This window comes from Vigna angularis, chromosome 5 (genome assembly GCF_016808095.1).
Source record: "Vigna angularis cultivar LongXiaoDou No.4 chromosome 5, ASM1680809v1, whole genome shotgun sequence".
Lineage (NCBI taxonomy): Eukaryota > Viridiplantae > Streptophyta > Magnoliopsida > Fabales > Fabaceae > Vigna > Vigna angularis.
In genome coordinates, this window is record NC_068974.1 from 25,017,146 (window position 1) to 25,089,234 (window position 72,089).

Here is a 72,089-nt window from a genome sequence, read left to right on the forward strand (position 1 = left end):
TTCTTATGTGTTCATGGAATCTATCCTCACTAGATAAAGTGTTTCACTCAAACACACAAGTGTATAGGAGATATTCACTCATTCACTTTACTATCACAATGTCACATGAATCAATTTTGCCTTTCATTTAACCACAATAAAAAACACTTACAAGAAAGCATCATCACAAAGACTTTTCAATGGCTTATAATGTGGCTGGGCTAACAATAACAATTGGTTTTTCGGGATCACAAAACCCTTGAGTTAAGAGAATCATCTAAACGCAACCATTCTTAATTATTCCCAACTTTCTTTTACATTGAGCTTTTCTTTTCTTTTTCTTTCGCTTTACACATGTTTAACTTTTGGCTCAATGCTTTTTATTTTCCCTTTCTATTTTCCAACAACCTCAAACTTGCACCTTTATCAATACCACAGAATATTTTCAACTTAACTCAAGGTAAAGCTTTTCAAAAAGGGTTTTCAAATCATGTTCAAGGCTAAAGGTTCAAAGGATAGAACATGTAGTGTTCTCTTTTGATTGGGTTACAATCATTCATTTGGTTGACAAAAGGGATACCAACAAATGGCCTTGATCATATGATGCAAACAAACAAGTGATTCAATCATAGAAAACCTGGGCAAAGTCATTCATGCTTTCAGAGTGATAACATTCAACAACAACTTTGGGGCTCAAAATCTCACATATAAGCTCATTCACATTCCACATACACATCCTGCTTAGCATCATAATCACAATCACAACATCATGCATTTGTTCACATAGCTCGTGAAGCACTTGTATAAACATATAATGTGCACAATCTCAACATCAATCAAAATCCAAGCATCATCAAGCAATACTCATCATGCAATAAGTCATAAGCAAACCATCATAACAGATAAAGATCAAATTGAGTACATCATCCCTATTCTAAAAATAGAAGCAAATAAGTTCAATATTAGAAAACCAAAGATAGAAAAGATCCTGCTCTAGTGCTGATAGCATTAATCAGTAGATGTTATCTTAGCTCTTCATCAGCTTGTGCTGTCATGTGTATCTTCCTCCTCTTCATTATCTTCAACATCTTCAAATGTGTCATCATCATCATTATCTTCATCTTCCTCCATAGTTGAAGCTTCAGCTGCTCCAACTTTGCTGCCCTGGATTTACTCCTCTGGCAATTCCACGTCACTATGGAACTCATCCATAGTCCACTTGTGTGTTGGGGATGTATCATATAACCCAATAATCATCTCAGCAGTTGCCACTTGTCCTCTGTGAATGGACTGCATTTGTGCACCTATAAGAGACATGTACATGTCTCTCATCTGGAATGGCTCTACCTCATAAGTCTCTGCAGATGCCTGACTCTGTGTTGGTCTTCTTTCTCTACGAGGACGTTGTGGTGGAACTGGCTAAGCTGCCTCCTCTCCTCCACAATACTACCTATAATAAGCCTCATCAATGGATTTCCTCGGCCTATCAAATGGTGGAGTAGAAGTATCCACCCCAGCTATCTTGCACAAGTGTGTAATCAAGGAAGGATGCCCTAAAGGTGCCTTGTTGTTCATCGCGTTGGCACACATTTGTATTTCATTGGCAATCGCTTGGCCAATGTTAATGCTCATATTTCTAAGCACACAGTAGAGGAGAAGTTCCCTGCTGAGAGTGATGTCTGAAACATGCGAACATGACTGAATGTTGGCATGGGAAAATGCCATCCAATACTTAGCAAAAGGAGTCAAATCTGTCCTCCTGATATTCACCACTGCACCATTTCTATTCCTCTGGAAGTGTCCTCCAAGTACGCATAGAACACTCTCCACATCATTAAAAATCAATGCCTTCCTTCATACAGAGAGCAAACTAGCATTGCTCTCCAACCCATTCAGTACCCAAAAAGCTGTTGATAGAGTTAGGATCATGCCTAATAGCGTGGCCTCTAACATAGCTTAGGTAATCCTCAACCGGATAATCACTCAACCTTCTTGCATTGGTGTAAAATTCCTTTACCACAGCTATATTGGCTGGTGCAGGGTATGTAGCTAGCCTCCTCCAATTTCTTCCCATCAGTTGCTCCCCAAACTCAGGAGCAAAGTTAGGTATCATTCCAACTTTCCTCTCCATCACGAGTCTCCTATCTTGAACAATCCTAAAATGCTTCTCATGTTTGCGAGAAAAGAACCTACTAGAATGGGGTTGTTCTAGTTCCTTGTATTTCCTCTTGGAAACTGTAGTCTTCAATCTTTTGCCAGAAGAGGATGCCATCCCTACATCAAACACAAATTACAAAACCATAAGACATGTTGTTAATCATTAGTAAACCACAAACAACACCCCAAATCCATGCTAAACCACCGCTGAGGGTCACAAAAACTCCTCTGCGCAACCAGTGCACCAAGCCAGCAAGAAAAAGATGTTGCAAGCAACAAGGCACCCCCGGGACACCCCTCCTTGATCACCCATCTTTGTGAGATTACAAGTGTTGATGTGTCCAGGCCACCACTAGAGCATCGAAGAAAGGAGTTGGGCGCAACCTACTTTACACATTACTATGCAGGGGAGGAGTCAAGCCAACCAGTTCCACCACCACAGTAGCCTAGGGCACACAAGAAAGTACCACCACTAGCCCAGGAGCCAATTCATGAGGCCGCTCCTTTTCAGATGCGGGACATGTACCTGTCTCTACTAGATGCTAGAGTGGTTGCTATATATAGGGGCGAGCCGAAGCTGTTAAGGACACTAACGTCCACCTTTCCTGAGCGATAGTTCATCTCTTAGGAGGACTTTGCAGCTCGAGTGGTATGGCCCGGTGACCCAGCATAGGGGAGTGGTAGAGCTGAAGCAGCTAAAGCTTCAGCCTTGGATGAGGATGATGAGGATGAGGAAGATGAGGAAGAAGAGGACTCTCATGAAGATGAGTGATGAGTTGTACTTGGCATCTATTGATGGATGCCACCTTTGTTCTAGAACAACATTTCTGTTATGTTACTGTTTTTATTGCTTTGATTGTTAAACTTTATTTTGTTCTTTTTCATTGTTTTCCTTTTGATTGTAATATAGGTTTATTGTACTCAGCTTGAATGAATTACACTGCTTTGATACAACTGTATTTGTTTTGTGATAAGTATTACTTTGTGATGCTCTAGTGTATTGATTGATGTTGACATGATATATGATGTGCTGATATACAGATGATGGTTCATAGTGTATGAAACAGGTGCTTGAGGTAAAACTTGATTGAGATACTGAGCAGGGTGTTTTCTGAATTTTGGGACTTGAGAGTTTACCTGTGTGAGTTTTGGGCTTCAGAGTTGTTGTGAATAATTGCTATTACTTTGGAAGCATCAATGATTTTGCCCAAATTTTCTATGATTGAATTACTTGTTTGCAGGTTTCATATGATCAAGGTCATCTTTTATTGTCCCTTATTCTTTTAGCCTTCTGATGAGTCAATATTTTCTTGATTTCACTTAGCTTATTGTACCGAATTTAATCAGGGAATTGTGCTTGAACGTCTAGTATTTTTCCATTTTTGCTAATTGTGCTTAATTTAATCAGAAATTCTTATTTTAATTAATTTGAATTATCTAAGCTAATTATTTGCATTATTAATTGCAGGAAAAATTTTGCAAATACAATTTGCGACATTTGGAGGTTAAATGAAAAATGACAATTTAGTCCAAAGGTGGAGGTTTATTTTTTATGTGCAGCACAAGATTTTATTTTGGAAAATGCACTTGATTTTCCTTTAGAAGCAGCAACGCACATGGTCCAGCATGCCATGGCTTGCACCCATTTAATTCTTCATCCAACAATCCAACACGTGAAGAAAGAAGGAGCAGCCACTGAGAGGAAAAAAATGTGGAAAGCAGCACACGTCCAAGTGGTGTCTCAGCCCATGGGAATTAATTTTTTGGAGGTCCAGCAAGGCCTTCTTGGAAGCACAGCAGCAGCGAGCTGGTCCAGAAAAGAAGAGTGGCGTCCAGCAAAAATTGGAGAGGCACTCACGGTCCAATAGCTGACGCAACCAACCTTCACACGGACATCCACACGGGCTAGTAAGAATAAAGGGTTGATTAACGGAGAGCACAAGGAGGGCTGGTTCATTAGGGCTGCAACACGTGGAATTTGGGGATTTATCTTTCATTTAATGGAAGCACACAGCTCAGGGGAGTCCAGCACACGCTGCACTGATTTACTTTGGAAGCAGGCTGCACGGTGAAGAAGTGGTGCAGCACGGGATTCATTTTCTTCCTTTCTTTAGAAAAGCACACGGAGCATCCAGCAATGAGAAGATGGTCCAGCCGCCACCTAGGAGAGAGAGATATTTTTTCCATTTGAACACTTGGTCATGGAGAATGGAGGAAGAATATAGTGCGCGGATGAGGGAGCTGGAAAGGAGCTGCCACCGAGGAGGAGATGACATCTAGAATATAGGAGGTCATTTCATCCTTATATTTTGAAGTGTGGAGCCGCCACCCACGTTAGGACACACATATTTTTTTCATTGTGAAGAGCTCACGGTCTTGGTGGAGAACTATAGAGCACCTTTCAATTTGATTTTCATTTTAGATAATAAAATGGCCACTCATTACGCTGCTTTCATTTTGCAAGTGCTAGATTTATTAGGAATGTTTGTTTAAATTTTGATTGAATGAAAAGTGCATTTTAGTTTAGTTGGAGCGGTGACGTCCTCGCTTGGAAGATTCGTGATGTCGGTGTTGGAAGGAGGCGGGCATTTCACTTTGCTGGAAGGGAAAAACGAGGACTTTAATTGGAGGAAGCAGCACGGTGTTGGGATTCATTTTTGGAGCCAATTATTTCCGTTATTCCAGGAGAGATGCACTTGGTCTAGTTGATAACAGTTGAAAAACTGTTATTTTTATACTTAAAATTGATTTCAATTACAATCTTTATGACTTAGAAATTAGCTTGAACTCATGATTTTGTTGAACTTTTGGAAATAATAGAGTTGGATAGGTTTTATGTTTGATTTCCTTGTTTTTGCAGGTTTTTAGATGAAATTGATTAAAGAAGTGAAAAGGGATAGAGATGGAATCAGAGAAGGACAAGAAAAGTACAAAAGAGGAGAAAACACAAGTACCGCTCAACGCCAAAAACCGCTGAACGGCACTCTCAAGAACCGTTGACACCGCTGAGGAGAGAAAAGCCGCTGAGGGAAAGAAGTGTCACGCTTTACTACCGCTGAGCGGTACTTTTCTGGGCTTGGGCCTACTTTTCTGTATTTTTTAGAATATTATATAAGCTTTAGGACGTTCTAGGGTTTGTATCTTTGGCTGGGACGAAGCAGAAACACACTCTTTCACCCCTTGGAGGAGGATTTTGGATGCTAAGGCTCCTTTTTCAACTTTCTAGGGTTCTATCCTTCACTTTTCCATTGTATTTCATCTAGTTTCACCATGAATATGGTGAACTAAACTTATTTTATTGTTGGGGAATCAATGTAAATCCTTAGAAACTCTCTTGTATGGAATTTGTTCTTCAAGATCATTTTTATGATACATGCTTTCTTTCATTAATAGTTAGGATTTTTCCTCTTTGCTCAAACCATGCATTTTTTAACTCATTCGATGTCATGATTATTGGTTTTGTCGATATGGGAACGTACGGGGAAATCTAGATCTGGGAATCTCTCCCAACAGTATATTACAAACCTCGACACAGGAGTATGATGGTTGGTTGCCTTTAAGCTTCTGTTCACTATAATGCATGATTAATTGCTAGGAAGACAAAACATTGTAAACTAGTGATTATGATTAGGCTTTCTTCGTCGAGGAATCGAGTTTAAAGTAATTTAGAAAGTGGCATTAACATTAATGAAAAGAATGATGAGTTCCTGAATACAAGAGAGTGGAAAGGATGAAATTGATAAACCCCAACAACATACTCATCCATATATTTCAATTCACGTGTTTTGTTTCTTCTTGCCCATTGATCATCACATGCATACATATTTACTTTTCAGTCTTTTGCATTTGAAACTTACAATAATTTGTGCTCAAGTTTTAATTAATCAATAAATCACATAACTGTGTAGGCCGTGAGTCTCTTGGGAAACGATATTTGGTCTTACCAGGATTATTACTTGATACGATTCGGTTACACTTGCCGAGGGGTAAACACACGTCCAGCCAACAAGCGTTGATTTCAGCTTGGTGCACTCACAGTTCTTTGGATTTTGGGTGAAAAGGTGTCACGGCCTGGCTGGAATCTTCATGGCTATTCTTCCAGGAAAATGCATTTTATTTTTTAGCAGTGTCATTGCCACATTAAGCGTTGCAGATTTGTCGTTTATTTTGCTTTAGGTCTCTTTATATTGTGTTGGTGCTTGAATCGGTGGTGATTTTATTTTACAATTTCCAAGCTTTATTCCAATTTGCATTTAATTTGTTAGTTTAACATTGCAATTTAAGAGCATTGATGCGTTTTGTCATTTATTTCTTGCATGTTAATTAGTTCACTCATCTTGCTTTAGGACCATTCAATTTACTGTTTTCATGTTGTCTATTCTGTTCGGCTTCTTTATCTTCCTGCATTTCCAATTTCCTCACTTTTAGAGACCGTTTGGTCTCAATGTAGAACCGTTCGGTCATCTGTAGGACCGTTTGGTCTTCATGCTTTGTTCATTTATTTCAATGTTTTCAATTATGTTTGGTTGTATTTAATTTAGTTTAATTCTCTTTGCAAAAACACTTTCAATCCCCCCCCCACTACGTGTTTGACCTAAGTCACGAACCATATTTGGTCCTTGAGAGACGACCTAGGAGTCACTTCCTAGCACTATACTGCATTTTTAATGCACATCAAATTTGTATGGGCCGCGACAGCCGCATCACCTTCACATAAATTTTTTCCCATTAAAAAGAGAAAAAATTGTTCTAACCTTTGAACCTTGAACCTTATGCATATTTTGAAAACCCTTTTTGAAAATCTTTACCTGGAGTTAAGTTGAGAGCATTTGATGAGGTATTGATAAAGGTTCAAGTTTGGGGTTACTGGGAAAATTGAAAAGAAAAAGCATTGAGCTAAGCAGTAAGTACTTGAAAAGCAAAAGCAAAAGAAAAAGAAAAGAAAAGAAAAGCTCAATGCAAGGGAAAGCTGGAAAAAGAAAGTGAATTTGTGCTTGAATAATGAAATCATAAATTTCTCCCTTAACTCGAGGATTTTTGCTGACCAGAAAAACCAATTTCCTTCTTAGCCTAACCAAGTTATAAGCCATGAAAGCCCTTGTGATGAAAACATGCTTGTGAGTATGTTTTATTGTGGCTAAATAAAAGGAAAAGTTAATTTGTGTGACATTGTGATAGCAGAGTGAAAAAGACACCAACACCTCACTATACACCTTTGAGCTAAGTGATACACTTTTGAGTGCTTGAGTGATACAATTTTGAGTGCTTGAGTGAAACACTTTCCTTAGTGAGGAGTAGTTCTTTGAATTTTTAATTACATCTTTGCTTGGTTGATTGATCATTTTTAAGGATAGCATATGTTGAAGTATGTGAGCATCACATTGATTTTGATTGAATTACGACATCTCAACATCTTAACTGACATCCTTATGCTGAGTTGATAAAAGTGATTTCTTGTCTTAGAAGAAAAAGGTTTTGAAAAAGGTTGAGTCATTGTAGTGATTGTTCTGAAAAACTGAGTTACAATCTGTTTTGCTTGAGGATAAACAAAGTTCTAAGTTTGGGGTTGTGATAACGGTTGAAAATACTGTTATTTGTGATGTAATTTTGATACTAAATGCACCCTTTTCTGTTGACAAACTTGCTTTGAATCATCTTTTTCTGTTAAGTTGTGTGAATAAGAGAGTTGATGTTTAATTTGATGAATTTATGACTAAATTCCCTTGTTTTGGCAGGAAATGAGATAATACAGAAAGCAAAGATGAAGTGCCAATAAGATGGAGCTCACAATAGCCTGGAAAAGGACCAGAAGGGAGCACTGTACGAAGCTTGGGTGCCCTTTTGGAGGCTTAGGTGCAGAAGAGTGTCGCTCACCGCCCGGGCGCCCCTTTTAGGCACTTGAGCAGCAGAAGCATGAAGCTTGGGCGTCCTTTCTTAGGCATAAGCGTTAGGAACCACCGCTCACCGCTTGGGCACCCTAAATCATGCTATTGAATAAGTTAAACAAAGCAAGCATTGTAATAGATGAATTACTCTAACAATTATTGAAAAAGCATGTGTTATTAAGGATGAATTCAAATACATGAGAGTTCAAAAGGTTACATCATCCCCCAACGACAAATAGAGTTTAGTTCACCATAGACATGGTGAGACTAGATGAATAATGGAAAAGCATGAGATAGAAAAACCCTAAAAGTAGAGGATGGAGGCTCCCACATCCAAATCTGCCTTCAAAGAGTGAAAGAGTGTGTTGTTGTGCTGCTCTAGCGAGGGATACATAACCTAGAACGCTTGAGTCCTTAAAAGAGAGCGAAGACAGAACAAAAAGAAAGCCCAAGCTTGAGTCGCTGGCGCTTAAGTACCCCACTTAGGGCGCTCGGGCGGTGAGCGGTGGTTTTCCCCGCTCAAGCCTCCAAAAAGGGTGCCCAAGCTTCAAGCACTCCTCCCTTCTGGTGCTTTTGCAGGCCTTTCTCAGCTCCATCTCCATGGCACTTCATCCCTACTTTCCATATTATCTCATTTTCTATCGAAACAAGGGGAATTAGTCATAAAATCATCAAATTCAACCTCAACTCTCTTATTCACACAACTTATAAGTAAAACATGATTCCAAAAAGGTTTCTAAGCAGAAAAGGGTGCATTTAGTATCAAATATATATGACAAATAACAGTATTTTCAACTTTTATCAGGCTTATTCGCCGAGGGATCGGGTTTAAGTGATTTAGTGAGTAACGTTAACATTAATGCACAAAGAAGAATGCTTACATACATGAGAGAGAACTTGGTGAAATCCAACCCAAACAACATACTCATCTCATATTAAACAACATCCGTTCATCATTGTGCTACTCTACTATTGATCAAACTGCATTCATATTTAATTTTTTGTCTTTGCATTTGAAACCAATAATCTCATTTTCTTTAAGTATTAATTAATCGAGTTATCACATGACTGTCTAGAGCTGAGATTCTCTTGGGACACGATACTTGGTCTTATCATTTTATATTGCTTGTGTGATTCGGTACACTTGCCGATCCATCAACAATAAGCCCTCCGTTTGCATAACTGACGAACTCCATTATGTCTCCCTCTCCAATTCTAATTAGAAACTTTCTCTATAGTGCTACAACTGATGGCAACCCCTTTAGGGACTTTCCATCCAAAGAAGTATCAACTTCACTCTATGACCAAGAAAGGAAAGTTGAATAACGACTTAATCTTTTCTTTCTAAGTCTTAGCATGTTCCATTTAACTAATTACATTGTTTTGTAGGACAAATAAAGGTTGGAAGGATCCTAGGAAATTGCCAAGCAAAGGAGAACGAAGGAAGCAATGAAGAGTGCACTCAATGCCATTCGCTGAACGCACATGAATGTCACATAGCGACAGCAGATCAGCTTTGGACACTACAAGAAATAATGAAATTACATACGGACAATTATATACGGATTCATATCCGTATATAAATGAGACATTATGTACGGAATTTATGTACGGATACCAGAAAAAGCTTTATATACGGATATTATATATGGATATTTACATACGGAATTTTCCGTATATACATTTCGTATATAAAGTTTGCGCGTGGTGGCGGGAAAATTATCCAAGGATACATCCGTATATAACCCGTAGTATCCGTATGCAGTTAGAACGAAGTTGTTAACTGCGGATATTATATACGGATGTGGGAAATTATTTTTTTTAAATTTTTTTTTTCTGATTAATTGGATGCTGAGCTGCATATCACACTCTGAAGAAGTGTTTTCCCCTCTTTCTCGAACCCTAACTCTGTTCTGGAACTCTAGAACTCTTGTTCTCTCTCGAACTCTCTTTCCCCTCTTCATCAATCCTTCATCAACCATTCATTCACCTCTCCTCTCGAACATTCAGTCAGCTCTCGTGTCGAGCCTTCGTCTGAAACCTTGAGTCACGTCCCCTCTGGATCGTCTCTTCTCTGCAGTTGTAAATCATTCTTCTCTGGAGCCCTAACTCTGGTAAGTGATTCTTCTTTTCGTTCATGTTTATGGTAATCTGTAATGGTTAGAAATCTTTAAAATTGAAACCTAATCTGTGTTGATTTGATTTTCATTGCCCCATTTTTGGTTCGTCTGGGAAGACGTAGTTGGATTTTGACGAGGCATCGATTGAGGCTGCTGTGTTGCGGTATAAGCTGAGACGTAGAACTTGGTGCTGCGAAGGCCGAAGGAACCACAAAAAGGTGTTTTTAATTTCCTCTCTTGTAATGGAAATTAGCTTTTATAAATGTGATTCTTGCTTCTGCTACTACTGCTCTATTATGGATTCAAACTCGACTCACTTAGCAAGCAATCCCTTGTGGCACTCTGATTATTTAATGTGATCACTCAGTGATGGAAATTCAATGCACAATCATGTTTTACATCCAAAGGCTAAACACATAGAACAGTTGTCAGTTATTAGTTAGAAGTAAACAGCTGACAGCTGTAGTTTGTTCAAATGAATAACGTAATGTAATGTAGTGCTCTTCTGTCTTTATAACCATGTGTTCTGCAACAGAGGTTCACTGACTTTTATAATAATACTCTATAATGGTAAACTGATTTACAAATTCAACCACATTTCTTAATTTCTCTTTGTTGATTGTCTCGGTTTGATTTTTTTTTTGTTAGAAATCTCACATTGCCTAAATATATAGCCAAATTATAGGATACATATGAATGCAAATTTCACTTTACAAATTAATTTTGTGAAGTTGAGTTAGATTTTAAGTAGAAAGATTCTTCTTCACAAAATCTACTGGGAATGCTAAACAAGCAATTGCAAAGAACTTCCTTTGGTTCTCAACCTCCCACCTCACCCCATCCAACAAAAGAAACAAGAAATAGGGGATAATTCGAAAAGTAATACCTGTGGGAACACTATTGCAAGATTTAGGACCCCATTGACAATCCTGGAATTACTAACAGTTAATATAAGTAGCCATAAAATACAATAATATACTCACAAGAAAGAATAAGCTATCAACCCTGCTCACCTTGGCCAAGCCCCAATGACTAAATATGTGTGGAAACTAAGGCATATGGAACGTTGTAAGTGATCTGAAATAATTGATCCATGAAGCCAGATTAACTTACACAGAACTCTCAAATAATATATTGGCAAAATCATGCACAATTAATGGGGTAATGTCCAAATTTTAAATTTTGACATGTCTTGATTCTCGAGATAGAAAATGCCAGTTTGTGTTAAAAACTGCTGCCAAGCTTGAGTCAAGACACTATAGGAGACATAATAGTACTGTTTATGTTAAGGTACATAGGAGAACAGAAGGCAGTTTGAGCTAAAGAGATCATGCAGACAAAATCAAATGAACTAAGATACTTTATATGATGAGTCACTGAAACCATGCAAAAAGACAGAATTTGAGTTTTTGTTTTAAGGAACATGGGAGACAGAAAGGGTGCCTTCAATATTGGCAGAAAAAGAACAAACAAAATGCTTTTAGCAAGAAATAGAGCAACTTACTGCAAGTGGAAACCCAAGAACGGTAAAGATTGTCAATGCAGCAATCACAATGCCAGTTGGTGGTAGTTCTTTGCCTATATAGCCAATTCTATTTGCCAGATAGGTTACAATAAGCATTGCAATAAAGCAGACAGCCATCAAGATATTTGAGATTCCCCACACAAACCCAGCCCCCCGCTTCCTGCATAACCTCTCCATGAGTACAGACGTTATTCCAAGAACAACTGAATTAAGCAATAAGCCTATTGCCCCCATTCTAACTCCAGTATCATAATTAGGGCCTTCATTTGGTTCACCACCATAAATCTCTCGGCCCATCCAATCAGTATCAAAAAGGAGAAATGGAAACCACCCAATCCAAGTTAAGGCAGTAGCGGACAGTATTGTCCATACTGGGGTTGAAAAATATGTGACTGTCCCGAATAGCTCCCACAGAAAAGCTTCTCCAGCAGCACCCGATTCCCCTGTTGCTGCTTCAACAGGTTGTGCCCCACTATAACTCAGAGGTACTTCATGAGCTGCCATGATGCTTATATAAGTGGTGACAGCGATGAAACCAATGTCAAGATAGAAAGCGGACTTGAGATTTGCACAACTAAGTAAGTTATTGTACAAATTTCAGAATTGAAGACAACAATGAGGAGCCCCATAAGGGTGATTATAAATCCTGTATGTGAAGGCAAAGAAGTTGTAGAAGAAGGCTCAAGCTTCAGCCTAGAAAGCCTTTTTTCTTTGCCACATGGTGTTGGTGGCTTGCACATGTTGGATTCTTTTAACTATGTTGGTGAGAGTTCTGAGGATCTGCTGTTAGATGTGCCTTCTAACAGTTCTTTTCCGCAGGCAGAGCTCCTGCTCCCAACTTTAAGCTATGGTGCTAAGGTCTGCACCACTAGTAGGTCAGTACACTCAACTGTTACTCATCATCCTTAATAGGGTCCAAATATTTGCATCTGAAACACCAAAATTCCAAATGATTTTCACAACCTTTTTATACCAGTAGGTTTAAATCTCAACTCTTCAAACTTCCATCTAAATAATAAACCGTATATATGCATGAGACAACTATGGTTGGATTAGATGACAAAGAACTGCAGAGTTATTGTCTTTAGTATTTTCAAAGAACCACGTCACGTTGGAACAAATTATCATTAATAGCAACGATAAACATGTTTTGAAGATTATTTATTGTGAGTCTCTTGTAACTATTTCTTTTAGTGGTTTTGATCTCTTTGTACTCTTTTCATGGGATTAGAAACCAAGCAATATAAGTTTCTCACCTACGTTTCCAATGGCCTTTATTGGTGTCTAAATTATAACCATTCATTTTTGTCATCTTTGGTGTTACTCTAAAATGTCTTTGAATGTGATCATTATATGTTATATCTTATTCTGTGCGGTAATGAGAATGAGTCTTCAATTTGGGTTATAAAGTGTTTGATGAAAAAACATCATCTTACTCATTTTGCTTATAAGTTCTTACTCATTTTGCTTATAAGAAAAGTTCTTACTCATTTTGCAGCAAAAGCCCACATCATGGTTCATATTTTGCTATTAGCAAAGGCAAAACTGGTGTGTTTATTTACTAAGTAAACTCTAATTGATTTTTTGTTGTTGAATCCGTAATGTGGTGCTGATGAGTAGGATACAATTGTCACACTATGAACGAAGAATAGTCGTTGGCGTCATGCATTTTCACTTACCGATTACTTCGCAATAAGTATCGGAAATTGTTGATATTTTCGACTTTTACATTGTGTTTGGACAATAATATTTAAAATTTTAGAGAAGTTAGGTAAGTGGAGGAGACAAGGGTTAGGTAAATGTGGTTGACTACCCTCCCTGGTGACTAATGATGCTACTTGTTATGTCTGGATCCCCCCTTTCCCTCTATTATGATTACTTGCGACAATAGAATTTCCCACATCATTGGAGAAACTTCTAGTTATCCAGTTGATGTTGAAACCCGACCCAACTTTATTATCCACTGGTCCCTTCCCTTTATAGACTATAAAAATTAATTGATGATTAATACTTGTTTTTATATTATATCAACTTATCATTTCATACTTTAACTAAACATAATTACATTTCACTATATCACTTTCTTAATTATAAATAAAGAAAACTATAAAATTATAAGTAATTAACATTTAACATTTTATTTGGTGAACAATATAGGTAAGTAATCCACATATCCTAATCAGAGTGACTTTTTTTAACCTGTCATAAAGAGTTTATAGATAATGAGGAAGGTTTGAATATAGTGACGGGCAATAAGTCAATTCATTTAAATATTTAACAATGCATGAGAAAGATATATAGTGATACATCCAACACTTGAATATGACATTACAGTTAAAACTTTGACATCAAATATATATATGTATGTATGTATACACCTTGAACATATTAAAACATCCCCTTCACTTATTATGGTTGGACTCATTAAGGAATAATGCTGTTGAAAAATGGTTGAGTCTGTTTATCTTTCTTCTAATATATATATATATATATATATTGCATTTATCTCTGATTGTACTATTTCTAAATTTTCTTTTCTTCTATTGTATAAAAATATATATTATGTTCAAGAATATGGCATCAGGTCCTTCTGGCCCTCCTATTCCACCTTCAGGAAATTCTGATAAGGGCAAGGGGAAGAAAACTTACGTAGTGAAGTTGATGACACGTTTCAATAATGAAATTGGTTCAACCAGTCAACCAACTACACCTACCTCTACCTCTACTGGTAGATCTGTTCCACCTCCATTAGTTGTTCCTGCCTTCACTCCCACTCCACATCAAGTTCCTACATCTTCACCTACCTCTATTGGTACATCTCTTCCACCTCCAATACAAGTGACTGGCTTGACACCCACTCCATACCAAGTGCCTCCTTATCTTCAGGCTTCACTCTCTCCCAATGTTGGTTCTAACCCATCAACTCCCAGAAATATTGCAACATCACCTGGTATAGAGGATGCAGATCCACATTCTAGTTCAGCCGCCAATAACATGGAAGCATGTTCCAATAGTCGTCCAATGATTACACCCGTTGGAGGAGGGTAAGAAAAAAAATAACTCAATTAATATATACACAATTCATTGTTGTATTATTGTAATGTTTGAGTTTAATTTTGTTTTAGGTTTTATCCTACAAAAACTGCATCCAAGGCAATCACAGCCACCATCAAGGAACAGTTTGATGAGCCATGGCTAACATGGGGTGCAATCCCTAAGTCAACCAGAGATGTCTTCTTCGAACGTTTTAAGGTAAACACTTTTCATTCCTAATCCTGTTACAAGTCAATAGTTGGTGTCCTGCATTTAATTTATACTTTGAACTTGTTTACTTATCCAAACCTATTATTTCTAATATAACAGAGAAGGGTTTCATGGAAGCCTGAAGATGAGGAAAAGGTCAAAAAAAATTATCACACCAAGGTATCTCATAGACTCTCAGAGATGTATAAAAAAGCTAGAACTCTAGGAAAAAGACCTGATTGGCTGGGGGACGATACTTGGAATGCTCTTTTGGAAAAGTGGAACATGCCACTTTATAGACAAAAGTGTGAAACGGCAAAGAAGAATCGGACATCTGAAAAGGGTGGTTGTTTGCACACTGGAGGATCTATAAGCGTGCATGAGCATGCTATTCGTTTGGTATATAACTTGTACATTTTTTTTGTTATATTTGTAATCATAAACTTTACAAATATTTATTAACAACTCCTTTTGTTTGCAGTCACAAGAGCTTGGTCGGTCTGTGCATGTTGATGAAATATTTCAGCAGACACATATTCGTCAATCAACAGGAGATTTTGTGGACGAAAGGTCTAGGCGGACCCATGTAAGTTTGTACTAACTCTATCACATTATAAATTTTCGGTTTTTAAACCTCATGTGTAATGATAATATTTATTCATTTAACAGGAACAATTTGTTGCAAAATTTTCTCAAATTAGATCTGAGACTGCATCTGTTGGTGTCTCAACATCTTCTCCTCTAGACCCTGCGGAGGAGGAAAGATTGAGAAACCGATGTTGGTTAGAGGCTGCTGGTGGAAAATACAAGGGACGCGTATATGGCATTGGAAATGTCACTTCCCAAGATGACTGTGTTGATAGTTACATCCAACAAACACAGGCATCTTCTACTGCTCAACCTCAAAATTCAAAAGAAATTCTTAACCTGAAATCGCAGTTACAACAATATGGTCAGCAGCTTCAAAATCTTGAAGTCTTTATTGGCGTCCTCCTGCCATTCCTTCCGCCTTCAGCCGCCGCGGCTGCACAACAATTTTTAAACCTTCAAAATCCTCAAGTTCAAAATGACGTACCCAATGTAGTCCAACCAGAACAGCAACCTCCAGAACAACAACCACCAGATGAACAACCACAAGATGGAAATGATTACATGCATTATTAGGCATTTTATAGAACTTATTTCCATTACTGTTGAACTTATTTAGAACAACAACTACAATCTGTTGATGAACTTACCAAATGTTGCAGTTATATTCATGTAAACAATATTTATGTATTCATATACAATGTTTCCTTTGTGGATTAAGTGTATCTGAAAACCTTATTAAATTTATATGTCAATGTGTAATGTATAGTATAATGTCCAGGTTTGTTTATAACAATGCTGAATGTTCACTATAATGTTCAGGTCTGCTTGTATATTGTGCATGGGGAATTGCTATATACAGGATATTTATTTAGCTCTTGTTAGAACATTATATACAGATATATCCGTATATAAGTTATATACAGATATATCTGTATATAAGTTATATACGGATATATCCGTATATAAGTTATATACGGATAAATCCGTATATAACGTATATACGGAAATTATATACGGATATATCCGTATATAATTTTCGTATATAAATTATATACGGATTTATCCGTATATAACTTATATATGGATATATCCGTATATAATTTCCGTATATAAGTTATATACGGATTTATCCGTATATAAATTTAGCTACGACGGTATTATATACAGATTTTTGCCCGTATGTAATCCGTATATAAAGACGTATTATATACGGATTTTGGGTCTTATATACGGATTTTTGCTGTATGTAATACACTTTTTTCTTGTAGTGGGAGCACGTTTTCAATATTTTCCATGTGAAACACATCCAACCAACATTGTAGCATCTTCTGCATGTTTTCACTTAGCTCATGCACGTTTTGAATATGTACTTTGGCAGCATTTTCTGCACGAATCAAGCTCTTCTTCATCTATAAAAGAGAGCTTGATCTCTTGTAAAAAATAATTTGAGTTTGATAATGAAATGCTGCTGAAATCCAGCCATTCTCTCAAGTTCATTGTTGATAGTTGATTTAGCTTGTCTCCCTCTAGCTCTCTTCCCCTTTGGAAGGCCGTTTGAGTTAGAATTCCTCACCACACTACATCCAAACACTGCCAGAGCATTCATCGAACACCTTTAGTGCACCGTAACATCTTCAACCAATCTTCATTCCGCTGCCACTTCTGGTGTGAGAAGCCACTCTATTCTTGAAGGTGGAGGTCGCTTCTATCATTTGGCATCTAGAGCCTGGGTCCACGTTGTGCTTCAACGAGCTAAGTTGCTCTTTCATTCATTTCTAGTTTTGTCTGTGTTGTGTTGTTCTCTGTCACCAACTGTTTAATTTTTTTTTGTGATATTCTGTGATTTGATTTTATGTTTGAGTGAATAATTATTTTCGTTCACTGTTCCTTAGAGTTTGTCAATCATTTTATTCGGTGCAAATCATTTGTGTTTGGTTCAATTCAGCCTGCATTGTAATTTTCCAATTTGTCCACTGTCATGTGCAAAAGTGTTGCAGTTTTGATTTTGTCAAATGTTTGATTCTGTTCAGCCTTTAATTTTTTTCGTTTTAAGTGAGTTCAGTGCACTGATAGCTATACATGGATCATATAAAGCAATGAGACATTGTCTAGCTTTGATCACATGAGCTAAAGCATTGACAACAAGTTGATTCTATTTTACAAATTCCGCATAACTTTCCAACTCTGGTGCACTAGTTTGAATCTGTTACAGGGCAAATTTCTTGATTCTTAAGGCTTGTGCAAGTCTCTTTGGTGTTGTTAAGCATTGCTAAAGGTGTAGCAACTCATATTAATCACTGTATTGCAAAAAGTATGGTTGAGTTGTTCAAAATGCTGCAACAAAGTGTTGTTACTGTTTCATCCAGGTTATGCACTGTGCTTCATTTCCTTGTTGTGTTTTAGGTCACCTAATCTCTACTAGCTCATATTCTAAAGCTAGATCTAGTCAATTAGAACTTCCATAACCTTTGTTTGAGCTTTCCAGCTTTGATTCCACATAGTTTGGTCCAATTTTCTTGAATTTTGGCAACTATTATTGTCATACGAAGCTACTAGCTGTTTCTATGCATTTTGAACAATTGAGCAAGTCTATTTTGTCATTTGAAACTTGTGTGCACTGTTCAAATGGTCATTAAGATGCCTATATGTAGAATTCACCTTTAAGCCACCAAATTTTGCTGCATTTTTGGCTACAGTTGCTGTGATTTGATGAATAGGATTGTTTCAGTGCATTCTTACCATTTGTGCAAGTTTATTTTACCATTTTAAACTTGTGTGCACTGTTCATTTGGTCCTTTTCCAACCAATATGCAAAATCACTTCTTAAACCATCAATTTTGACTAAAATTGGAAGTGAACCAGTGATATTTTGTTGTGGTTACTTTCTTTGTTGCTTAAGTGATTGCACACATTCAATTTCATCATATACACTTGTTGGAACTATCAATTAAGCATTAACCATAGTAGCATTCAAGTTGACCATTGTTGTTTCCAATTTTTTCCAGCCTTTATTTCTGGTGCAGTCACAAAATTCTTTGTTGTTTGATATTGTCCATTTGTTTGATTTACATTTCTGGATTGGCAAGAGCTGGGATTTTGTTTCCATATACTTTTCACTACTTATACCAATGAAAATAAGTGATATAAAAAGCCAATTACTCCCTGCAATCCAGTTTTGAAAGTACAAACCAGAAAACACAAAAATTTGTTGTTCTTTGTGGCATTTCATCAAACAGTTTTGAGTTTTATCAAACATTTTCGAAGCACACAATTCCATCACTATTTTTGAGCTTTTATTGCTTTTATAATCTGTTCTAGATCTTCTCTTAGGTTCCCTTTGAGTGCCATTTTTTTTTCAGCCCCAAATTTATTAGAATTCAAGTTTCTTGGCTTTCCATTGTGCTATAAAACTGGTTTTCACTGAAAAATTCTTGTGCGGTAAAGTGTGTTGATGATCACTATTTTTTGCCAATTTTGTATGCTTGGTGTGATGCTGTGGTGAAGTCTTAAACATCCAAATTGCTTCTCCAAAAGCATATTAGGGAGTGGAAGACTTGTTAAAGTGACTACAAGCTTGGACTCCAAAGAGCACATTCTTATGCTGTCCAACACCCAGTTCCAGCACCCATTCTTCTACAGCAAAACGCAGCAAATTGGCCATTCTTGCACCCTGAAATAGCAGCCACATTTGGTTCTTCATTTGCAAACACTTGTTAATTGTACTTTGTTTTATATAACGAAACATTTGAGTTCAACTTTCTTTTACTTTTAAAACTTGAGTGGCTTGGAAAAATGCTTAGCTAGATATTCCAAGTACTCCATTAAACATTGTAAAGGTTTAGTACATGCATCTTAGTGTGAAAGTGTGTCAAGTGGCTCCAAGTGTCACTTGCACTTTCACTTAGGGCCGAGTCTCATATTTCCTTTCCATTTTCATTCTTTCTTTAATATTTTGCTTGATGTTTAATTTCTATTTTAAGTATTTGTGATATCTAGGTGCGCGCTCATATAGATAAACCTTCTTTTGGTTTCTAGGCGCATCTCATTGTTGCATTTCAAAAGTTTTTGAAAGACTTCTCCATTGAAACTTGGGTAAGAAACAGGAGAAACTTTGGCTAAGGAGGGACAAGGTTTTTAAGCTTGTCCGTTGAGACTCACCTCTCCTTCCTGGGAGCTATTCGGTTTCTTCACCTTTAGAATCTCTCTAGAAGTCATTTACCAAAAATACAAAAACAAATCTCTGAAAAGTTTTTGACTCAACACTTGTGAAGCCTTTCAAAACTCTATTGAAAATCTTTTCTCTACTTCACAATTATGAGTCACTCTAGTGTTCAAGGTATCATTCATCATAATCAGGAAGCTATGAAATTGAGAGAGGAACTTAATAGAACTAAAGCTGAGTTAAATGAACTCAGACAGATGGTTGCAAACCTCACTTTCAATCAAAGAGGACAAAATAATGAGGAACACTTTCATAGGCAACACCATGATCATGGGGATCATTCCCAACATAGTGATCAAAATAGTTTTCATCCTTATGATCACTATCAACACCCTCCTAGGAGACACCACCATCATAGAGACCATCATGTGGAACCCAAATTAGACCTTCCCCCTTTTTATGGAAGAGATCTTATGGAAGAATATTTTGAGTGGGAGATGAAGGTTGAACAAATTTTTGAATGTTACCACGTAGATGATAGGAGGAGAGTGACCCTAGCCACCTTAACCTTTCAAGGTGCAACCCGTTATTGGTGGACCTCAATCATTAAAGATCAAAAGATGCATGGCGATTATACCATTCAGTACTGGAATGAGTTAAAGGTAGCCTTGCATCGGAGGCATGTTCCAGCATATTATGCCAGAGAAGTCATGGATAAGCTCCATAGACTTCAACAAAGAAACATGAGTGTCAAGGAATATAGAAAAAAGTTGGAACTACTCATGTTAAGAGCTGGAATTAAAGAAGAAGAGAGATTCACCATAGCTAGGTTCCAAAGCGGCCTTAACTATGAGCTCAGAGATAAGGTAGAACTTTTACCTTATTTAGATCTCAATGACTTTGTGCAGCTAAGTGTGAGAGTGGAAGAACAAATTAGAAGAAAAGCTTCCACTAAAAGGAATTACCCTACCACCTCCGAGTATAGGAAAGATCCTAAGAGGGAGGGTAGTCCAGCGAGGTATAAAGAACCTCGAGGAAAAAAAAGAGAAAAAGAGAAAGAGAAAGTAAGAGGAAAAGAAAGAGAAAAAGAGCGAGAAAGAAGTACCTCTCAAAAGAATCTTCAAAAGTAACAAAGGGTAGAGAGACCAAATGCTTTAAGTGTGGAGAGAGAGGACATTATTCTTTTGAGTGTCCTCACAAACGATCTACTTATCTCTTAGACCATCAAAGTGAAACTGAAGATTCTTCTAGTGACTCAGATACTTCTGTCTCTGAGGAAGAAACCTTACCTAGTGAAGGTGAGTTATTATTGGTAAGACGACTTCTTGGAAGTCAATCCAAAGAACTAGAACAATCAGAAAGGGAAAACCTATTCAGAACAAGATGCAAAATCTTTGAAAACACTTGTTCATTGATTGTGGATAGTGGTTCCTCTTGCAATTGTTATAGTTCTAGAGTGATGAACAAATTGGCCTTACCTACTATTCCTCATCCCAAGCCTTATAAGCTTTAGTGGATAATGGAGGATGAAGAAATAGTAGTCAACACACAGGTAACCATACCACTATCCATTGGCAACTATGAAGAAAACATTTTATGTGATGTTGTTCCAATGGATGATGGGCATGTATTACTTGGTAGGCCATGGCTATATGATCATAACTCCACTCATGATGGCTATACCAACAAAATAACTTTCCTTCATAAAGGAACTAAAATCACATTGATTCCTCTTACACCTCAACAAGTGAAGAGGATGAGATAAAAATCAAAGAAAATATTGAAAAACAAAGAAAACAAGAAAATAGGTTGGAAAAGCAACCTTCTCAAGAAAAGAAGAAGGAGACAAAGGTATGCATGTTGTTAACTTCTTCATTAAAAGGTAAATACCTTGACTCTTCTTCTCAAAAACATCACTTTGTTTCTTCATTTTATCATGGAGAATGTTCAAAACAAAGTGAATCCAAAAATATATTAAAGGCCAAGACTTTTCTCATACCACTTTTGTCAAAAGGCCTTCATTTTTTCTTCTTATCTTTGCATATATTTCATTAATCATACTAATTTTTGCTATCTTTTGTAGATATATTTTTTATCCAAGAGGAACACAAAAAAAACCAAAGTTGTGCTTCTTTCTTTCTTCCCGATTTGAGGACAAATCGTTTTTAAAGAGGGAGGGAATGATGGCAACCCCTTTAGGGACTTTCCATCCAAAGAAGTATCAACTTCACTCTAAGACCAAGAAAGGGAAGTTGAATAACGACTTAATCTTTTCTTTCTAAGTCTTAGCATGTTCTCTTTAACTAATTACATTGTTTTGTAGGACAAATAAAGGTTGGAAGGATCCTAGGAAATTGCCAAGCAAAGGAGAACGAAGGAAGCAATGAAGAGTGCATTCAATTCCATTCGCTCAACGCACATGAATCTCGCATAGCGATAGTGGATCAGCTTCGGAGCACGTTTTCAATATTTTCCATGTGAAACACATCCAGCCAACATTGTAGCATCTTCTGCATGTTTTCACTTAGCTCATGCACGTTTTGAATATGTACTTTGGCAGCATTTTCTGCATGAATCAAGCTCTTCTTCATCTATAAAAGAGAGCTTGATCTCTTGTAAAAAGTAATTTGAGTTTGATAATGAAATGCTGCTGAAATGCAACCATTCTCTCAAGTTCATTGTTGATAGCTGATTTAGCTTGTCTTCCTCTAGCTCACATCCCCTTTGGAAGGCCGTCTGTGTTAGAATTCCTCACCACACCACATCCAAACACTACCAGACCATTCATCGAACACCTTCAGTGCACCGTAACATCTCCAACCAATCTCCATTCCACTGCCACTTCTGGTCCGAGAAGCCACTCCATTCTTGAAGGTGGAGGTCGCTTCTATCAATAACCATTAACTTGTTAGTTTTCTCTCTTCACATCGCAACTTTCTTCTATTATCTCCTTGTGATTTTGCTAACATTTCTTAGGACATAATTTTGTTTCATAGGCACCTCCGAGGAATCATCCTTTGTTGCAGTAACACCAGTTAAATATAGTGAAAACTATATTTGAGATTAATAGTTGAATATAAACATAGGATCCTCTATTTATAATAGAAAAAAGGCTTAAAACCCTATTGTGTCCCCAGTTTCGCCCGCAAATGTCAAATTAGTCCATCCTTTAAAAAATGTGTCAATTACGTCCTCACTTAATAAAATTTGCATCAATTAAATCTCTTTTGTTAAATCTGTACAAACGGCATTAATTATCTTGATGCAAAATAATTAACACCATTTGTACGGATTTAAAGGAAGGGATTTCATTGATGCAAATTTTATTAAGTGAGGACATAATTGACACATTTTTTAAAGGATGGACTAATTTGACATTTGCGAGCGAAACTGGAGACAAAATAGGGTATTAAGCCTAGAAAAAATATGGGCTGTCCAAAATACAAATAAGAAATAATAACAAACTAACTAAAGATAAAAGATAAATATAAAATAAAGATAATATATCTAACACCCCCCTCAAGCTGGAGTATACAAATTGTACGTATCAAGCTTTGAACAAATAAACTAAATCCGAGGACCCTTTAATGACTTGGTCAACACATGTGCGAGTTGATCATTTGACCCAACAAACTCAGTACATATTTCTTTAGTCAACAAATTTTTACAAACAAAATGACAATCAATTTTTATATGTTTAGTCCTCTCGTGAAACACTAGATTTGATGTAATGTGGAGAGCAACTTGATTATCGCAATACATCTTCATAACATGGATGTCATAGAATTTAAGCTCTTGAAGGAATTGTTTCACCCATATAAGTTCACATGTGAGTGACGCCATCAACATATACTCGTCTTCTGTTGTTGATCGGGCTATTACATTATGTTTCTTACTTTTCAATGAAATAGTGGTTCCTCCCAGAAAAACATAATATCCTGTAGTAGACTATCTATCAATAAGCGAACCTGGCCAATTTGCATCAGAATACCCAAAGACCTTAATGCTTCCTTTATTTTCATAAAACAATCCTTGCCCTGGAGCCTTTTTTATATACCTTATAATGCGAATGAGAGCATTCCAATGGTCAACACATGGAGCCTGCATGAATTGAATAACCACTCAAACTGTAAAGCATAAATCTCGCCTTGTAATAGTGAGATAAATCAGTTTTCCAACCAGTATTTTATACCTCTCTAGATTGGAGAATAATTAACCTTCTTTTGTCCGTAATTTATGGTTTGAGTCCATGGGAATGTCTACTGGTTTGCAATCAATCATGCATATTTCTTGTAATATATCAAGAGCATACTTCCTTTGGGAGATTACAACTCCATCTTTTGATTGTGCTACTTCAATGCCTAAGATGTATTTAAGAATTCCAAGATCCTTGGTTTTAAAATGTCTACACGAGTATTCTTTCAATTGAGATATTCCAACAACATCATTTCTTGTAATGACAATATCATCAACATACACTATTAAGTAAACACATTTCCCAAGAGAAGAATGATAGTAAAAAAACCAAATGGTCTACTTCACTGCGTTTTTGCCCAAATTTTGAACAATGGAGCTAAACTTTCCAAACAAGGCACTGTTGATGGATTCGTAAGTGTACCAAATTGCACAAGTAATATAAAATGGTAAGACCAAGTATCGTATCCCAGAGGACACTCGTCACTAAACAGTCGTGTGATAACTCGATTAATTTAGACTTAAAGAAAACGAGATCATTGGTTTAATATGCAAAGACAAAAAAATTAAATATGAATAAAAATTGATCAATAGCATAGTAACATAGAGATGAACGAATGTTGTGTAGTATGAGATTAGTATGTTGCTGGGGTTAGATTTCACCAAGTTCACTCTCATGTATGTAAGAATTCTTCTTTATGCATTAATGTTAACATCACTCACTAAATTACCTAAACCCGATCCCTCGATGAATAAGCATGTCCTTAATCACCAATTCATGTAATTCCTAGCATCCCCAGTAATTAAATGTGAAGATCAAGAGCTTAAGATGACCAAGACTCATACCCTCATCCTTGAGAAATATTACTCATAGGAGAATTCAACAAGAACCTGAATTGTAAGGAACCTCCCGGTACTCATGCAATTCATAGATCATGAGATGAATGAGTTAAACAAAGCATTTAATAAGCACAAATGAATCACTCTAACAATTAATGAAAAAACATGTGTAATTAAGAATCAATTCAAATACATGAGAGTTTACAAGGTTACATCATCCCCCAACAACAAATAGAGTTTAGTTCCCCATAAACATGGAGAGACTAGATGAATAATTGAAAGCATGAGATTGTAAAACCCTAAAAGTAGAGGATAGAAGCTCCCGCCTCCAGATCCGCCTTCAGAGAATTGAAGAGTGTGTTGTTGTGCTGCTCCAGCCAGAGATGCAAAACCTAGAACGAAAGCAGAACAGAAACAAAGCCCAAGCCTAAGAGACTGGCGCTCAAGCGCCCCACTTAGGGCGCCTGGGCGGCGAGCAGTGGTCTTTCACGCTCAAGCCCTGCAGAGGTCGCCCAAGCTCCGTGCATCTAGTACTCAAGCGCCCAAAAAGGGTGCCCGGGCGGTGAGCGACACTTTCTGCGCTTAAGCCTTCCAGAGGACGCCCAAGCTTCGTGCATTCAGCGCTCAAGCACTCCAAAAGGGGAGCCTAGGCGTTGAACGATGGTTTACTACGCTCAAGCCTCCAAAAAGGGCGCCCAAGCCTCGAGCTTCCTTTCTTCTTGTGCTTTTTCCGAACCTTTCTGAGCTCCATCACCTTAGCATTTTATCCCTGATTTCCATATTAACTCATTTTCTATCAAAACAAAGGGAATTAGTCATAAAATCATCAAATTCAACCTCAACTCTCTTATTCACATAACTTAACAGAAAAACATGATTCTGATAATGGTTTAAAATATCGTTATCTATGATGTAATTTTGATACTAAAAGCACCTTTTTTGACTTAGAAACTTGCTTTAACTCATGTTTTTGCTTTATTTTTGGGAATAAGAGAGTTGAGGTTATACTTGATGATTTTATCACTAAATTCCCTTGATTTTGTAGGCTATTGGAATGATTTGAAGGAAGAGTGTTTACCCCTCGGCAACTGTAACCGAATCGTATCAAGTACTAATCCTGGTAAGACCAAGTATCGTTTCCCAAGAGACTCACGGCCTAGACAATTATGTGATTTACTGATTAATTAAGACTTGAGAACAAAGTGTTGTAGGTTTCAAATGCAAAAGACTGAAAAGTAAATATGTATGCATGTGATGATCAATGGGCAAGAAGAAACAAAACACGTGAATTGAGATATATGGATAAATATGTTGTTGGGGTTTATCAAGTTCATCTTTTCCACTCTCTTGTATTTAGGAATTCATCATTCTTTTCATTAATGTTAATGCCACTTTCTAAATTACTTTAAACCCGATGTCTCGGCGAAGAAAGCCTAATCATGATCACTAGTTTACAATGTCTTGTCTCCCTAGCAATTAATCATGCATTATAATGAACAGAAGCTTAAAGGCAACCAACTATCATACTCCTATGTCTAGGTTGGTAATATACTGATGGGAGAGATTCCCCAGATCTAGATTTCCCCATATGTGTCCATATCGAAAAAACCAATAATCATGACATCGAATGAGTTAAACAATGCATGCTTTGAGCAAAGAGGAAAAACCCTAACTATTAATGAAAGAAAGCATGTATCATAAAAATGATCTTGAAGAACAAATTCCATACAAGAGAGTTTCTAAAGATTTTCATTGATTCTCCAACAACAAAATAAGTTTAGTTCACCATATTCATGCTGAAACTAGATGAAATACAATGGAAAACTGAAGGATAAAACCCTAGAAAGTTGAGAAAGGAGCCTTAGCAACCAAAATCCTCCTCCAAGGGGTGAAAGAGTGCATTTCTGCTTCGTCGCAGCCAAAGATACAAACCCTAGAACGTCCTAAAGCTTATATAATATTCTAAAAAATATAGAAAAGTAGGCCCAAGCCCAGAAAAGTGCCGCTCAGCGGTAGTGACGCGTGACACTTCTTCCCCTCAGCGGCTTTTCTCCCCTCAGTAGTGCCAACGGTTCTTGAAAGTGTCGCTCAGCGGTAATTAGCGTTGAGCGGTGCTTCTGTTTTCTCCTCTTTTGCACTTTTCTTGTCCTTCTCTGATTCCATCTCTATCCCTTTTCACTTCTTTCATCAATTTCATCTAAAAACTTGCAAAAACAAGGAAATCAAGCATAAAACCTATCCAACTCTGTTATTTCCAAAAATTCAACAAAATCATGAGTTCAAGCTAATTTCTAAGTCATAAAGGTTGTAATTGAAGTCAATTTTAAGTATAAAAATAACAGTTTTTCAACTATTATCACAACCCCAAACTTAGAACTTTGCTTGTCCTCAAGCAAATAAGATGTAACTTAATCTTCTACCAATCCATACAATGGTTCACTATATTTAAAAATCCTTCTATCAAGATAAGTAAATACTCAAGTTAGCTCATCAACAAGACTTCATTCAAGATGTGCACATGCTTTCAGTGTTCACTCAATCATATAATATCCAACAAATGCTATTTTTAGGAATGATCAATCAACTAAGCAAAGATGTTCTTATGTGTTCATGGAATCTATCCTCACTAGATAAAGTGTTTCACTTAAACACACAAGTGTATAGGAGATATTCACTCATTCACTTTACTATCACAATGTCACATGAATCAACTTTGCCTTTCATTTAACCATAATTAAAAAACACTTACAAGCAAGCATCATCCCAAGGACTTTTCAATGGCTTATAATGTGGCTGGGCTAACAATAACAATTGGTTTTTCTGGATCACAAAACATTTGAGTTAAGAGAATCATCTAAACACAACCATTCTTAAGTATTCCCAGCTTTCTTTTGCATTGAGCTTTTCTCTTCTTTTTCTTTTGCTTTTCACATGCTCTTTTGGCTCAATGCTTTTTATTTTCCCTTTCTATTTTCCAACAACCCCAAACTTGAACATTTATCAATACCACAAAATATTTTCAACTTAACTCAAGGTAAAGCTTTTCAAAAAGGGTTTTCAAATCATGTTCAAGGCTATGGATTCAAAGGATAGAACACATAGTGCTCTCTTTTAGTGGGCTAAATTCATGCATTTGGCTAATAAAAGGGTTACCAACAAATGGCCTTGATCATATGATGCAAACAAGCAAGTGTTTCAATCATAGAAAACCTGGGCAAAGTCATTCATGCTTTCAAAGTAATAATATTCAATCACAAAAACTCTGGAGCTCAAAACCTCACATAGAAGCTCATTCACATTCCACATGCACATCCTGCTTAGCATCATAATCGCAGTCACAACATCATGCAGTTGTTCACATAGCTCGTGAACCACCTGTATAAGCTTATAATGTGCACAATCTCTACATCAATCAAGATCCAAACATCATCAAGCAATACTCATCATGCAATACGTTATAAGCAAACCATCGTAGCAGATAAAGTTCAAATTGAGTATATCAAACCCTATTCTAAAAACAGAAGCAAATAAGTTCAACAAAACAGAAGATAGAAAAGATCATGCTCTAGTGCTGATAGCATCCATTAGTAGATGCTATCTCAGCTCATCATCAGCCTGTGTTTTCATCTGTATCTTCCTCCTCTTCATTATCTTCAGCATCCTCAAATGCGTCATCATAATCATCTTCATCTTCCTCCATGGCTGAAGCTTCAGCTGCTCCGTCTCTGTTGCCTTGGATTTGCTCCTCTGGCCAATCCACCACACTATGCAATTCATCCATAGTCCACCTGTGTGCTGGGGGTGTATCATATAGCCCAATAATCATTTCAGTAGTTGCCACCTGTCCTCTGTGGAAGGATTGCATCTGTGCACCTCTAAGAGACATGTACATGTCTCTCATCTGGAATGGCTCTACCTCATAAGTCTCTACCGATGCCTGACTTTGTGTTGGTCTTCTTTCTCTACGAGGACGTTGTGGTGGAACTGGATGAGCTGCTTCCTCTCCTCCACAATACTGCCTATAATAAGCCTCATTGATAACGGTTGAAAAACCATTATTTTTATGCTTAAAATTGATACCAAAAGCAACCTTTAAGAGTTAGAAACTAGCTTGAACTCATATTTTTGCTTTAGTTTTGTGAATAAGAGAGTTGAAGGTGAATTTAATGGTTTTGTGCAAGATTCCCTTGATTTTGTAGGCTAATTGAATGATTTGAAAGAAGAATTGAAATTCCGAACGATTGGAATGCTGAAAAATCAACCAGAAACTAGAAAAGTCAACCAGTCAACCAGAATGTTGAAAAGTCAATCGGAATGCAGAAAAAGTGCGACCGAGTGGCGCTGAGCAGTAATTTGGCGCTGAGCGGCAGTTTTCAGGTGTCAAAATCACCGTTGAGGAGCAAAACAACAGTTGGGGGGCAAAATGGATCATTCGCTAGTACCGCTCAGCGGTAAAATACCGTTGGGCGCCATTCTAAATGGGCTTGGACCGGTTTTCTGTTACTTTTATGGGCTTTGGCCTAATTTTCTGTATTTTTTAGAATAGTATATAAGCTTTAGGACATCCTAGGGTTTGTATCTTTGGCTGGAGACGAAGCAAACACACACCTTTCCACCCCTTGGAGGAAGATCTTAGATGCTAAGGCTACCTACTCATCTTTCTAGGGTTTCATCTTTCACTATCTCATTGTATTTCATCTAGCTTCACCATGAATATGGTGAACTAAATTCTTCTTGTTGTTAGGGAATCAATGTAATCTTGTGAAACTCTCATATATGGAATTTTTATGTTTAAACATCATATCTTTGATACATGCTTTCTTTCATCATTAGTTAGGGTTTTTCCTCTTTGCTCAAATCATGCATTGTTTAACTAATTTGATGTCATGATTTTTGATTTTAGTGATATGGACACATACGGTAAAATCTAGATCCGGGGAAATTCTCCGAAAAGTAATATCGCCTAGACATAGGGATATGAGGGTTGGTTGCCTTTAAGCTTCTGTGCTTCAGAATTAATTATTAGGAATGCTAGGAATTGTATGAACTCGTAATTAAGGGTAGACTTTCTTCACCGAGACATCGGGTTTAAGGTAATTTAGAGAGCGGCATTAACGTTGATGAAAAGAATGATGAATTCCTAAAATATATGAGAGTGGATAAGATGAAATTGATTTCCCCAACAACATACTCATCCATATAATTCATTCCGTGTTTGTGTTCCTCTTTTCCATTGATCAAACTCATGCATACATGTTTAATTATTGTCTTTTGCATTTGAAACTTATAACCATTTGTTCACAAGTCTTAAATAATCAAGAAATCATATAACTAACTAGGCTGTGAGTCCTTTGGGAGAACGATACTTGGTCTTAACGAGTTTATTACTTGATACGATTCGATCACACTTGCCGAGGGTTAAACAAGTTTTTGGCGCCGTTTTTCGGTGTTCATAAATTTTTCATCACTCATCAATGGATTTCTTCGGCCTTTCAAATGGTGGAGCAGAAGTATCCACCCCAGCTATCTTGCACAAATGTGTAATCAAGGAAGGATGCCCTAAAGGTGCCTTGTTGTTCATCTTGTTGGCACACATTTGTATTTCATTGGCAATCACTTGGCCAATGTTAATGTTCATATTTCTAAGCACACAGTAGAGGAGAAGTGCCCTGCTGAGATTGATGTCTGAAACATGAGAACACGGCTGAATGTTGGCATGGGAGAATGCCATTCAATACTTAGCAAGAGAAGTCAGATCAGTCCTCCTGATATTCACCAATGCACCATTTCTGTTCCTCTAGAAGTGTCCTCCAAGTATACATAGAACACTCTCCACATCATTAAAATCAATGCCTTCCTCCATACAGAGAGTAAACTGGCATTGCTCTCCAACCCATTCAGTACCCAAAAAGTAGTTGATAGAGGTAGGATCATACCTAATAGCGTGGCCTCTAACATAGCTTAGGTACTCCTCAGCTGGATAATCACCCATCCTCCTTGCATTGGTGTAAAATTCTTTTACCACTGCTATATTGGTTGGTGCAGGGTAGGTGGCCAATCTCCTTCAGTTTCTTCCCATCAGTTGCTCTCCAAACTGAGGAGCAAAGTTAGGTATCATTCCAGCTTTCCTTTCCATCAGGAGTCTCCTACTGGAATGAGGTTGTTCAGGTTCTTTGTCTTTCCTCTTGGATGCTATGGTCTTCAATCTTTTGCCTGAAGAGGATGTCATCCCTACATCAAACACAAATTACAAAACCACAAAACATGTTGTTAATCATTAGTAAACAATAAACAACACCCCAAATCCATGCTAAACCACCACTGAGGGTCACAAAAACCCCTCAACGCAACCAGTGCACAAAGCCAGCAAGAAAAAAAAACAAAAACCAAGTCTGGCAGAATCGCTCAGGGGAAATTTTCGCTAAGCGGCGATTCTGCAGATTATGAAAAATCCATTTTTTTATGCTTCCTAACTCCATCCACATGCAATTTTCATATTTCGAGACCAAAATCAAGCATTTTAATTGGTTCAACTTCAATTAATTCATCAAATCATGCATAGAAATCAAAATCCCTAAAAATCATGCTTTGAACATCCAAATTAATATCAATTCATACTTTCAAGAACCCTAGAATGAAAAATTCTTGACTTACTTGGGTGGAGATGCTAGATTAGTGGAAAATGCTCTACCAATTGAAGAACTCAGCCCCAACAAAAATGCTCTCTCCAAACCCCAAACTTCGATGGAAAACTAGTGACAAAGTGAGTGGAAGAGGGATTTTGTAAAGGGGAATGAAAGAAAAGATGTAGAGAACTTTTAGAAAAGTGTTTAGAAGTGTGTGAGAGGAAAGAAATCTGAGAATGAACCCAAAATCGCGCCCTAGGGTATAAAAATACCCTAATGGGCTCGGGTCCCGCTAAGGGCAACCCGAAAAAACCATTCTGCATAATTCCGCTGAGGGACACTTGCGTGATGTGACTTCTTTCTTCCTAGCTTACCCTAGGTGCTTTCCATTCATGCCTCTCACTTACTTCATGCATTTAAGTTCTCAAATCACTCATATATTCAATCCCTATCATGCAACTAAAGCAGAATTAAAATAAATAATAAGAACAAAGTAAATCAACTGGATTGCCTCCCAAGTAGCGCTTGTTTAATATCAGGAGCCTGACCCAAAATCCACCAAAGTAAATCAGATACTTATCCACCTAGCATTCATCAGTAGATGCTAACCCAAAAAGTTTCAACATAAAAGTAATGTCCAAATTTACAACCAATAACAAAAATTAAAATAATGTTCTTAAATTACTAGGGTGCCTCCTAGAAAAGCGCTCTTTTAACGTCACTAGCTTAACCCAATAAAACCCATGTTCCATCTTCAATATTGGTGTTTATCCTTTTATCATCACACCAACTCATCAGTTGCTTTCGGTCCACCTTTTTGACTCTTTTTGAATGTGGAGACTCAATTTCTATCACTCCATCTTCTTTATAGTCTTTAACAATCCACAACCTGTTTTTGAATTTCACATGTTTACCAGGTTTGGGTTGTGCTTGCCTTGAATCATCATGAACCGTCCTTCCTTTCCTATCTTGTTCTTCTTCCTTATCCTGCAACAAAAAAAAATTACCTTTGAAGCTTGGCTTTGAATTTGTAGAACTAGTCATGAGTACATCTTGACATGTAGTTTTATAACTAGTCTCTATCTGCTGTTCTTCTTTGAAGACATCAATAACTTCATTTTTTCCTCGGTCTTGAAACACCACTATTCCTTCATCTACATCAATGATGACTTTAGCCATTTTCATAAACGGCCTTCCAAGAATAATAGGAACCATTTCATCCTTCATCTCCATCACCATAAAGTCTACCAAGAATTTTAGTTCTCCAACACAAACCATAACATCCTCTACTATACCATACGGATTCTTTGAAGAGCCACCCGCCACTAACAAATTCATCTTTACAGGCTTGACTTTAAGATCACCCATTTGTTCAAGTTAAATAAGACAGTAAATTAACGCTTGACCCTAAATCAAGTAAGGCCTTATTTACCTTTTTCTTTTCTATGACACATGGAATGAAGAAACTTCCTGGATCTTTCTCTTTTGGAGGGAGTAACTTCTTTTGAACAGCTTTGTATTTATTCATCTCCTCTTCTATATATCTTTTTCTTTTGGAGATTTGTTCCATCTACTTAGCCTGAGCTGAAAATTTTTTCCATGCTTCATTCACAAGTAAATCAACATTTTCATGAGTGAAAAGATCTTTGAATTGCCTCTTTTTTTCTATTCTCTCATAATCTGTTGGAAAAGGAAGAATATCATCAATTTTTATTTCTTCTCTCTCTTATTTTTCTTTTCTCTCTACTCTCTTTTCTTTTTTCTCCACTCTCTCTTCTTTTTCATCTACTCTCTTTTCTTTCTCTTCTTTTCTCTCCAACTCAACTCTTTCATCATCTACACTCACTAAAACTCTACACTCTTCTTTAGGGTTAACCTTAGTATTAGCCCCAAAGCTTTGATCAGGCCTTTCCTCCAACTTCTTAGTTAACTAGCCAATTTGCATCTCCATACTTCTAAGGGATGCTTGAGTGCTATTATGATTAGAGATGGTTACTTGCATAAACTGGTTAAGAGCTTCTTCCAACTTTGTTTGTTTTTCAGTGAGTATAGACATTTGTTGCCATAATGATGGTTGTTGATGTGGCCTATTAAATTGTCCTGTTTGCCTAGCTTGTCCAGATTGTCCCTGACCTTGACCCATGCTTGGGTGAGATTTCCACCCTTGATTGAAATTACCTTGGCAGTATGGAAATTGATTGTTCATGAAGTTTACATCTTCTAGGGCATCCACTAGAGAAACACATTGACCATTAATATGGTCACCACCACATAGTTCACACATTTGTTGTTGAACTTGAGCAACAATTTTTAGTTCCTTTGGCAATTGAGCAAGTGTCTTTGTTAGATTCTCCAACTGTTGAGTTATAATCTTATTCTGAGCAAGCAAGGCATCATTTGACTGCAATTGTAGAACGCCTTTCGGTTGAATAGAGGCTCCTCTTTCACTATGCATTTCATTGTCATTAGCAGCCATGTTCTCTATCAATTCTGTTGCTTCCTCTGGAGTTTTACATTTAATATTACCTCCAGCTAAGGCATCTAGCATCAACTTGGTTTGTGAACCAAGACCTCCAAGGAAAAGTAGAACTATTGTTGCTTCATCAAAACCGTGCATGGGGGGTCTTTGTCAATAAGCTTTTGTACCTGTCCCATGCTTGACCTAATGTCTCCTCCATGCCTTGTATGAAAGAAGAGATCTCTTGCTTCCCTTTGTTGACTTTGGATTGTGGGAAATATTTATTCAAAAACTTTGCAACCACAGCTTCCCATTTTGTAAAACTACCTTCTGGAAAAGAATTTAACCACAACTTAGCATTGCCTCCCAATGAGAAAGGAAACAAGCTAAGCTTGATTGCTTCATCTGGCACTCCATTTATCTTCACGATATTATAGATTTCATTGAAGGTGGTTAGATGTTCATACGGGCTTTCATGTGATAGCTCATTAAACTGATTGCTTTTCACCAACTGTATCAATGCTGGTTTCACCTCCATGTTTGTAGCATTGACCCTCGGCCTTGCTATGCTGTTAAAATGTTGAGGGCCAACCAAAGTGGTGTAATCTGCAAGAGTCCGTCTACCATTATTCTCTTCTGTCATATTTTTAGTGCTATGCTAAGACCTTTGTGGTGAAGGTTGTAAGAGTGTCTCAGGAGAAGGGAATAGTTCTCATGAAGTTCTAATTCTCCTCGTCCTTCTACTTTCGTCCAGGCCTTCAAGAAGAGATTCAGAAATCTTTTTGCTTCTAGTCTGAATATTACCCTGCATACACAAGGAAACAAAACCCTAGAAAAATTTTGTTAGCACAAAAAGATAGAAAAGAAAAGAAATAATCAAAAGATATAATTGAAAAGATAAGAAGATAAGAAATAAAAACACAAAAACAAAAACAGAAAAATAAAAACAGAAAAACAAATATTCACAACAAGTCAAAAATAATCAAAAATCACACAAATAGACTAGTTAAACCACGAGTCCCCGGCAACGGCGCAAAAAACTTAATGAACAAATTTTCAATCCCCGACAACGGCACCAAAAACTTGTTTACACATCGGCAAGTGTAACCGAATCGTATCAAGTAATAATCCTGGTAAGACCAAGTATCATTTCCCAAGAGACTCACGGCCTAGACAATTATGTGATTTACTGATTAATTAAGACTTGAGAACAAAGTGTTGTAGGTTTCAAATGCAAAAGACTAAAAAGTAAATATGTATGCATGTGATGATCAATGGGTAAGAAGAAACAAAACACGTGAATTGAGATATATGGATAAATATGTTGTTGGGGTTTATCAAGTTCATCTTTTCCACTCTCTTGTATTTAGGAACTCATCATTCTTTTCATTAATGTTAATGTCACTTTCTAAATTACTTTAAACCCGATGTCTCGGCGAAGAAAGCCCAATCATAATCACTAGTTTACAATGTCTTGTCTCCCTAGCAACTAATCATGCATTATAATGAACAGAAGCTTAAAGGCAACCAATTATCATACTCCTATGTCTAGGTTGGTAATATACTGATGGGAGAGATTCCCAGATCCAGATTTCCCCGTATGTGCCCTTATCGACAAAACAAATAATCATGACATTGAATGAGTTAAACAATGTATGCTTTGAGCAAAGATGAAAAACCCTAACTATTAATGAAAGAAAGCATGTATCATAAAAATGATCTTGAAGAACAAATTCCACACAAGAGAGTTTCTAAAGATTTACATTGATTCCTCAACAACCAAATAAGTTTAGTTCACCATATTCATGCTGAAACTAGATGAAATACAATGGAAAAGTGAAGGAAAAAACCCTAGAAAGTTGAGAAAGGAGCCTTAGCATCCAAAATCCTCTTCCAAGGGGTGAAAGAGTGTGCTTCTGCTTCGTCCCAACCAAAGATACAAACCCTAAAACGTCCTAAAGCATATATAATATTCTAAAAAATACAGAAAAGTAGGCCCAAGCCCAGAAAAGTACCGTTCAACGGTAGTGACGTGTGACACTTCTTCCCCTCAGCGGCTTTTCTCCCCTCAATGGTGCCAACAGTTCTTGAGAGTGCCGCTCAGCGGTAATTGGCGTTGAGCGATACTTCTGTTTTCTCCTCTTTTGCACTTTTCTTGTCCTTCTCTGATTCCATCTCTATCCCTTTTCACTTCTTTGATCAATTTCATCTAAAAACCTGAAAAAACAAGGAAATCAAGCATAAAACCTATCCAACTCTGTTATTTCCAAAAATTCAACAAAATCATGAGTTCAAGCTAATTTCTAAGACATAAAGGTTGTAATTGAAGTCAATTTTAAGTATAAAAATAACAGTTTTTAACTGTTATCAAAGAGTTAAAGTACTAAATAGTTGGAATGCAAAAAAGTCAACCAGAGTGCAGAAAAGTCAACCAGAGTGCAGAAAGGTCAACTATAATGCAGTCTGCGAGGCTTGCGTGCCCTATTTGGAGGCTTGAGCGCCAAAAATCGACGTCCACCGCCCGGGAGCCCTCCTAGGGCGCTTGAGCGTCGGGCCTCGAAGCTTGGGCGTCCAATTGAAGGCTCAAGCCCTACATGAGGACCGTCCACCGCCCGGGCGCCCTAAATGGGGCGTTTTAGCATCGTGTTTCATGGATTGGGCCTAGTTTCTACTATGTTTCGACTCTATTGGACCATACCCTGTTTCTACTCTGTTCCGACTCTATTTATAGGACCTAGACCATCTAGGTTTTGTATCTCTAGTTGGAGCAACACAATAGCACACTCACCTACTATTTGAAGGTAGATCTGGAGGGGAAGCTTTCATTCTCTACTTTTAGGGTTTACTATCTCATGCTTTTCCATTATTCATCTAGTTTCTCCATGTCTATGGGGAACTAAACTCTATTTGATGTTGGGGAATGATGTAACCTTGTGAACTCTCATGTATTTAAATTCATTCTTAATCATATATGTTTTTTCATTAATTGTTAGAGTAATTCATCTGTACTTATTACATGCATTTTTTAACTTATTAATCGCATAATCTATGAATTTCATGAGTGTCGGGTATGAGTCTTGGTCGTCTTAAGCTCTTGATCTTCACATTTAATTATTGGGGATGCTAGGAATTGCATGAACTGGTGATTAAGGACAGGCTTATTCGCTGAGGGATCGAGTTTAGGCAATTTAGTGAGTGACGTTAACATTAATGCATAAAGAGGAATTCTTATATGCATGAGAGGGAACTTGGTGAAATCTAACCCCAACAACATATTCATCTCATATTAAACAACATCCGTTCATCTTTGTGTTACTCTACTATTGATCAATTTGCATTCATATTTAATTTTCTGTCTTTGCATCTTAAACCAATTATCTCGTTTCTTTTAAGTCTTAATTAATCGAGTTATCACACAATTGTTTAGTGTCAAGAGTCCTCTGGGATACGATACTTGGTCTTACCATTTGATATTACTTGTGCGATTTGGTACACTTGTCAATCTATCAACAGATTCCAAGAAAGTTTCTAAGTAGAAAAGGGTGTATTTAGTATCAAAATTACATCACAGATAATGGTATTTTCAACCATTATCAGACACGTGGTGATTGCTTGAGGCCATGTACAAATCGATGTAATTTGCGTATTATACCAGACTCCCCTTGAGCAATAAACCTAGGAGGTTGTTCCATATAAACTTCTTCCTCAAGATCACCATGTAGGAAGGCATTCTTGATATTCAATTAATGAAGTGGCCAGTGTCGAATGGCTATCGTGGCAAAGAAGAGGCGAATAATAGTCATCTTGGCTATAGGAGAGAAAGTGTCATAATAATCAAGACCATAAACCTAAGTGTAACCTTTTGCAACAAGTCGGGCTTTGAGTCGATCAATTTCACCATCAAGGCCAACTTTAACTGCATACACCCATTGACAACCAACTGTCGTTTTGCTCGGGGGAAGGGGCACCAGCTCCCAAGTATTAATGTGGTCAAGAGCCTACATTTCTACAATCATAACTTGTCGGCATCCAAGATGATCAAGTGAATCTTTCACATTCTTGGGTATAACAACAGAAGACACTAAGGATAAAAGAGAAAAATAGGAGTGCAACAATCGATGATAGCTAACAAAATTATAAATAGGATGAGGGTTTCGAGTAGAACGAGTACCTTTTCTAAGAGCAATAGGCCATGCTGAATCATTTTCACCAGGAGGCGTGGGAGAAGGTGACGAGGGAGAAGAATCTGAAGTAAGATATTAACCATTGTCTTGGGGAGGTGGACTATCCATTGGGGCCTTGTGTGGGATGATTTTAGTATGTAGAGAAACAGGTGTAGGAGGACTAGGATCAAGACATGGAATGACAAGGACATGGGAGCTATTTGACACAAGCATTGGAATAGGAAGGACATGTTAGAGGATAGAAACATCCTAAACAAATGGAGAGAAGTAAGGAGTTTATTCAAAGAACGTCATATTAACAGACATGTAATACTTCTTAGTTTTAGGACAATAACACTGATATCCTTTATTGGAGTCAAGAATAACCTAAGAAGACACATTTGAAAGTGCGAGCGGAGAATTTGTCTAGACCTGGGGACATGTCATGAACAAAACATACACAGCCAAACACTTGGGAAGATGTATGAAAGAGAGGATCATTAAAAAACATAATGGAGAAAGGGACTTTGATGAATCATTATTTTCCTCACTTCACTTAGCTTATTGTACTAGATTTTACTAGGGAATTGTGCTTAATTGTCCAGTATTTCCCCATTTTTCTTAATTATGCTTAATATGATCAGAAATTCTTATTTTACTTAATTTGAATTATCTGAGCTAATTATTTTCATTATTAATTGCAGAGAAAATATTGGATAATATTTTGGGACATTTGAAACAACATTCATTTGCACACAGTTATTTACTTGGAAGAAATATCATTATTAACTTTGCACTAATACACCACACAGCTGAAGAATTAAGTGCTATGCGTGTCACAGGTTATATTGTTGGTTTATTCACTCTTGGAAGAAAACCACTCAGAGGTGCACACGGTAGAAAATAGTTGATGCCATGCCTTTGAATTGAAAGTGTCACGACATTGGATGTAATATGTATACATGGCCCATCAACAACTTATTTTGGCAAGCATAATAAAAATGGGAGCCACCTTTCTTGGCTGGAACGTGACTTTGAATTATGGGAGAAAGTAACCATTAATTTGAAGGAAATCACACGGACATACCAATCGGCCACATAGAGAATTCCAATGAAACGCTGAATTGTATTCTATTAGTATTATTGAGGGAAGTGGTCACGGCCCACATGCAGATTTGTTTTACATGTCACACCATCTTTTGGTTTTGGCAAATTAAAAAAGAAGCTCATGGAACCAGAGGGAAAAGCACACCGCCATTCATTTTGGCAACATGTTTTGGAATAAAAAATGAAGGGGGATTCACGTAACATTCATGGCAATCATACAAAAAGAATCTCCTTTCCTAAAGGGCCACCACACTTTCTTGGCTGGAACATGGATTCACATCCAGCAGCACCAACAGCTGATGGAAGTCCAGCAGAGTGAAGAGATGGTCACGGTTCTTTGGCTGCCATGTCCAAAAGCTAACTTCCAGCAGCAGTACGTCCAGCTTCAAGCATCCAAGCAACCCTTCACTTCCATTATTCTTCACTTACAGAAGAGTACACTCAGCATGGATTGAACAGGAGGAAAGCAAACTGGTGTTGCATACTGGAAGGAAGAGCACTCACGGTGGTGAAGCATTCCATCAGCTTGAAGAAGCAAGAAAGCCAGTAGCAACACGGGAGCCCAGAAGCAGCTTGTCACGGTCTTAGCTTGGTTGCAGGTCCAGCTTGACACCAAGAGGAGGAACATCTCACGTCCAAAGATGGAAGTGCTGTTACGGAAAGTGCACAAGCAAACCATGGGTGATCAATTAAGAAGTGCTGCCACGGAAGATGAAATAGTGTTGGAGAGAAAGCTGGAACACACTGGAGCACATCACCATCCAGCAAGTTTGAGAGAAAGCCGTGAGATAATAGTTGTTCCATCTTGGAGAAATGCAGAAGCTCACGGTATTACAGCAGCTGCTGCTGGAAGAAGAAGCAAACCATGAATGAGTAGCCACCGAGAAGATGTCCAACAGCTAACATGTGAAAGCGTGAAGAAGCAGCATGCGTACAAGAATGGAGGGTCCCTTGCTGATTCACACGTCCAAGCATCACCATCCAGCAGTAGCGTCCAGCAAGCTTGGTCCAAGCAACCAGGCAGCAGTAGAAGCTCACGGTCAATGGAGGCAGAAGCATCTTGATCCAGTAGCTTGGTGTGCATGGTGATGAAGGCAACAACTTGGTGCAGGAAGTGGAGAGGAATTCACGGAAGCAAGATATTCACGTGATGTATTGATTGGAAAGAAAGAGTAGTCCCCGGCAGCGGCGCCAAAATTTGGTACGACTGTCGCGGTCATACAAATATGATGTGCACGAATTAATGCAGTATATTACTAGGATTTGACTCCTAGGTCGTCTCTCAAGGACCAATTTATGTGGTTCAGTCTCAGATTTTAACACGAAAGGGGGGGTGTTTGTTTTTGATTTTGTTTGCGGAAAATAAAATAAATTAGACTGGAATTTAAACACAACTGAAATTAAAAACACTGAAATAAATTTTGAACATGATAAAAACTGAACGGTAAATACTGTTGAAAACGGTAAAAGACGGTAAAAACGTAACAGTAAATATACAAAAACGGTAAAATTAAACGATGCAGATTTATTTTGTCCAGTCTGTATTTGATATTTCTGTGTCTGGTCTCAGATCTGTTTCACGGTCCTTGCAAAAGGGTCCTAAACGGATCTATGTCATGTTTGTCCATTGTCCAGTTTTAGGTCCAGGTCCTTGCAAAGGGTCCTAACGGATCTAGGTCCAGTGTGTTGTCCATATTTTGTTTTTAGATTAATTTTTAGTTGTTTTTAGTGTGCATAAAAAAAAGAAAAAGAAAATTGGAAAAGCAGTAAGGAAAAAAATAATAAATAACTGGAAAGCAGGAAAAGGGGGCAGGGAGAGAGGACAGGTAATGCAGAAAAGAATAATAAAATAGGAAAAGCATAAATGGAAGCAAGGAAAGGAAAAAATAAAGAAGGGCAGAGAAGAAAAAAAAAAAAAAACAATGGAAAGCAGAGAATCGGGAAAGAAAGGAAAGAAAGGAAAGGAAGGGAGATCCAGATGCAGAGGACTTACCTGGAGTAGTAGGGCTTGCAGGGGCTTCTCGCTGATCTCAGATCTTCAGCGGACGCAGGGGGAGAGGCTCCCTGCAGAGATCCAGACGCTCAGGTTGAGAGAGTGAGGAGAGCGGAAAGAGAAGAGAGGGAAGAGAGGAGTAGAGAGATAAGAGAGGAGTAGAGAGAGAGCGAGGCTAGGTCAGGAAATGCTGCTCAGACGCCGATAATGGCCTATTTATAGCGAAAAGTCTGCCACTGTAGCAACAGTTCCGGTCGTTACCACCGAAACTGTTGCCACAGTACCGGTTTTCTCCTTTTTTTTTTTAAAAAAAAAAAATTAAAAAAAAAAGTAAAAAAAAATATATCAACATCTACTGATGGATGTTACTTAAAATTTCTTCCCTTTTTCCTAACTTTTTATTGCACTTGTCTATATTATTTGACTGCTCTGAAATTGATAATCTGATGATTGTTACACACTGAGGACATTGTGTGATTTAAGTGTGGTCTACTGGGAAGAAATTTTCAAATTTTGATTTTCTGTTAGTTTCTGTTAAGTTTGTATTTTGTGTGTTAAATTTTTTTGATTTTCAGTGTTAAATTTTTTCTGTTTTAAGTTGTTTTTAGTGTTCTTGAGTTCAATAAATTTTACATTTTTCTCTTGATTTCTGGATTATCTAAGTTGTAGATTTTTCCTTCACTTACTTACTACTTATAGATTGTAATCCTTGCTCTTCTTTGCTTGGAAAGATGATTATACGTTTGAGAGGTTGATTTGATTGTGACGAATACCCTGTGTGAGATTTGAGCCACTTAATTTTCTTTCTTGTGTGTGATATGTATCTTGAATGCTTGCACATATGCCTTGGCTTGATTCTTTTTGATATACTTGAGTGATATGCATGTTCAGACGTGATAAAGGCATTTTTGTTCTTGAGCCTCTTTAGCCAAATAAGCCTACCTTGTTATTATCCTTTGATAACCCCTTTGAGCCTATACTTTCCCCATTTTTTGTGTTAAAGCTCATACACTGATCCTAAGTAAAAACAATGATTACCTAAACCTTAGGAAAGTCTGGAGCTATAGAAGTGTTTTGTGAATAAGTGTGGTCTCCTTGGGAATTTTGATGAATTGGCTAGTTGGTTCCTCATCATGTTCTGAAAATATAAATTATATCCTGTTGTGTGATTAAGAAAAAAAAAAGAAGACAGGATGAAAAAAATTTGATGAGAAAAAGAGAAAATTGAAAAATAATTTTGTGAATAATGGAGTCGAGAAGAGGATTGAATTAGAGGTTTGGGTGAGATTTCACTATGTCTACATTTTTGCCCTAGTGCACCTCTATTTCTTCTGAGCTATAGCTACTTATCCAAATTTATCCTCCCCTGTCCTTGGCCCCATTGCAACCCAGTAAAGACCTTTTGATCTGAACATGCATATGTTTTAAGTATTGATAATTAGAAGCTTGCCAAGTCTACTTGTGTTTGTTTTCTTGAGTACATCGATCTGATATTATTATTTACCCTAGACACTTGAGAGAAACACTATGAGTGCATCTGTGAGGTTTTGTTATTTTTGAATCACCTCTTGAACTGATTAATCATTTTGCTATGTATTGAATTGCTTGAATGAATTTCTATGAGTATCTCCTTTCCTTAATTCTGTGTTGGATATTGTCTACACCTTTTCTCTGTCCAGATTTCTTGAGAACTTTGTAAATTTTGTTTATTTTTCTTGCGAGTTTTTATTTTTCTATCTGCTGAGTTCTATGTCACCCTCTTTAAAAGTCATTTGAAATATTCCCTGATTTGCGTCGTAATTTTGCCCAGGAGTGCAAAAGACTAAGTGTGGTCTATTTTGATGAATCATTATTTTCCTCACTTCACTTAGCTTATTGTACTAGATTTTACTAGGGAATTGTGCTTAATTGTCCAGTATTTCCCCATTTTTCTTAATTATGCTTAATATGATCAGAAATTCTTATTTTACTTAATTTGAATTATCTGAGCTAATTATTTTCATTATTAATTGCAGAGAAAATATTGGATAATATTTTGGGACATTTGAAACAACATTCATTTGCACACAGTTATTTACTTGGAAGAAATATCATTATTAACTTTGCACTAATACACCACACAGCTGAAGAATTAAGTGCTATGCGTGTCACAGGTTATATTGTTGGTTTATTCACTCTTGGAAGAAAACCACTCAGAGGTGCACACGGTAGAAAATAGTTGATGCCATGCCTTTGAATTGAAAGTGTCACGACATTGGATGTAATATGTATACATGGCCCATCAACAACTTATTTTGGCAAGCATAATAAAAATGGGAGCCACCTTTCTTGGCTGGAACGTGACTTTGAATTATGGGAGAAAGTAACCATTAATTTGAAGGAAATCACACGGACATACCAATCGGCCACATAGAGAATTCCAATGAAACGTTGAATTGTATTCTATTAGTATTATTGAGGGAAGTGGTCACGGCCCACATGCAGATTTGTTTTACATGTCACACCATCTTTTGGTTTTGGCAAATTAAAAAAGAAGCTCATGGAACCAGAGGGAAAAGCACACCGCCATTCATTTTGGCAACATGTTTTGGAATAAAAAATGAAGGGGGATTCACGTAACATTCATGGCAATCATACAAAAAGAATCTCCTTTCCTAAAGGGCCACCACACTTTCTTGGCTGGAACATGGATTCACATCCAGCAGCACCAACAGCTGATGGAAGTCCAGCAGAGTGAAGAGATGGTCACGGTTCTTTGGCTGCCATGTCCAAAAGCTAACTTCCAGCAGCAGTACGTCCAGCTTCAAGCATCCAAGCAACCCTTCACTTCCATTATTCTTCACTTACAGAAGAGTACACTCAGCATGGATTGAACAGGAGGAAAGCAAACTGGTGTTGCATACTGGAAGGAAGAGCACTCACGGTGGTGAAGCATTCCATCAGCTTGAAGAAGCAAGAAAGCCTGTAGCAACACGGGAGCCCAGAAGCAGCTTGTCACGGTCTTAGCTTGGTTGCAGGTCCAGCTTGACACCAAGAGGAGGAACATCTCACGTCCAAAGATGGAAGTGCTGTTACGGAAAGTGCACAAGCAAACCATGGGTGATCAATTAAGAAGTGCTGCCACGGAAGATGAAATAGTGTTGGAGAGAAAGCTGGAACACACTGGAGCACATCACCATCCAGCAAGTTTGAGAGAAAGCCGTGAGATAATAGCTGTTCCATCTTGGAGAAATGCAGAAGCTCACGGTATTACAGCAGCTGCTGCTGGAAGAAGAAGCAAACCATGAATGAGTAGCCACCGAGAAGATGTCCAGCAGCTAACATGTGAAAGCGTGAAGAAGCAGCATGCGTACAAGAATGGAGGGTCCCTTGCTGATTCACACGTCCAAGCATCACCATCCAGCAGTAGCGTCCAGCAAGCTTGGTCCAAGCAACCAGGCAGCAGTAGAAGCTCACGGTCAATGGAGGCAGAAGCATCTTGATCCAGTAGCTTGGTGTGCATGGTGATGAAGGCAACAACTTGGTGCAGGAAGTGGAGAGGAATTCACGGAAGCAAGATATTCACGTGATGTATTGATTGGAAAGAAAGAGTAGTCCCCGGCAGCGGCGCCAAAATTTGGTACGACTGTCGCGGTCATACAAATATGATGTGCACGAATTAATGCAGTATATTACTAGGATTTGACTCCTAGGTCGTCTCTCAAGGACCAATTTATGTGGTTCAGTCTCAGATTTTAACACGAAAGGGGGGGTGTTTGTTTTTGATTTTGTTTGCGGAAAATAAAATAAATTAGACTGGAATTTAAACACAACTGAAATTAAAAACACTGAAATAAATTTTGAACATGATAAAAACTGAACGGTAAATACTGTTGAAAACGGTAAAAGACGGTAAAAACGTAACAGTAAATATACAAAAACGGTAAAATTAAACGATGCAGATTTATTTTGTCCAGTCTGTATTTGATATTTCTGTGTCTGGTCTCAGATCTGTTTCACGGTCCTTGCAAAAGGGTCCTAAACGGATCTATGTCATGTTTGTCCATTGTCCAGTTTTAGGTCCAGGTCCTTGCAAAGGGTCCTAACGGATCTAGGTCCAGTGTGTTGTCCATATTTTGTTTTTAGATTAATTTTTAGTTGTTTTTAGTGTGCATAAAAAAAAGAAAAAGAAAATTGGAAAAGCAGTAAGGAAAAAAATAATAAATAACTGGAAAGCAGGAAAAGGGGGCAGGGAGAGAGGACAGGTAATGCAGAAAAGAATAATAAAATAGGAAAAGCATAAATGGAAGCAAGGAAAGGAAAAAATAAAGAAGGGCAGAGAAGAAAAAAAAAAAAAAAAACAATGGAAAGCAGAGAATCGGGAAAGAAAGGAAAGAAAGGAAAGGAAGGGAGATCCAGATGCAGAGGACTTACCTGGAGTAGTAGGGCTTGCAGGGGCTTCTCGCTGATCTCAGATCTTCAGCGGACGCGGGGGGAGAGGCTCCCTGCAGAGATCCAGACGCTCAGGTTGAGAGAGTGAGGAGAGCGGAAAGAGAAGAGAGGGAAGAGCGGAGTAGAGAGATAAGAGAGGAGTAGAGAGAGAGCGAGGCTAGGTCAGGAAATGCTGCTCAGACGCCGATAATGGCCTATTTATAGCGAAAAGTCTGCCACTGTAGCAACAGTTCCGGTCGTTACCACCGAAACTGTTGCCACAGTACCGGTTTTCTCCTTTTTTTTTTTAAAAAAAAAAATTAAAAAAAAAAGTAAAAAAAAATATATCAACATCTACTGATGGATGTTACTTAAAATTTCTTCCCTTTTTCCTAACTTTTTATTGCACTTGTCTATATTATTTGACTGCTCTGAAATTGATAATCTGATGATTGTTACACACTGAGGACATTGTGTGATTTAAGTGTGGTCTACTGGGAAGAAATTTTCAAATTTTGATTTTCTGTTAGTTTCTGTTAAGTTTGTATTTTGTGTGTTAAATTTTTTTGATTTTCAGTGTTAAATTTTTTCTGTTTTAAGTTGTTTTTAGTGTTCTTGAGTTCAATAAATTTTACATTTTTCTCTTGATTTCTGGATTATCTAAGTTGTAGATTTTTCCTTCACTTACTTACTACTTATAGATTGTAATCCTTGCTCTTCTTTGCTTGGAAAGATGATTATACGTTTGAGAGGTTGATTTGATTGTGACGAATACCCTGTGTGAGATTTGAGCCACTTAATTTTCTTTCTTGTGTGTGATATGTATCTTGAATGCTTGCACATATGCCTTGGCTTGATTCTTTTTGATATACTTGAGTGATATGCATGTTCAGACGTGATAAAGGCATTTTTGTTCTTGAGCCTCTTTAGCCAAATAAGCCTACCTTGTTATTATCCTTTGATAACCCCTTTGAGCCTATACTTTCCCCATTTTTTGTGTTAAAGCTCATACACTGATCCTAAGTAAAAACAATGATTACCTAAACCTTAGGAAAGTCTGGAGCTATAGAAGTGTTTTGTGAATAAGTGTGGTCTCCTTGGGAATTTTGATGAATTGGCTAGTTGGTTCCTCATCATGTTCTGAAAATATAAATTATATCCTGTTGTGTGATTAAGAAAAAAAAAAAGAAGACAGGATGAAAAAAATTTGATGAGAAAAAGAGAAAATTGAAAAATAATTTTGTGAATAATGGAGTCGAGAAGAGGATTGAATTAGAGGTTTGGGTGAGATTTCACTATGTCTACATTTTTGCCCTAGTGCACCTCTATTTCTTCTGAGCTATAGCTACTTATCCAAATTTATCCTCCCCTGTCCTTGGCCCCATTGCAACCCAGTAAAGACCTTTTGATCTGAACATGCATATGTTTTAAGTATTGATAATTAGAAGCTTGCCAAGTCTACTTGTGTTTGTTTTCTTGAGTACATCGATCTGATATTATTATTTACCCTAGACACTTGAGAGAAACACTATGAGTGCATCTGTGAGGTTTTGTTATTTTTGAATCACCTCTTGAACTGATTAATCATTTTGCTATGTATTGAATTGCTTGAATGAATTTCTATGAGTATCTCCTTTCCTTAATTCTGTGTTGGATATTGTCTACACCTTTTCTCTGTCCAGATTTCTTGAGAACTTTGTAAATTTTGTTTATTTTTCTTGCGAGTTTTTATTTTTCTATCTGCTGAGTTCTATGTCACCCTCTTTAAAAGTCATTTGAAATATTCCCTGATTTGCGTCGTAATTTTGCCCAGGAGTGCAAAAGACTAAGTGTGGTCTATTTTGATGAATCATTATTTTCCTCACTTCACTTAGCTTATTGTACTAGATTTTACTAGGGAATTGTGCTTAATTGTCCAGTATTTCCCCATTTTTCTTAATTATGCTTAATATGATCAGAAATTCTTATTTTACTTAATTTGAATTATCTGAGCTAATTATTTTCATTATTAATTGCAGAGAAAATATTGGATAATATTTTGGGACATTTGAAACAACATTCATTTGCACACAGTTATTTACTTGGAAGAAATATCATTATTAACTTTGCACTAATACACCACACAGCTGAAGAATTAAGTGCTATGCGTGTCACAGGTTATATTGTTGGTTTATTCACTCTTGGAAGAAAACCACTCAGAGGTGCACACGGTAGAAAATAGTTGATGCCATGCCTTTGAATTGAAAGTGTCACGACATTGGATGTAATATGTATACATGGCCCATCAACAACTTATTTTGGCAAGCATAATAAAAATGGGAGCCACCTTTCTTGGCTGGAACGTGACTTTGAATTATGGGAGAAAGTAACCATTAATTTGAAGGAAATCACACGGACATACCAATCGGCCACATAGAGAATTCCAATGAAACGCTGAATTGTATTCTATTAGTATTATTGAGGGAAGTGGTCACGGCCCACATGCAGATTTGTTTTACATGTCACACCATCTTTTGGTTTTGGCAAATTAAAAAAGAAGCTCATGGAACCAGAGGGAAAAGCACACCGCCATTCATTTTGGCAACATGTTTTGGAATAAAAAATGAAGGGGGATTCACGTAACATTCATGGCAATCATACAAAAAGAATCTCCTTTCCTAAAGGGCCACCACACTTTCTTGGCTGGAACATGGATTCACATCCAGCAGCACCAACAGCTGATGGAAGTCCAGCAGAGTGAAGAGATGGTCACGGTTCTTTGGCTGCCATGTCCAAAAGCTAACTTCCAGCAGCAGTACGTCCAGCTTCAAGCATCCAAGCAACCCTCCACTTCCATTATTCTTCACTTACAGAAGAGTACACTCAGCATGGATTGAACAGGAGGAAAGCAAACTGGTGTTGCATACTGGAAGGAAGAGCACTCACGGTGGTGAAGCATTCCATCAGCTTGAAGAAGCAAGAAAGCCAGTAGCAACACGGGAGCCCAGAAGCAGCTTGTCACGGTCTTAGCTTGGTTGCAGGTCCAGCTTGACACCAAGAGGAGGAACATCTCACGTCCAAAGATGGAAGTGCTGTTACGGAAAGTGCACAAGCAAACCATGGGTGATCAATTAAGAAGTGCTGCCACGGAAGATGAAATAGTGTTGGAGAGAAAGCTGGAACACACTGGAGCACATCACCATCCAGCAAGTTTGAGAGAAAGCCGTGAGATAATAGCTGTTCCATCTTGGAGAAATGCAGAAGCTCACGGTATTACAGCAGCTGCTGCTGGAAGAAGAAGCAAACCATGAATGAGTAGCCACCGAGAAGATGTCCAGCAGCTAACATGTGAAAGCGTGAAGAAGCAGCATGCGTACAAGAATGGAGGGTCCCTTGCTGATTCACACGTCCAAGCATCACCATCCAGCAGTAGCGTCCAGCAAGCTTGGTCCAAGCAACCAGGCAGCAGTAGAAGCTCACGGTCAATGGAGGCAGAAGCATCTTGATCCAGTAGCTTGGTGTGCATGGTGATGAAGGCAACAACTTGGTGCAGGAAGTGGAGAGGAATTCACGGAAGCAAGATATTCACGTGATGTATTGATTGGAAAGAAAGAGTAGTTCACGGACAGAGGAAGCTACAGAAGATTAGAATGATGTGCAAAAGAAGGAGACAAGTTGGCAAAAGGAGAGGCTCACGGGAGTAGCTTAATTGGGCTATAAAATGGAGCAGCAGAGAAGTAGAATGTATCCGATTTTAATTAGCTTAGGAGTAGATTTTAGGATTGCATTTAGTTTAGGAAGCCACGGCCCTGGAAGAGGCTCTCGCCTCTTCCTCTTCCAAACTCTCTGTAATTTAATTTCAACAGTGTCAAAAGCCAAGTTTTCATTTCTGAATGTGTCACCTTTGATCGTTTCATTTTTACTTGTATTGTCCAGAATTTTAATTTAATGTTTAATCTTTGATGAATTTTATTTTCATGTTAAATGTTTTTAATTTTACTATCTCTTCTATTTTTACCGTTTACTATTTTCTAAAACGTTAAAATTCTGTCAATGTATTTTTATGTTCGTTTTAATTTCAAACGTCATTTTACCATTTATTGTTTTCTGCATCGTTTAATTTTACCGTTTTTGTATATTTACTGTTACGTTTTTACCGTCTTTTACCGTTTTCAACATTATTTACCGTTCAGTTTTTATCATGTTCAAAATTTATTTCAGTGTTTTTAATTTCAGTTGTGTTTAAATTCCAGTCTAATTTATTTTATTTTCCGCAAACAAAATCAAAAACAAACACCCCCCCTTTCGTGTTAAAATCTGAGACTGAACCACATAAATTGGTCCTTGAGAGACGACCTAGGAGTCAAATCCTAGTAATATACTGCATTAATTCGTGCACATCATATTTGTATGACCGCGACAGTCGTACCAGACTTTATTACCAAGAGATGAGGAGGGCATCCAATTAATAAGATAACATGCAGTTAAGATGGCATCCTCCTAGTGATGAACATGAATATGGACACCAAGCAAAAGGGTATGGGCAGTTTCAACCAAGTGTATTTTTTCGTTCTATTGTACAATTTTCTTGTAGTGTATGAGGACAAGTAGACTAATGTAAGATACCATGGGAACTCAAGATGGTTGAAAAGGAGGATGAGAAATACATTTTTGCATTATCACTTAATATTTTGATTACTTGACCAAATTGATTCTTGATTTCATTCAAAAAGGATGTAAAGATAGATACCAAATCAAAACAATTTTTCATAAGATAAACTCAAGTACATCTTGAATATTCATATATGAAGGTAACAAAATATCTAAAACCAAAGGAGGAGATACGACTAGGTTCTCATATATCATAATGGATGATGGAAAAAGTATAATTACATATTGATTGAGACATATTAGGAAAGGAAGATCTAACATGTTTTCCTAATTGACATGACTCACATTCTAAGGTCTAGAGACCACTAAGTTCAGGACACATCTTTTTTAATTTGGACAAATGAGGATGGCCAAGTCGATCACGTAGCGCTTTATATGTTTCCCCGAACCACACTCTTGTATAACAAAAGATTTGTGATCAAAGGTTATTGAATAATTTAACATTTTGGTCAATTGACTTAGGAAAATAAATTAAAAGGACAATTAGGGACAAAAAGGATAGAGTTGAGGTTGAGGGAGGGAAATAAGGAAACATGACTAACTCCTTTGGAGGAATTTTTAGATCCATTTGCAAGGGTTATGAAATGAGTTTTTTCTCGAAAGTAAATAGATGTGAACAAAGAGGTATTACCAAAAATATGATTAGAAACACCTGAGTCAATTACCCATGAATTTTGACCTTCCATGGATTGAGAAATTCAAGTTGTTTATGTACTAGGAGATTTAGATAATTGTGCAAGGTTGTTAGACTTTAACCTTAGATAGTCTTGATGTTCATCCTCGATGAACTTAGAAATGGAAGTTTCAGTCTTCGAAGTGGACGTTTTGGTCTTTGAAATATTGGCGGTTTTGGAAGGGAAACCATGTAAGGAGTTGCAATTCTCTCTAGTGTGACCCATCATTTTATAGTATCTGCATTGAATGTAAGACCTGCGAAAATGTAAAGCTTATAAATAAGGCTTGAGTATGTTTTATTAAAATCTGCATGAGTTCAAAATGTGTGGTGTAGCGTGCAAGTATTGAGTAGAACATAAAATTCTGTTATTTATTTATTTTGTTGATAGAAGTGTAACCTATGTTGTTGTATGGTAGAGATGTGTGTCTAGGATTGAATGAATATAAGTTCAAATAATAGGGAGATTGATAACAGTTGAAAAACTATTATTTTTATACTTAAAATTGACCTTAGAGACAACCTTTATGACTTAGAAACTAGCTTGGAATCATGCTTTTGTTTATGTTTTTGAAATAAGAGAGTTGGATGGGTTTTATACTTGGTTTTCATTGTTTTTGTAGGTTTTAAGATGAATTGGATGAAAGAAGTGAAGTAGGAAGAAGTTGGAATTCCGCTGAGCGGTGTTCTTGAGGTCCCGTAGTCACCGCTGAGGGGCAAAAATGCAGTTGAGCATCAAATTGAAGAATCGCACTTACTGCTGAGCGTCATTGTTATGGGCCTTGGGCCATTTTTCTGTAATTTTTAGAATACTATATAAGGTTTTAGTCGATCCAGGTCAGTCATCTTTGGCTGGAACGAAGCAGAATACACTTTCTTCACCCCTTGGAGGAGGATTTTGGATGCTTAAGCTCCACTCTTCAAATTCTAGGGTTCTATCTTTCATTCTTTCATTATTTTTCATCTAGTTTCACCATGATTATGGTGAACTAAACCTTCATTGTTGTTGGGGAATCAATGTAATCCTTTGAAACTCTTATGTATTTAATTGGTTCTTTAAGTCATATGCTTTCTTTCATTAATTGTTAAGGTCTTTCTTCTATACTCTATGCATGCTTTGTTTAACTTATCTAATTGCATGATCATTGATATTATTTGTATGGACACATATAGATATATCTAGACATGAAGAAATTCTCCCAATAGTAGTATCACCCTAGACATAGGAATATGATGGTGGTTGCCTTTAAGCTTCTGTGCGAATTAATGCATGAATAATTGTTAGGGAGACAAGACATTGTAAACTAGTGATTAGGAGTAGGCTTTCTTCACCAAGACGTTGGGTTTAAGGTAATTTAGAAAGTGGCATTAACATTAATGAAGAAAGATGAATTCTTGAATACATGAGAGTGGATAGGATGAATTGGTAAACCCCAACAACATAATCATTCATATTATCCATCAATTGTTTTTGCATTGTTGAAGTCCATTGATCAAAACCTTGCATTCATGTTTATTTTTGCATAGTTCAACAACAATATTTTCGGTTACAAGTCTAAGATAATCAACAAATCACATAATTCTTTAGGCTGTGAATCCTTTGGAAAACGATACTTGGTCTTACCATTTATTATTACTTGATACGATTCGGTTACACTTGCCGAGTGAGACAGAGAGATTGAAAAGGAGAAAAATATATTTTTGAGAAGATAACAAGCGTTTGTGATTGATTGATCTTCATCCTTGTTTTATAATAGACTAAGGTACGTTATTTTATTACATGATGAATTTGGAAATATCTTTTATTTTTTTTTAGAAGTATGGAAAAACTTACATTTATTTTCTTGTTTGATTATGTGATGAATGTCGATATATTTTTTTGTTTGATTATGTGATGAATGTCGATATATTCTTGTTTATTATTCAATAAATTATTTGGATGATTGAATGTTTGTGTTTTGATTAAGTGGTTCTTGAATTTTGGTAGGCTTTTTGTAAGTACGAGACCGATAAATATTAGTTCACCATTCTTTTTGAGTATATGATTCCGTCACTCATCTATTGATTAATTGACGCTGCAGCAATGTCAATGGGGTGGAGTTTTAAAATATTATGGAGAGAGGAAATGTTATGAGAAATAAATGACCCTAGGTTTCCTTCTTTTTTTTACTTTTCCCGTAAAAGGAAAAGGGTTGATTTACGTTAGGTTTTTGTTCCAGTTTACTTTTTAATTAAACATAAAATTAAAATAGTTTTAATAAATAACTACATGAGGTAGTTGAAACGTAAAGATGTTATCTTAAATTTCTTTTAGTAAATAATATTTTCTTAATTCTAAAATCCTAATTGAATAATTAGGAACCCTAAATTGGAATTCCTTGTCAGAATCTTTCACCAACCTTGGGTTTCTTTCTTGCGGTCCACCCAATCCTAGGTACGCGAATTCCTTTCTCCGAGACGCATGACTTAGTTTTTCAGCGTCTATCAGGTCACGAGGGTGTCAGTTAGAGGCGTCTTCCGATGGCAAGCGCGGCGGTTCGTGACGCAAGGATCTCGTCCGCCAGTGTCTTCCCAGCGAGGGTTTCGAATGGGGTTTAGGGGTTTTTTGTTCTCACGTGAGGCTCGCGATTTGGGGTTTTCTTCTTGGATTTGTTCTGTTTGTTTCTTCTCTACAGGATTGGGGGTGGGAGCTTGGAGTCCTCGATCTTGCGTTTGGTTTCGCGTTTTCGTTTTGGGTGTTAGACTGGCTTTTATTTTTGAGAATTTTTTATCTCGTGTTTGGGGGTGAGGGTTCTCAGTGAGTTAAATTCGTGTATTGAAGTTATGTTTCTTGTTGTTCTGGATATCCCGTGGTGGTTCTGGGTTTCTGTGGTGGTTGTTGGTTGTACGAGCGGCGGCAATGGAGGTGTCGATCGATGCGGCCATGGATATTATGGTGGTTGACCGTGGAGTCTCTAGGTTTGCTTTGGACTGGCAGATTGATTGAGTTGGACTTGAATTGGGCTGGACCAAATTGGGTCTGTAGGACTCAAAATTTATGATATTAATTAATAAAAATATATTCTAAAAAGGAGAAAAAGAAAACATTAATTTATAATAATTATAAAATAGTTATTATTATAATTATGGGAATAAAATTATTATTATTAATTGGAAATCAAAGTAATTGAAAATCAAATTGGAAATAAAAAGTAACAGGGGTTGGAAAAGAAAAATAACGAAGTTTTAATAATCAATGGTTTGAAAAGGAAATAATGAAGTTATAATAAAGAATGAGTTGTTGCTTTTATCATGATGTTAAATAATATATTTTTGTGATTTATTATTTGAGTGGGATCTATGAGAGATTTATATTGGACTATGGATTGGACTTGATTATTGATTTTGTTTGGTTGACTTTTTGTGATTGTGAGACTTAAAACTAATAAGTGAAGACACATAGATTGAGTTATGAATTTTAATACTTTAAGAGTGGAGTTGAGGTCTTGCAAGGGGTATATACTTAAAGAGAAGGATGTGTCTATCTTGTACCTAGTAAATCCTGAGTTTTGAACTATCTATCGTGTGTTTATGAGCTTGTATGGGGAAGCTACAGGTGATATGGTTATGAGCCTGTATGGGGAAGCTACAGGTGGTATGTTTATGAGCTTGTATGGAGAAACTACATGTAGTATGTTTATGAGCATGTATGGGGAAGCTACAGGTGGTATGTTTATGAGCATGTATGGGGAAGCTACAAGTGGTATGTTTATGAGTCGGTATGTTTATGAGTCTGTATGTGGAAGCTACAAGCGATATGTTTATGAACCTGTATGGGGAAGCTACAAGTGGTATGGTTGGGTACAGGACACAAACCAAGGTCCTTCTTTATGATATTGGAAATTTGTAGTGACGATGTTTTGAAGAAGTTATTGATAGGATAACGTTGATGGTATAATCGTGATAGGGTTAATGAGGATACTGATGATGGTAAGTGTGTCAAAATGATTATGTTAGTAGAATAGTGTTGTAGATGATTGATTTGTTATTAAGTTGTGCTTGTTTCCTATGTACAAATTTTATTGTCATTGGTTGTGTTGTGGTAGCTTACCCATATTTGTTTGTGTTGTGGTTGTTTGTGTGTTTTTGCGATGATCATATGACATTTGGTTATACGAGAGTAGGGGATGTCACAGAAGCTCTAGATGCATGATAGAGACACGAGGGTGGGAAGACGACTTGGGTTATTTAAAGTTTTTGTGCTATAAATTTTAGAAACAATGTAATTGAGTTTGCTTTATTTCATTTTGATTTTATTAATTTCGGTATTATATAAGTTGATTTCTGCAATGACATTATGTTTTTTTTTAAGTTTCAATTTTTTCCTCATAATCGAGACATCTGAAAAATCGGGATGTTACATTGAAGACGTCCCCAATGTCCTCGTCCTCTTCCTCTAATGCCACGTCCTCCTCTTCCTCATGTGGAAACCATGATAGATGACTCCACTAGTTCATGCGCTTCCTGAGTTTGAGGTACCGGGACACAGAGAAGGCGAGTGGTCAATGTTTCCATGGAGGGGATCTCATGATAATTGGTAAGAAGTTGATCTCTAAGATGATCAAAATCAGGATGTAGGACACGAAGGATCAACACCATGTAAAATTTTGTCTAGTTTCTTCTTGATCCTCTAATGTGTCCTCTTCTAAAAACATCCTAAGTTCTTCGACAGTGGGCTTCAATCATGAAGGACACAATATCATGGTTTTCCACTTTAAGAGATGCAAGCTTGTTTGCAGTGTCATAGAGATATTGAATATCGTTCGCATAAATACTTTGAGCTTTCTTCCAAAAGGAGTGACAAGTTTTGAAAGCCTCAGAGATATAAGAAGTTTGGGTTCCACTCATTTCAATAACAAGGCACACAACTAGAAATCTATTTGTTTCCACTTATTAGCTTTTTCAACAGACACATGACTTTCATCTTGCTCGATGTGGTTATAATGCCCTTGGACAATAGATAATTTTTTCCATTTAACTTCTCGGAAGTAATTGATGGACTTCTAGAGAAGGAAAGGGTATTGCCAAACACCATCTCTAAAGAAGATGAATTGCACCAGCGAGGAATAAGAAAACCCTTAGGGTTTAGACAAACAAAACTGTGATAGTGGCCGACGGTGGTGGATGGTGACAGAAAATGACACCAGACAAATGATACGAGAAAGAAACTAAAGCTAGATCGACCCGTTTTGATACCAAGTTAAATATATTGACAACCGTATATGAAATTAATCACCCTTGTGTTGAATATACACGTATGTGTTGAATATACACGTAGAGTCATTTATTTATAATAAAAGAAATATGAGCTAAGCCCAAAGTACAAAATAAAAAATAATAACAAACTAACTAAAAATAAAAGATAAAAGATAAATATAAAATAAAGATAATATATCTAACATGACATGATATTTCACCTAATTCAACTTTTTTTTCTTCTTTGTTTTCTTAATCCCTATTTCGTAATTATGAAATTGTGTGAGCTTATCTGCTTGTATCCTTAGTTTTCATTTCTTTGCATCTCGGGATGTATAGATGTTGCTTTCATTTCTTTGCATCTCGGGATGTATAGATGTTGCTTGTATTAGAATATTATTTGCTTGTTCTGGGAAGCTTGTTTTATAAATTACTGGGCAATCTATTTCTTCTTGAACAATACTAAAGTCAAAGTAGGAATTATTAATCATTGGCATCATAAATCATTGTCCATTGTCTACCTATCATTCCCTCTCTGAGAATCATCAATAAAGAAGATAACCTTCTTGTCTGGTTCATAAGCAGTAATGCTTCTAATACTTTCAAGATCAAATATCAAGTGCAGAAAATTTGGTATTTCCTACTGGCCTCATAGGAAGATCAAGTCACTTTATAGTCTCATCATGATCTTTAGGTCCTTCTTGCATCGCCTTTTTAATTTGATGAACTTTAACACTCCGTATTCTAATTGCTTACTCATTTCAAGAAATATTTTATTCATTTACAGCCCCCACTTGAACTTTATTTATTTTAACATCAGCGTAATTTCGTTAAAGTGCAAGTTTAACCTACTTGTTCAACTAATCTTATTCTTTAAAATATACCGAGGGAATGTGGTGACTTATCTGTCAGCCGTAGCCAACTTGCGACCTTCCTTTTGTAATAGTTTTGGTTAAATCTAGTACATTCAATATAGAGTTCATTTGAAATTAAGTATATGTATAGCCTTCAGTAGATAGGTGAACTTTCACAATAGCGCATTATTTTGTTGATTAGTTTTATGTTCCCATTTGATCTATAATCCTTGGTTCATTTTTTTAAATAAGAATTTTTTTAACTAAAGTTGTTGGTCAACTTAGTGTATAAGAAGTCAATGACATAAGCTTCTTTTATGTGATAAAGTGTATTATTCCAACAATGGTGAAAGGGATGGAGTAGGTGAACATATTATTTTTCATTTCTCTATATTGCTGTTTTTTTAGGTATATTATGAGTTGCATTACCAATTTTATGCTAGAATGCATGTGATTTCTTTGTGTTTCAGAGTACTAGTTTTGATCATGAGTTAGATTTTTATTATTGTTTTTTAATTAAGGATTTTTATTAATGTTTCTTAATTTTATTATTGATTTTGTTGTAATTGTAGGACTACTTTGAGACTTGAGTTTTTTAGATTTGAGACAAAGAGAGGTGCACATAATTAAAAAAAGGAGCTTGATGTCTTGCTTTCAAGCGAATCATTGGAAAATGTTTTGTTTGTTGTGTTATGGAACAAGTTGACATTCCATATATTGCATCAGAAGAAGAGTTATGTTAGCATCTAAGTTTCATATAACTCTAATGATGTTAGGTGTCACAATTTGTATCTTTAAAAGTTTTTTTTTTTTGTGGAGGGATATTTTCTTTCTGAAACACGGGATTCTACTGTAGGGACTATGTATGATTTTAAAGAGCAAAAAAATAAATCTGGAGATTTATTTTTCCACATTTTTCCAACGATTGTTTCTTGTCTCTTTATCTTGTGATATGATGATGTACCTTGAAAATTATGAAAATAGAGACAAAGGACATCTAAATTAAAATTATCATAATTTGAACTTTTATACCGATTAGGGATAATAATAGGTATAAAATTAGAATTTGCATACAATTTTTGACAACAACAAGTATAAAAAGTGTTTTTAATACCGGTTCAAAGAAAAACAAACAAAAAAAGACTTTTAATATCTATTTTAGAAATAATGGTTGACAAGTGACACTTTTTATACCTGTTCTCAAACTGGTATAAAAAGTCGAATACTTTCTACTCCTCTTACTTTTATATTTGTCCAAAAATTGATATAAAAGTCTTTTTTAACCATTATAAAAAGCCTTTCTAACATAGTGAACTGAATTGCATCCAGTCTCTCCTAAGAATTCTTGAGATGTTCCACTTATCGTTTTCAAAGATTACATGGGAGTTTAACTCACTCCTAGTTGTGAAATATTATTCACCACACTCTAGGTATCCCTAGACTCCTATCTAGTTGAGTTTAACCTACTCCTATTTGTACAATATTATTTATCCCTCTTGGTATTCATAGACTCTTATATAGTTGAGTTTAACCCACTACTAGTTGTGCAATATGATTCACTACTCCTAGTATCCCTACGTAATCCTAGTTTCTCATTGATACACTACTTAATTGAGTTTCACTAACTCGTGGTTCCCCTAGAAAATTCGTCTAGTCTAAGTATTCTAAAGCACTCTTAGTTTTCATGTATTTTAGCCACTTTTGACATTTGAGTATTCTAGCCACTCTTGACACCTAAGTATTGTAGCCAATCTTTACACCTAAGTATTCTAGCCACTCTTGGAATCTAAGTATTTTGATCACTCCTGACATCCCTAACAAATTCTGGTATCTACCTAATACATTGCCAAAAAGGTAGAATACTTAGGTGCCAAGAGTTTTAAACTTTAATTTCAAACCAATTAAAACTTTTTTTTATTAATAATTAACTATTTTGAATACCAAAACATTTTAGTTTAATATCTAACTTAATCAATATAATAACTAATTAGTTTGGTCTAAATTTGATTGTCATTTAATTATTTTCTTGTAGTGTAAATTCATAAACGCATCTTTCATTGAAAATTGTGTCAAGCTTTTGTTATTTTCAATTTTATTTGTGATTAATATTTCATATAGTTTATAGGAATTTAATGTTATAATAAATGCAATATTTAATTTTTATTGAATATGAGAATAATAACTGAACTAGTAACGTTTAATTTAATTTAAGATACAGTTTTATCTTTAGTTAGAGCTCTCAAAATGGGTCACAACTCGTGGCTTAGTCCGACTCATCATAGAGTCGGGTTGAGTTTGAAAAAATTATATTTTTTTATGTGGGTCAGATTTCAATTCGGCTCATTTAAAACTGGTTCATATAAAAAAATATTTATTATTTTTTTGTTTGAAAAAATTATTTAAATTCCTTATTTTCAAAATTAATTAAACACTCCGGAGTAAAATTTATTTAAATTTAAATTATAGAAATTTGTAAATTTTTTTATTTTAAAAAAATTGTAATTAAGTGAGTTAGTGAGTCAACCAGTTTACCCACTAACCCGTGGTGCATCAGGCCGGGTTCAAATTTTTTTTGCTTGCTAATAAATGAGCCGGATTGGGTTGGTTCACTAAGTGACCAACCCGAGTGGGCCGAGCCGGATCGGCCCGGGTGGCCCGTTTTGATAGCTCTATCTTTAGTGGGTTATGTAAGAAATTGACAATATTGAAAAAAATGATCAATCCATTTCTTGTTGTGTTTCGTGATAAGTGGTGTTAGCATACCAGTTCATGGTTTTCAAGATACATTAAAAGAAGATTTCAAACTTGAAAAACAGCTAAAGCTAATGCTTATAAGTTCATAAAAATTACAAAATGTCACCGTATCTTGTAATGCTTCATTTTCAATAAAATTGAAACCTATTAGATGCTTTAAATGTCGGAACAATCGCTACCGTTATAGAGTTGCGCAGCGGAATAACTTATAAAGTGTGTTACGGTCACAAATCAAGTTTCGATGGTCCATTTTAGAAAAACAATTTTCTTAGAGAAAATTTATCAAACAATTGATGTGCATAAAACAATAAAGAGAGTAGGGAGTAGAAAAATTGATACACTGGATTTTTATCCTGGTTCGATTCAAAAGAATTTACGTCCAGTTGTTAATCACTATAAAAAGTGATTAACGTTTTCACTAAAATCAGCTTCACCAATTACAATAAGAGTGAATAAAAAACAGAGAGATAAAACCTTCCTTCGACGAACGAACCGGAAGATGACCACCTTGCCAACTCGAAGAGAACCGCTCCGACTATCGACACACGAAACGCGAGCTTCTCCTATTCACGAGACTAGGCAAAGCACTTGAACTAGCCTTTTAGAACTTCCTCAGACAAACTATATTCTCAAAAAGCTCAGAGTTCTTCTACTAAGAGTTTTGGAACTAACTTATATAGCCAACTATTATGAATTCGCAGAGATGAATTATAACTGCCACAGATAATCGATTATCACTAACAATAATCGATTATTGTTAGTGATAATCGATTATTTGAGTCCGTTACAGGATTTTCAAAATGTGATAATCGATTATATGATGTGATAATCGATTATTCCTGTATGACTTTGTGATAATCGATTATTGCCATTCCATAATCGATTATTGCAGTTAAAAATGCAAGTTTACAAAGTTTACAAGAATTTAAATATACTTTGAATTGTATAACTCAATTTTATACTAGTGTTTTCAAAACTGTGAATTTAAATATCTTTTGGTATTTTCAAAATTTTTATTGATTACTATTTTATATATTTTCATCCATTTAATGTTATAATAAATATAATATAATGCTAATAAATGAAATATTTAATATTTAATTATACACGTAATATATTTATTGAGTCATGGTAACATTTATTTCAATTTAAGATATTATTTTATATGTAGTGTGTAAGGTGAAGTATAATATTTTAATACTATAATAAATGCAATATTTAATATCATTGACTATTTACCCGTAATAAATCTATTGAGAGTAATAACTAGACTAATAACGTTTATTTCAATACTATTTAATTTAATAAATATATTGGTAGTGTTTAGCTTTACATGTAATATTTATTGAGATAACTGAACTAGTAAGTAATTGACAATCTTGAGAAAATGATCAATTCATTTCTTCTTGTGTGTTTTGTGATAAGTGGTGTTAGCATACCAGTTCATAGTTTTCAAGATACACTCAAAGAAGATTTTCAAGATACACTCAAAGAAGATTTGGAACTTGAAAGACAACTAAAGCTAATCAATAAGCCTCCTATCAAAACTATTCATGTATTTTTTTTAATTATCTTTTATATTATATTGAATATAGTCACGTTATATTCACTAATTTTCTTTTATTTATTGAATTTTAAATTTTGAAGACCAAAAATGGAGACATAGTTGATTGCATTGATATTTACAAACAACTAGCATTTGATCATCCTTTATTAAAGGATCACAAGTTATATATATATATATATATATATATATATATATATATATATATCAACATACTTTAAGTCTTTTTTTATTGCATTGCTTATGACTTAAATATATATATATGTTTAATTGCAGAGAAAACCTAGTTTTCAAAAATCAAGTACGAAGAATTTAGGAAAAAAACCTAATTTTAAACTTGAAAGAGTCAAATGTCCTACAGGGTTTATTCCTGTTCGGAGAACAACAAAAGAAGATCTTATTCGAGAAAAAAAATTATTAAATAAGAGTATTCTTGTTCAAGGCGCTCCTAGTGTTCATGTATGTTGTCTTCTTGTCAACCGAATTTCAAATTTTCATGATTTATTTTTGTTAGTTATATCATGTTTAATTCTTAAATTTGTATTTTTGCAGCTTGCAGAATTAGCTCTTTCATCGAAATTTAGTCCATACTATGGTGTTGAAGGAAGAAATAGCGTTTATAATCCACGAGTCACTAAAGGTCAAATGTCTCTTTCTCATGTGTGGGTTCAAAATGGACCCAACAATAAAATCAGTCTTGGATGGCAAGTCAGTCTTAATTTTATTATTATACCATTTTTTCCAATAAATATTATATGAAAAATATATTTAATTTGTGTTTATTTGTGTGCAATCTCACATAGGTAAGTCAAGATTTGTACGGTGACAATAAAACTCATTTATACGCATCATGGACGGTATGAACCTCGACATATGAACATGAAGTTCCAATTTTGCTTCACATTTTTTTTAATTCAAGAAGCCTTTTGTTAAAAAAAATAACAAACATGAATATTTCCTTTCTTCAAAATTTAATGTGATGTTAAAAAATATACAGAGAGACAACTTTCACAAGACAGGATGTTACAATGTTCGATGTCCAGGTATCGTTCACACTAATTCCGAAATTTATCTTGGTCAACATGTCGGAGCTACATCTTCTTATGGTGGACCAATTTTTGATTTTGACAATTATATTAGCATGGTATAAATTTTTCATGTAATATTATATGATACATGGGTGAGGTCGTAATGTTGACAAAATTGTGTACATGGATTTTCAGCACGCAGTAACCAAAGACTGGTGGATTCAAGCAAATGGTGAAGATATCGGATATTATCCTGCAAAGTTATTTTCTAACTTGACTTCGGCAGATAAAGTAGGGTGGGGTGGAAGAACATTGACTCCTCACGGTTCTCACAGCCCTCCAATGGGAGCTGGACATTTTCCAGATAATGACCTTTATCATTCAAGTTACTTCAGAACTATTTCCTTTGAAAATGCAATTAGAATAAAGAATGGACCGGAAATATATCAAACAGAAAAGTACGTCGACAAACCTAATTGTTTTGGCCTTAAGTACTACGGCAATCTTCATGGCATTGCTGGATATATGGTCCAATTTGGAGGACCTGGTGGCATGTGTGATGATTGATTAGTCTATTTTAGTTATTTATGAACTTCAAAAATAAATATAGTTACTATCATTATTATTAATAATTTCCTTTTCTACCATTCTCGTGTTTTGATCGATACTTTTAATATTTCGATACTAAAAAAATATTGATAAGATATGACCAAATTCAATACAATAAAAAATATATCAACAAATGTAATGCATATAAGAATATCGATATAAATAGAGCATTGATAAACCTACACCAAGTTGGCAAAACATAAGTGCAACTATAACCTATTTAAGATTATGAATTTTTAAAAAGCAACGCATATAAAATTTTTCCAGATTTCTTAGACAAAATAGAAAAATAATATATTTACAAATGTGCCTCAATAAAAAGTAATGACACAACTCAACTCAACTTCTTTTAAAAATCAAGTGTCATTTTATATGGCTTAATTAGTAATTTAGTTGCTATATTTATTATTTTTATTCCGTTTGGTCACCTAATTTTTCATTATTTATTTAATTTTTATTTTGTATTAAATCGATTCAATTTAATGACATTATGATCTTAGTATCATGTGTTAGTGTCAGGGTTAGCACTGTAGGCCAATGTCAGTGACAAGAACTAGGGTTTTGTATTTAATTCCATTTTTACATTTATTTTTTGACTCAGTTAAGTGTCAATTTTATGTAAAATCGAGTAATGTTGTTCATGTTAAAAATATAGTTGAATTCAATTTACTTAAAAATAAAAATAAATAGATTTCATGAAAAATGTAATGAAATATTATTTCCTTTGTAAAATTGATTCATATAAGTAGATAAATTAAGTTAAAAATGTAAAATATCTTAATGATTTAGTTTACTTCATGTTCATGTGAATATTAGCTTTTTTTTGGGGGAATAAAATATATAAATAAGCTAACAAAGTATAAAACCCGTATTTTTTATTTTCTCAAATATTAAAATTTAAAAATTACAATAAGAACATTACATCTACATTTTGAATATTTTGTTTTTATTTAAAGGGTGAGTCGGTTCTTGTAGTCAATAATCAACTTGATTGTCAAATAAGACTAGTGAACACATAACATTTTGATCAAAATGTTTAAAAATTTATAAGTTTAAAATAAATATTGTTAAACCCCATAAAATACCATTTTAGAAGTCGTAGTAGTTTAAAAAATAGTGAGACTAGATGATTTTAATACTAAATGGTTTTATATAAATAGTTTTGTTACTCATGACATACTTTTTAGTCATGGCCAAGCACATTCAAGAAGAGTTAAGGTCATCAATGGAAGATGGACCAATATTTTCTCTTTTGGGCCATGTTGAGCAATCATGGAGCATCGAGTATAGTAGGAATAATTTGGCCCTTGTATTTTGGGTTTTGTATTATTAGCTAAGTAGTGTAGGATTTAATTTCGGCCTTGTATTTTGGGCCAAGTAGTGAAGGGGTTTTAGATCACTTGGGTCAACAAAGGTCAAGGCCTAATGTTGACCCAAAGTGGATGTCCATGAGCTTAGATTGTCCATGTGGTCAAATTTTTAACCTAGCTTGGTGGACAAGGGTGCATGAGACCTCCTCCTATTAGAAAATATTTTTGCCTTTGTCTCCAAGTTAGGTCAAGGTAGTGTTTTTAGGATTTTGCTTCTACATTTTTGATATACCTTAGCCTATAAATAGACGTGTTTCCCATTCTTGTATTCACCTTTGATTTAGAGTATTGTTATGTTGTCAATTTTGAGTCATAATACTCTTATTAGGTCACCCTAGGCTAAGCAACCCATGTGGCATCCTTTAGTCACATTCCTCTAAGAATTGGCCTAACCTCTCTTAGAGCATCACAAACACCACATCCACAATCACCAAACATCATCAAAACCAAGAGCTTTAGCTTCCTCTCACCAAATTTTGCAAACATTCATCCATACACCATGACCATGGCTTATTCTTCTAGATTTATCCCAAGTTAGTTAGGAGGATTTCCATCACTTAGTCTTAGAGCTTAGGTTTTTTTTTTTGTTTCCCCTTGTGTTTTCCTAACTTTGTCTTATTATAGCTCTCTTGAAATGGTTCAAATCAACCTCCCTTACTCTGTAGTAAACGTTGACAATTTTCAAAATTAAACTGTATCTAGCTCAAAGGTCTAAAAAGTAAGAGTCTATAGTTTCCAACAAAAGAAGAATCATATCATTTGGAGTTTTGTAGAGAAAGTTATGGCTAAAACAGTTAGAAAAGGTAAGAGTTTCCAGTATGTCATCAACGTCTTTTAGGTTCTGTTTTGGTAGTTTTGACTACTTTTTTTTTGCCTTCTTAAAGGTCCTAAATTTGTTGGATATCATGGTCTTGGATTTTATTGAGTCTTTTCTTCATAGTTTACATTTAATCATATCATATGTTTGGGTCATTTTGCTTTTCAAATCTATCCATGTTGTCTAAAGTCATGTGTAGTCCTTTTTATGTCATTTTCTCCTAGTTGAGCTTATAAAAATCACAAATATTGAGATTGTTGATAGGGGAGCACTGATTTAGTTGAACCCACAATCTCAGTGATATCTGAGTTTTTGATGATGACAACACATAATTAATAACACATATGTATTTGGTGTTACATGTTTTATGCTTACATGTTATATGCATTTTTGAGAACATGATTGCGTTGTTTGTGTTCTTCATTGCATTTCACTGTGTTATGTATGTGATTTTATACATGAATGCATGAGACATGTTTTTGGAAAAGAAAAACCACAAACACTTTTGTTGAACTTAAATTGTGTGGCAAAACAACAATTTTACGTCGATTTCATTATAGGGTGAGTCGATTAAAACTCGTGCCTTTGCACAAACTTTTTCAAGTGTGCTGTGAGAGTTTTTCAAAGAGAAAAGTTTTCAAAACTGTTTTACTCTGTTATAAAGTCAATTACATGTGTGTTGCATTCGACTGAGTTTGTTATGTTTTGAATAACTGTTAATGCTTGATATAACTGTCACAACGACTATATTTTTAAATATGTTGACCAAGCATTAAATGAAATTCGACTGCATTAATTGTACATTCAATTAACTGCATTGATTGCTACTAACTACAATAACAGAATTGTTATATTCGACTGCATTAGTAGCTTAGTCGATTAAAATGCGTTAGAGTTGTGTTTATCTATAAATTGACGTGAATTTGATTTCTGTAAGAACTTTTATGAATCTAACAGTTTGTGATATCTTTTGCTAAAAGTTAATTCTTACAAAAATAGAGAACGAGCTCCAAGAAACAAGAACTGACCATGGTGATCATCTACTTGTGGATTCTTGAAGAGCAAGTTAATTGCATGTACAAAGGTTGATCATATATGCACATTAGGTGTAACTGAGAGATCATAGGCTACAATCTTGTGAGGATTGGATTGAGGTTCCCTATTGTGATAACAGGAAGAAGAGCATTCTATGTTCTTGACTTTGAGGGTGGCTCAAAGGGTTTGGACTATAGGAGAGGGGATTCTTGCTGCTAGTCTGTTTATATACTGCCTATATTTTGATTAGAGGTTTAGAGAGGTGTTTTATATTTTTGATGTGAGGTCGCGATAAAAGCGTTGTTGTAATAACCTTGATCATTATAGTGCATTGGCTTCCTGTGGTTGGAAGGACACTGGATGTAGGCTTGGCCGAATCAGTATAAAAACTCAGTCTTTGATCTTTCTATCCCTATACTCTTTTATTCAGTCGACTTCTTACTGTACTCAATCGATTTAATTTCTGCTGCATAAACAAGTCTTTACCTTGCGTTTCAAGAAAATCATAAAGGCATCATTTTTGGTGAAAATGATTTTGAAAGTCACCAATTCAACCTCGCCTCCCCCCCCCCCCCCCCCCCCCCCCCTCCCCGCCCCTCTCTTGGTGTGAGAAATTGAACCAATCTGTTTTAACAACAAAGAAATATGCACAACTTGAATTTCAAAACTACATCATATACAAGCCTTTGAGTGCCTTATCTTTACAGTTTTGGGTTCATACTTGCCACTAGATCATTGGTAAGTTCAAAAAATATATCCTTGTGTCTTGTTGAGTTTCATATTCTAATTTGATTCAAGTAGGTTTTTCTTCCACTTTGTGTTTTTTGTTCTTTGAGCTTTTAAAACCAAAATATCATCTTTGTTTTTGAGGTGAGCCAACATCTTGAGGTAACATCCTAGGTGGTGGAGACCTTGTGGGAGCTTGAAATCTTGAGTGGTAACCAATAATAAAGTGAGATAAACACTTGGGGGAAGAGAAAGTTTATGTGTATTTCTTTGACTTGTAATTTGTTTTCTTTTCCTTCTAATTCGGTCTTGTTAGGTGTCTTGGGTGAGTCTTTGGTGATTAATCTCATCTTCTAACAAGAACATCTAAAAACATAGTAATTTTTGTCTCTTAGTTGGTAAGTTTGAGGGATCTAAAGTTCCTTCTAACTTAACTTTCCGCATTGGATTGTATTAGTGAATTGTGTTTAATTCTTCATTATTGTCTCATTTTCAGTATTTGGGCTTAATATGACTAGTAATTCTCATTTTAATTCATTTGAATTATTTGGGCTTAATTATTCCAATTATTATTTGTAGGAAAATTTTGGAATTATTATTGGGACTTCAAGAGGGCTACCACATCATTTATTATTTTCCACATCAGCATCTCTTTTTAAATTCATTTTTAGCTTAGCTTTGGGCCCATTTTTGGACAGATTTTTGTACAAGCCCATATGAACGACATAATTGGAATTTGGAGTTTTCAAAATACCCAAATTCGATTTCGTTTCATGAGTTTTGTTTATGAGTTTCGGTTAAGTTAGTTCGTTTCTATGTTGAAATTTGTTTCTAAGTTTACATTTCTCTGCAATTTCGTTTTCCCTATTTGGTTTCACATTATAGTTTCGTTGTTGCCTCTGTTATTGCGTTTTGCTATGTTAAATTTCGTTTTGATGGAGTTGTTCTTGCCTTGCATTGTATTAAGTTCGTTCTGTGCTAGCAATTAGGTATAAGCTTAGTTTCCTAATAGATGATTAATTTTCGCTTAGATGATGTTAACAATATTTTTTATCTCCAAAAACGAAGCCAAAAACTTGTTGATGGATCGGCAAGTGTACTGAATCGCACAAGTAATATAAAATGGTAAGACCCAGTATCGTATCCCAAAAGACTCTCGGCACTAAACAGTTGTGTGATAACCCAATTATATAAGACTTTTAGAAAACGAGATGAATGGAAATTAAGATACAAAGATGCAAAGACAAAAAATTAAATATGAATGCAACTTGATCAATAATAGAGTAACACAAAGATGAATGGATGTTGTTTAATATGAGATGAATATGTTGTTGGGGTTAGATTTCACCAAGTTCCCTCTCATATATATAAGAATTCCTCTTTATGCATTAATGTTAACGTCACTCACTAAATTACTTAGAACTCGATCCCTCGGCGCAATAAGCATGCCTTAATTCCTAGTTCATGCATTCCTAGCGTTCCTAGAAAATTAAGTCTGAAGATCAAGAGCTTAAGACGACCAAGTACTCATACCCTCATCCTTGAGAAATATTACCCTTGGGAGAATTCAACAAGAACCTGAATTATAAGGAACCTCCTAGCACTCATGCAATTCATAAATAATGCTACAAAGTGAGTTAAGTAGAGCAAGCATTGAAATAGATGAATTCCCTAACAATTAATGAATAAAGCATATAAATTATGAATCAATTCAAATACATGAGACTTCACAAGGTTACATCATTCCCCAACAACAAATAGAGTTTAGTTCCCCATAGACATGGAGAAACTAGATGAACAATGGAGAAGCATGAGATAGTAAATCCCTAAAAGTAGAAGAGGAAGCTCTCGCCTCCAAATCCGCCTTTAGAGAGTAGAAGAGTGTGTTATTGTGTTAATCTTGCCAGAGATACAAAACCTAGAGCGCTTGGGTCCTTTAAATAGAGTTAGAAAATAGTAGAAATTGTGCCCGATCCAAAAGAGTCGAAATAGAGCAAAAACTAGGTCTGACCCGTGAATCCTGACGCTCAAGCACCCCATTTAGGGCGCCCGGGCGGTGGATGATCCTCATGTAGGGCTTGAGCATCCAATTGGTCGCCCAGGCTTCGTGGTCCGACGCTCGAGCGGCGGACGTCGACTTTTCTACACTCAAGCTTCGTGCGGTTCCCTCATTTGGTGCTTTTCCAAGCCTTTATGAGCTCTATCTCCTTAGCACTTCATCTCTGCTTCCTGTATTAACTCATTTTCTGTCAAAACAAAGGGAATTAGTCATAAAATCATCAAATTCAACTTCAACTCTCTTATTCACACAACTAAATGAAAAAGCATGATTTCAAGCAAGTTTCTAAGTGAAAAGAGTGCTTTTAGTATTAAAATTACATCACATTTAACGGTATTTTAAACCGTTATCACAACCCCAAACTTAGAACTTTTCTTGTCCTCAAGCAAAACAAAATGTAACTCAGCTCTTAACAATTATCACAGTGGTTCAGCAATTTTTCACAATCTTTTTCCCAAGTCAAATCATTACTTCAATCAGCCCATCATAAGAATATTAGTCAAGATGCACAAATGCTCTCTCTCAAGTAACTCAAAGTGATGCTCAAACAGTTTAACAGATGCTATCCTTTAGAATAATCAATCAACCAAGCAGAGATGTAATCAGAAATTCAAAGAACTACTTCTCACCAAGGAAAGTGTATCACTCAAGCACTCAAAAGTGTATCACTCACATACAGGTGTATAGTGTTGGTGCCTTTTTCACTCTGCTATCACAATGTCACGCAAATTAACTTTGCCTTTCATTTAACCACAATCAAACAGACTCACAAGCAAGTTGTCATCACAAGGGATTTTCATGGCTTGTACCTTGGCTGGGCTAAGAAGGAAATTGGTTTTTCTGGTCTGCAAAATTCCTTGAGATAAGAGAGACATTTATGAATTTAACAATTACTCACAGGTTCTCTCTGATAACGATTTAAAATATCGTTATTTGAGATGTAATTTTGATATTAAAAGCAACCTTTTCACTTAGAAACTTTTTTGAAATCATGCTTTTTCATTAATTTGTGTGAATAAGAGAGTTGAGGTTGAATTTGATGATTTTATGACTAATTCCCTTTGTTTTGATAGAAAATGAGTTAATACAGGAAGCAGAGATGAAGTGCTAGGGAGATAGAGCTCAGAAAGGCTTGGAAAAGCACTAGAAGGGGGAACCACACGAAGCTTGGGTGACCTGGAAGAGGCTTGAGCGTGGAAAAATCGATGCTCACCGCCCGGGCGCCCAAAATGGCTGCTCGAGCGTCGGGTTTCGTGGACCAGGCAGGCCCAGTTTTTGCTTTGTTTTGATTCCTTTGGACCAGACCCTGTTTCTACTCTGTTCCAACTCTATTTAAAGGACCCAAGCGCTCTAAGTTTAGTATTTCTGGCAGGAGCAACACAATAGCACACTCTTTTCTACTCTCTGAAGGAAAATCTGGGGGCAGGAGCTTCCTCCTCTACTTTTAGGGTTCTTATATCTCATGCTTTTCCATTGTTCATCTAGTTTCTCCATGTCTATGGGGAACTAATCTCTATTTATTATTGGGGAATGATGTAACCTTCTGAACTCTCATGTATTTGAATTGATTCTTAATTTTATATGCTTTATTCATTAATTGTTACGGAATTCATCTATTCTCAGTGCTTGCTCTATTTAACTCATCTAGTGCATGATTTATGAATTGCATGAGTACTGGGAGGTTCCTTACAATTCAAGTTCTTGTTGAATTCTCCCAAGGGTAATATTTCTCAGGCATGAGGGTATGAGTACTTGGTAGTCTTAAGCTCTTGTTCTTCAGACTTAATTCTCTAGGAACGCTAGGAATTGCACGAACTAGGATTTAAGGCAGGCTTATTGCGCCGAGGGATTGGGTTCTAAGCAATTTAGTGAGTTACGTTAACATTAATGCATAAAGAAGAATTCTTATATACATGAGAGTAAACTTGGTGAAATCAAACCCTAACAACATATTCATCTTATTTTATAAACAACATTCGTTCCTCTCTGTGTTACTCTACTATTGATCAATTGAATTCATATTTAATTTTATGTCTTTGCATCTCAAACCAATGATCTCGTTTCTTCTAAGTCTTAATTAGTTGAGTTATAACACGACTGTTTAGTGTCGAGAGTCTTTTGGGATACGATACTTTGTCTTACCATTTTATATTACTTGTGCGATTCAGTACACTTGTCGATCCATCAACAAATTTTTCGCGCCATTTTTGGGGTTCACAAATGTTGTAATTAGAGAAAATATCTTCAGAATCTTCCTAATTAGAAGATATAGATATATAATCTTTTATTTTATTTTGTTTCCCTATTTCCCTTTTTAGGAGAATTAGATTATTACAAATAGAGGATATGAGAATGTATTTTTTATGATTGATAATAATAAATAAGTCTTATTTTCAACTTGGTGTTAGAGCTCCAAATCTTGGGGCTCCATTCCGCTGCAACAATCGCACCGTTGTCCGACCACCGCCTCTGCCGCCGTCTCCGGTTGGGGTCGTTGATAGGGTAGAAAGGTGCGCCCAACACCGGCGATCACAACGTCGAAAGTCGCTCCATGAGAGGAGCTGCCACGCGCTGCCATAGTCGCCGGCGCGTGTAGCCCATGCGCCCACCTCCGGCGAGACCCACTCGCCGTCGTCACCACAGATAGTGTCGCCGGAGCCTCCGGAGTCTGTTCCTGGGGTCAGTGACAACTCGTTTGGCCTAAATTTTAGCAAATCTGAGTTTGAAGGTTTTGCTCCTCTTCTCGGTGACCCACACGTCGTCGTCGTCTCGGAAAAGGTCACTGAAGACTCCTAGTTCCGTTCTATAGGAAGTCTGAAGTAAAAAGGGATCCTTTGGGAGTACCTAATGACCTACTAAATATAGGAGGTATTGATCGGTTGGATGGTCAAAATTAGTTACAATGGAGCCAATTTGCTCGAAGGGTTCTCAAGGGGCTTTCAAAACTTGATCACATAGATGGCGGAGGACTAGAATCATATGACACTTATTTCTCAATTTGGGACAATGAAGATTCATTAATTATGACTTGGATGTGGCAATCCATGATTCTTGAGATAAGGAGAAATTATATGTTGCATTCTTCTGCAAGAGAAATATGGGATGATTTACATAGCACTTTTTCTTTAAAAAAGGATCTTGTTGCTTACTATGACATTGAGAAAAGGATATTTAATACAAAATAGGGCTCCCTTTCCGTATCAGAATATCACAAAATCCTGAGTGGTCTTTGGATGGAATTCGATCAGAACCAAACATTAAA

The 72,089-nt window shown here is 36.2% G+C and overlaps 3 protein-coding genes across 3 annotated transcripts; 2 read left to right on the plus strand and 1 right to left on the minus strand.

Annotated features, from left to right (window-relative positions):
- Nucleotides 1–11,160: 11,160 nt before the first annotated feature.
- On the minus strand, nt 11,161–12,512 carry LOC108323303 (sucrose transport protein SUC4-like). Its single transcript, XM_052877848.1, has 2 exons — nt 11,646–12,512; nt 11,161–11,218 (listed from the first exon to the last, which is right to left on the minus strand). The coding sequence occupies exons 1-2, from the start codon at nt 12,168–12,170 to the stop codon at nt 11,174–11,176; spliced, it is 570 nt and encodes a 189-aa protein (XP_052733808.1). The 5' UTR covers nt 12,171–12,512; the 3' UTR covers nt 11,161–11,173.
- A 1,714-nt stretch (nt 12,513–14,226) lies between these two features.
- On the plus strand, nt 14,227–16,243 carry LOC128196533 (uncharacterized). The gene is made up of 5 exons (XM_052877840.1): nt 14,227–14,710; nt 14,792–14,918; nt 15,030–15,308; nt 15,391–15,495; nt 15,579–16,243. The coding sequence occupies exons 1-5, from the start codon at nt 14,229–14,231 to the stop codon at nt 16,071–16,073; spliced, it is 1,488 nt and encodes a 495-aa protein (XP_052733800.1). The 5' UTR covers nt 14,227–14,228; the 3' UTR covers nt 16,074–16,243.
- Nucleotides 16,244–60,985: 44,742 nt separating this feature from the next.
- Nucleotides 60,986–62,858, plus strand: LOC108340454 (uncharacterized). Its single transcript, XM_017577854.2, has 6 exons — nt 60,986–61,174; nt 61,460–61,642; nt 61,736–61,891; nt 61,987–62,040; nt 62,181–62,327; nt 62,407–62,858. The coding sequence occupies exons 1-6, from the start codon at nt 61,007–61,009 to the stop codon at nt 62,776–62,778; spliced, it is 1,080 nt and encodes a 359-aa protein (XP_017433343.1). The 5' UTR covers nt 60,986–61,006; the 3' UTR covers nt 62,779–62,858.
- Nucleotides 62,859–72,089: the final 9,231 nt, after the last annotated feature.

What these genes read in the sequence shown, in the direction of transcription:
- LOC108323303 (XM_052877848.1), bottom strand. Translation starts at nt 12,170, where the DNA reads ATGGCAGCTCATGAAGTACCTCTGAGTTATAGTGGGGCACAACCTGTT. An exon ending in TTCTTGGGTTTCCACTTGCA is followed by an intron (nt 11,219 to 11,645) that starts GTAAGTTGCTCT and finishes CAATTATTTCAG; the next exon opens with ATCACTTACAACGTTCCATA.
- LOC128196533 (XM_052877840.1), top strand. Translation starts at nt 14,229, where the DNA reads ATGTTCAAGAATATGGCATCAGGTCCTTCTGGCCCTCCTATTCCACCT. An exon ending in ATTACACCCGTTGGAGGAGG is followed by an intron (nt 14,711 to 14,791) that starts GTAAGAAAAAAA and finishes ATTTTGTTTTAG; the next exon opens with GTTTTATCCTACAAAAACTG. An exon ending in ATGAGCATGCTATTCGTTTG is followed by an intron (nt 15,309 to 15,390) that starts GTATATAACTTG and finishes TTTTGTTTGCAG; the next exon opens with TCACAAGAGCTTGGTCGGTC.
- LOC108340454 (XM_017577854.2), top strand. Translation starts at nt 61,007, where the DNA reads ATGATCAATTCATTTCTTCTTGTGTGTTTTGTGATAAGTGGTGTTAGC. An exon ending in ATTTATACGCATCATGGACG is followed by an intron (nt 62,041 to 62,180) that starts GTATGAACCTCG and finishes AAAAATATACAG; the next exon opens with AGAGACAACTTTCACAAGAC. An exon ending in TTGACAATTATATTAGCATG is followed by an intron (nt 62,328 to 62,406) that starts GTATAAATTTTT and finishes ATGGATTTTCAG; the next exon opens with CACGCAGTAACCAAAGACTG.